Source organism: Populus nigra, chromosome 17 (genome assembly GCF_951802175.1).
Source record: "Populus nigra chromosome 17, ddPopNigr1.1, whole genome shotgun sequence".
Taxonomy (NCBI): domain Eukaryota; kingdom Viridiplantae; phylum Streptophyta; class Magnoliopsida; order Malpighiales; family Salicaceae; genus Populus; species Populus nigra.
Window position 1 is genome coordinate 12,136,336 of NC_084868.1, and position 58,342 is coordinate 12,194,677.

The following is a 58,342-nucleotide window of genomic DNA, read 5'->3' on the forward strand; positions in this document are numbered from 1 at the left end:
AAGATGGTATATTCATATATTTTGTGTGATTGAAAGCTATAAAAATTATAAATTGATAAAATTATGTTCTAAATCTATTTAAATATTTTAATAATAAATAACTAATTTTAATTAAATTTTCATAATAATTTATTATTATTATTAGATCAAATACAAAATAATTAAAAAATAGCATTAAATGTCAACTTCTCAATATTAAAATAAAATTATCTTGAATTATTACTTTTAAATTAAATTATGCTTTTTACATGTTATTTGAATTATTTTTAAATCTATCAAATTAACTCGATTATTCTAAGATAATCCCTGAGTAGTTTAATTTTAAATTAAAGTCAGAAAAAAAATCGAGTTAAAAAATTTTAAAAATTATCTTGAATTATTACTTTTTTATATTAATATATCTTTTATTTATCTTAATCATTTTATTCGACATGATATTTTTAACTTGATTGTTAAAGCAAGTGTTTTTTAAAAAAATCAAGATGGTATATTCATATATTTTGTGTGATTGAAAGCTATAAAAATTATAAATTGATAAAATTATGTTCTAAATCTATTTAAATATTTTAATAATAAATAACTAATTTTAATTAAATTTTCATAATAATTTATTATTATTATTAGATCAAATACAAAATAATTAAAAAATAGCATTAAATGTCAACTTCTCAATATTAAAATAAAATTATCTTGAATTATTACTTTTAAATTAAATTATGCTTTTTACATGTTATTTGAATTATTTTTAAATCTATCAAATTAACTCGATTATTTTAAGATAATCCCTGAGTAATTTAATTTTAAATTAAAGTCAGAAAAAAAATCGAGTTAAAAAATTTTAAAATTAATTTGTAAAATCAATTCTAATAACAATATTAAACAATTCATTTATATTTTTTTTCTTATATTATTTTTATTATTATTAATTTAGCCCGTAGCAGCGCCCGACTTTGTAAACTGTATTGACTTACAATATTAAAAAGAAAAAGACCAGTCCATGTTAGCTTTATAGTGTGAATTCGAAAAATTTAAAAAAAAACACATATATTTGAACATCATGTCAATCTTTTAGAATTCAAACTACTTTACAAATTCACGGGTGAAATTATTATTATTTAATTAAATATGATCCAACATTTTAATTCGTCTTACTAAGTTTAAACTATACGAGCATTAATTCAATTTGATATTATCATTTTAATCGATTCAAAAATAAAACTTATCACTAAAAATATATGAAGATAAAATTTTAAAAATAATAATAAAATTTTAAAAAAAACCTCTTTAACTAATTGTTTTGTTAACTCGAATTTAAAATTAAACTAGATAAAAGTTGTTTCGATATAATTTAGTTAACTTGACTGGTTCAAAAACAATTTAGAAAATTATTAAAAAAAATATATAAGGATAAAATTAAGAGGAAAAATTAAAACAATATATTTTTAAAAAAATAATAAAAAATTAAATCAAGTTTTGATCAAATTACAAGTTAATTAGCTAAGTCACTCACATTTAATCAAATCGATTCTCTTCTAGTTTTTTTAAAACTCGACAAAGTCAGTTAATCCATGAGGCAATGCAGGCTTGCTAGTATTCAGTTTGTCATGCCTGAAATGCAGATTCTACTAAATGCTGGAGTCTTCTTCCCTCTTGGAAATGGATCGCAAGTTCTTCGTGAACACATTTATTCATAGGTTCAAACGTTTTACGTGAATCATGGAGCGTTGACAGTAATTCTTAAATACAAAATTAACTTATTTTTTGGTTACAAGAAAAATGATTTGAACTCGAAACTTCATAGATACCAGTTGAACATTGAGTGGGCGAAGATCATTATTACGAGGGCAGTTCAATGGTCATCATGAGGAGTGCCAACCCAACAGTGCACCATCATAAAAAGTAGACGTCAGCAGATGGCAGTACTGTTCCAGTGTCTAGATCATCATTGAGAGACAGGAAGGCAAGAAACACGCCACGAAAATGTGTGATTCTACAGTTCTGAAAGTCATTTCGAACCCCTTGTTTTGACGGAGTTGGTAGCGAAATGGCAACAGGAAGAATTACTGTTTTAGCTTGGAATTGGAAATGCTGTAAAAACCATCTGAATCGATGTTCTGTGGTTTGATAACTTCATGCAGATCACATGAAGGATTTATTAGAAAACTTAGTGCGATGGGTACACAAGGATAGACCCAAAAACACAACTCACTTCAAGTTTAAAGCTGTCTGCTAACCCTAAATACACTTTTCTGATCTACCCTCATCTGTACAATCCTCTAATCCCAGGTGCACCAATCATAGAGAAAAAAAAAAAAAGACTTATATAGGTCAAGAAAAAAAAGGTGGAAAACATACTTAACAAGACATCATGCATTGGCTTCATCGGCAGGGCATGCAGTATTGACTGAAGTTTCAGCTTACAGCACCCTTTGTGATGATCAAGAGAGCATGAGACTGTTTTGGGTGATCATGCCGTTGACATCGCAGTTCTTGGTGAACAAGGACAGTGGACAAAATAGTTCGTGTTGGCAGGACTCATTTCAAGCCTTCTGAAATGTTCGTGAAGAAACTCCATGGAGAAGCCTGACAAACCCCAAGAAGCTTAGTTTCCCATCTGAATGTCTTATCCAGTCCTGGAGAACCACATGAACTGGTACTGATGGGCTAAGGCCAAGTTCCTGAAAACAGAGAAACAAATAAATTTTAGTACTTTGATTCAATATGAAGAACAAAACATGTCTCTAAATAGAGCAGACTTGCTTCATCATCGAAATTTCCCTTTCTTGAAGGAGGAAACTACTCAGTAAAATAAACCTGTACCTCCATTTTTCTATGTTCTTAGTAAAAAATTAGATGATTAGAAACTTCAAATTTGAGTCTTTGAGACAGTAATCACCTTGTCTTGTAAATTGCAAGAGAATTTGATAAAAAAGATCATACAGGAGTGAGAAATTAATTTGGACCAACCAGTCCAAAACAATTATCAAGGACTTTAGCAGTCAAAGAACATACCGAGGCAAGCTCCTCTATCATAATCGGTCTGTTGCCATCCTTCTCGAACAACTCATAGGCACGCCTAGCATGTTGCTCCCAACAATCCATTCCTTCCAGCTGATGCACACTTATGGCAACAGCAGAAAATTCTTCAAAATCCAATTTTCTGTATTGAAGAGTACTAATCTGAAGCACACAAGGGCAGACAATTAACTAGAACTCTATATCAATTCTTCTGATAAATAAATTTGATAGAATAGTACAAACAATTAAACAAAAAAAGCACATTAACAAATAAACAGAACATGTGTTAAGCATTACCATATTAACATAATCAAGGACCCTGGAATCCTTCATAGCATCTGTAGAGTGCTTTATTACAGCCTGAAAATATCAACATCTTTCAGAATGACATGAGAAACACAAGTACGCATGAAAAAGAAAAAAAAAAGGTGGAAGAGAGAGAGCTCACTGTTTTGAAGTTCTGCATAGAAATGAAGCCATTTTTGCTTGGCCCCAACAGTGTAAATTGTTCCCGCAGGTAAGCTAGCTGAGCAACTGTTAATGTCTTCGCCAGAGCCTGTCAAAAACAACAAGTTTGTGACTTTCACAGTAAGTATTAAGATTTTTATGAAGGACATTATACCAAAAAAATAAACAAGTTTTCGTCTCCTCCAGCTGGAATTGACTTTTGGCTTATGATGCAGACAAACTCTACATAATTGTACCCGTTGCCTTATGCACCCATGTGCTGAGTGTCTAAAACCAGTACAACAACACCATGCATTGAATGATCCTATATATCCATTTTTCTGGAATTGGCAGTACATTTTACAATAATCCTCAATAAATGCAGTCTTTTCTTTTCTTTTTTCTTTTGTTTTTTAGGGGAATAAGACAGCACATAAACTTCAGATGGTTGATTGGATCATAGACAATTTAACTTTGAACAAATAGCATAGGACTCGACAAAAAAACTGGCCACTTCCCAAGTCAAATCAATAAACATTTGAGTTGCAACTAAAAAGGGAGGACACAGGATCCTACTTACCCCCAATGCAGATTTCCGAAGAGAAGATGAGCTTATATAAGCTTTTACAAGCTTGTATACTATCATATCCAATGGAATTTTTAAGTCATGATGATTAGCCAGCCATGGGTGACCTAAACATAAAAACGACACCTTAGAATTAAATTGCTGACCACATATGTTGGGTGATCAAATAAAGACTTTAACTTTAGGAACTTACTCAGAGCCTGAGCAGCGGTTAGTCTCTTCCGATAGTCCTTGTTCAACAGTCTCTTCACAAAATCTATTGCTTCAGGGGATAAAGAAGGCCAAGGAGCTTCATCAAAGCTTGGATCTGCTTTCAAAACAGCTCGAAAGATGCCAGATTCTGTCCGGGCCCAAAACGGTCGGCTACCACATAGAAGAATATAAGCAATTACACCAATACTCCACATGTCTGCCTCAGTCCCATATGATCTGTGTAGAACTTCAGGAGCTACATAATATGCACTTCCCACGATGTCATTTAACCTCTCATCTGCAATAGTTTCAAATAGTCAAAACTCCCATCCACCATTGAATCCCCCTCCTCCCCATTCCCCAAAAAAACAAAAAGGAGAGGAAGGTGAACAGCTGTATCCAGCAATGCTAACCTAGCTTTACATAGTCAGAGAGTCCAAAATCAATGGCTTTCAATGGGGAATTCTCCTCCTTGGTGGTAAAGAGAAAATTCTGAAATAAATAGCAGAAAACAATTAGAAAAGAAAGAGGATATGCCAGAATGGAAGCACATATAACGTCTTGTTCAATCAATTGCACAGCTCTAATAATGAATCAATCCATTGATCAAGAACAGTAATTAAACAATCCATCAGTGAAGGAACGTAGAAAATATCCCTGATCAAGAAAAGTAACCCTACAAGAAAGCATAGCATGGGCAAAGTGGACACTTCTGACCTCCATTTAGTAGCATTAAATATGTTTAAAGGGAGTAAGATGTAAAAAGTAAGAACTCAAAACTCTAAGGGAAATGGCAATGTGCAATCTTATTTATCAAAGCTCCATCTCAACCACACGGCAAAAAAGAAAAGAAAAGAAAAGAACGAGAGAAAAGAAAATTAAGAGAGAAAGATCTGCAATAATTATTGAACTTCTTAATACATGCACAAAATGCAACATTCCACATTAAATGGAGGCTAAAAAACTGCATCCAAACTGCAAAAAAATCAAAAGTAACATGATCAGAAGTTATGATTATTTTTGTTAATTGCTTACCTCAGGCTTTAAGTCACGATGGACAACACCTTGGAGATGGCAGTAGGCAACCACACTTAATATCTGAACCATAACAGTCTTTGCATCTTCTTCTGAGTATTTTCCACCCCTGCATAATATGAAGAGGATTTCAGCCAGTTAGAATGTCACACAACAAACCAGGGATATACCATAAAGAAAACATTTGAGAGTACAGTACCTTGAGAGTATCCTATCCAATAATTCACCGCCTTTGCACAACCTAAAGAACAAAAATATACGTAGATGGTAAGTTCCACATGTGTAACTTTTTTGTCTGAAGTCTATGCTATTATAAACGTCAAAACTGAACTAACCGATGGATTAACTTCTTATTTCAGTTCTTTTGCTGCTTGATAATTAGATGCAAATGTGTTACAGATGACAACCATGCAAACGTTACCAAAAGACTCGTATAGTCATATTTTCCATGTGTTTTGGTTAACATGAAGATTGTTTATTAGTCAACTCCATCAAGCTTTTCATTAAAAGCAAAATTGATCAAACATGGCAGAATAATTTATATAATTGGTCTACATTTTTTTGACATTGAATATCAACCAGCCAAAAGGCTTATGAAATTTGAATTGTAAGTCCTTCATGCTTGTAAAATTCACAAAGACATGGAGGGGTTAGTATCATTAGTTAGTTACTTGGCTTATATGATTTTCCTTATCTTTAGTCATTTTCTTGACAGTCATTATCACAGTTTCGAGCCATAAACATTATAAATGTATAACCAGGGCAAAAGTAAAACAATCGAATGTATTTACAACAACAACAAAAAACAAGTGCAGACAAAACTTACTCCATTACAACATAGACATTGTCATCATCTTCGTATGCATCATAGAACTGTACTAGATTATTATGTCCCGTTAGAGCCCGTAATATTTTCACTTCACGTCTCACATCCTCTATAGCAATTGCAGTGGTCATCTGTAAAGCATTTCCCAATATACATGAGAACAACAACTCATTGGTTTCCACAGTCAATTTCCAAACAGACAAATAGTACAAATAGTGATCCTTGTACCTTTGCCCAATAATTCAGAACAAAAATAGGATATGCTTTCACAAGTAGATTGATATTAGCAACATGCAGAATATTACAGAATACATTGTTCGCATTGGATTAGGCTATGGTATAATATCATTATCATGAAGGGGCAATAACTACCTAAACTTTATGGTCAATCAGACAAAAAACAGAGCATTGAATTCAATTATCACTAACTAAATTAGAGCCATAGTGACCCGCGACATGTTTATCTTGAGCCTGGATTGCTTAAACATTAAATTGAGCCTCCATTAATAAATGTTGATACACCAATTAACAAAGAAAGGCAATGTTAAGCTACAAATGTCCTAACAAAAGAGAAGCACTGCGTATCTCGGGAAGGACCTCGAGCAAATCCATCATTCTTATCATACCCAAAGAACAATAATTGTAAAACAACTTTAACATAATAAGTAAAACCCTTTTATACATAACACTTGGCACAGCTGAATGTAATCCTACACTCCACTATCTCAAAAGAAGGTAGACAGATCAGTTACAATTACAAATAGCAGCCAAAATTGCATTAAACCTCTATAGATGCTAAATAGCAGCCACAAAAGAAAGATGCGCCTACAAACATAAAAACAAATCACATCTATACATGAGTACAACACATAACAATTAAAACATCGGAAATTTCAAGCTAATCTAAGGAATTACTCTAACAAATAAAAGCTAGTCAAAATCAAAAGATCATAATCAATGAGAGGTTTAGAACTATAACCTTGGACTTCGGAATAACTTTGACCGCCACATCCTGGCCTTTCAAGCTCCCTTTCTTTGCCTTAGCAGAGCAAGTATACCCAAAATGTCCACGCCCCACTTCCTCACCAAGCTCATAGTGACTCACAAACTGCTTAGAAAACCCAAAATTCTTGTCCAAAGCAATATCACTTTCACTTCCCTCAGGAATTGAAGCTTCGTTAGGCTTAACAGAGCCATGCCTTCTTGCAAGTAATGCACGTATATGCTTTGCAGGAGAAGGAGGTGGAAAAGGCCTCTTGAAAATCCTCAAAGGAGTGGAGCTTACACTTGATATAGCAGGTGAAGTCTTGAAGAGACTTGGTAATGGACTTGGACTGTAAAAGGGAAAGTTTGAGGTCTTGCTAGTGTGTGAATTTGCTGGCTGTGTTGAGTCTGTTTCAATGGAGAGTGTGTTGTTTTTGGATTGATTTTTTTGGAGCTCAATGGGTTTTCCATGACAAAGTCCCATGGAAACAAAACCCAAAACAGAGAATTCAAGAAATCACTTAAAAATCAAGGAAGTTTAAAACTTCGATCAAGAAACTCAAAGAAAAGTAAGAGATTTAGACCATTTGAAGAAAACAAAAAAACAAAGAGAGTGAGTGACTAAATTCAAGGATTTGAGGCTCAAGAAAGAAATTTTCACAGTGAGTTATACAACAAGGAGAATTAAAAAAAAAAGTACAGATATCTAGACAATTTGAACAAAAAAAAAAGAAGTCAGCAAGAAACTGAATTCAAGACTAAATTTTTACAATATGATCAAGAGAACCCAGAAATGATTGGCACTGTAAATTCCAAAGCACAAGAATTTGCCAGCTAATTTGGATTGAAAAGGTGGGAAATTTAAAATAGAAATTGAAAGGGTGGCAAAAAAAGAAAAGGAATTGGACTTTACTGATCAAAGAAACAAGTGCTTGGAAAGACAGGAAGAGACAAATAAATAAGCAGCAAATTGTTGGAGAAGAAGGGAGAAGGGATCAGAGGACGAGAGAAACAAAAGAGAGAAAACTGCGAGGGAATTATATTCCAGGAGAGAGAGAAGGGAGCGAGAGAGAGGGGCAAAAGCACAGGGAAAAGTGAAGAAAAGATGCTTAGCAGAGGCAGCAAGAAAAGGGAAAAAAGAGAGCACAAGGCTTCTTTTCCTTGCTTTTTCGCAAACTCTCTTTGCTTCTTTGTTTTCAATTTTATTTTCAATTACATTTTTTTCTTTTTTGTGTTTGTGTTAGCAACGGTTTTTGGCCTTTTTTGTGTAGGGAAATATCAGCTAATTTTGTGGATTGATGATTGTCTTCTTCTTCTTCTTCTTCTCTTGTTGTAAAATAATAATGGAAGTGGGGTTGGAGTTTGGATCCTTCCAGCCTGTCCTTATTGATCCCAAAATAACCAGGATGGATGTGTTGGGTTTTTCATGCATTGTTGATTATTGTTTTAACATTTCTTTTCTTTTCTTTTTTCTTTCTTTACAGTTAAAGAAAACTGAGCTTCCATTGTCTTGTGTATTCCACCTTTGACCTGCTTTTGTTGGGCTTTGAGAGCTTTTGTCTTTCTCTTTTGTTTCTCTTTCTTGTTCTCACTTTTCCTCCAAAACTATTCACGTACTTCCCACTAATTTGAAAATATGAAAAAAAAAAAAAAACTGGGCATCTGGGTAGTCGGCCACTAACATGGTTACATATAATTTAATTAATCAATCAGCTTTTAAATTTATTTTATGAAGATTATTAGTTAAAGTTTTATAAAATTTAAGATTATTGAAAGTTTATATAATTATTTATTTTTAAACCCGTGAAATTAATCAAGGCATATACATACAAATTAATACGAACACTCACATTAATAAATAAAAAATATACAATCCGAGTTGTCATTGTATCAACTCATAATTAAATCATAATATTAATTAGATTAATCATAACGTTGATATGAAAAAAAATGATATTACTTTTATAAAACCTTCAAAAAATTCATTTAACTTAAAGTTTGATGGAGACAATGTATGGAAAACAAAACTTTTATTTGTAACATTTTTCCCAAACCACCATACGCTCATACACAGTATTTGAAGATCCTTGCTCACATCTCTGAAATCTGGCCTCGGTTCTTGAATTGACAGTAGGCTTTTTAGCCAACCTCATTCTGTTTAAAATATAGAATATTTTCATCTAATTTAATTCCAAAATCTCACTTAAAAATGTTCTTTTTGTTCATATTAGATCATCTACTTCCAAGGAATAAAAAAAATATTGAACTGCAAGCATTAATTTTTGCCATGAAAGCTGACCTAAACGCAACCACATTTTGATGCTAAACATCTGTGCTTAAATCAGAACATAATTGCCAAATTAAAGCCATCATTTATTTTACTGAAAAATGCACTGCACGTCCTTAAATTGTAGGGTACTTGCCCTCTCATTTAAGAGGGCTTTTCCTCAAAAGTAGTTGCATCTACTTTGATGCCACTAAATAAAAAGTAATGGTGTCACTGAAAGAGGGTCTTTTTTTTAATTAGAGTCGAGGCCAGGCTTCAAACCCTTCACCAATTGGAGTCTTATGTCCATCCCACCGCATTTAAAATGCTGAAAAATCAATTTATTTATACAATAATATGGCTGCTTTTACTCGAGCAAAACTTGATTAATACGTAAAGAAAAGACAATGGCATCTGATTCAATTGAAGCTTTTGGAAACATGGCTTGCAAGGGCTAACTTTTGGTGGTAGTTGACCTATGTTTGCTTCTTCAGTGTGCAAGCTTGTGCTCGTTTATCCACAATGCAATTGCAGTGTACGAGAACAAATCATCAGAGTTATAGTCATTAAATCTTTCAATACTTTTCTTACCAGTTTCAACTATAATTATTAAAAGGATGCCACACATCCAACGAGTTTATTCCAATTAATTCAAAACAATATTATTTCAAGAAAATATTTAAAAATATTAAGATAATATTAATTAAAACTAAAAACTAAAAAAGCTTAATTAAGTTTTAATTAGATCATTCATGTTTGACAAGGTTTACTCCCACCAAGATTATTTTTTAAAGCCTAGCTTTTAAATCGATCAAATCTTGAGTTGACATATCTAGCCAGATCAAGATTAATAACACTGATTTTAAAAGTGATTGGATGAGACATTTATAAACTTGCACTTGGATTTGGATTGCACAATCAAAAGTTGTTTGTTGGAAATTAGTGTGTGTTTCCCACAATTTTCTTACTTTTTAGGATTTCTGAGGTTTGAACACGGCAAGAAAAAGACACCATCCATGCTTAAGCATTGAATCGCCTTGTGTTCCTCGAAGACATGCATGTCCAGGAAGACAGAGAAGCATCTAGAGATGAATTCCTATGAGCTTCCTTTAATGGTGATCATAGATTTGGTCACGGCCTTGAGGGTTGCAAGTAGAGGACGTATTATCATCATGTTTCGGGTCGGTTGGCACTTGTAATGAGAGTCATAGCATAGCCCCATCTAGACCAACCTCCATCAAACAATTTGAAAGAAGCTTAATTTAATGCAACCATTTTAGGAGAACTATTCCATCAATGCTCTCCTTTATTAACTAGGCAGATACCCGTACTTGTCTTGTTCCTTTTTATTTTTATTTTTTAGTTATCTTATTTAATTTTACTTTATTATAATTTATAGATAATGTATTGTAGCAACAAAAAATTGCATGTTATGGAGACGAATTTTACTTTAAATAAGAAAGAAAGAAAGAAAGATTTGGGGGGTGTATACCACTCTAGTTATGTTGCATGCAGCCCTAAGATTTCGACATCTTCCAAAATGACATCAATGTCTTATGTTAAGCCATCATCAAGTTTATCATGATCAATTATGTTCTTGATGATAAACCATATTGTATAATATATTTTTTTCAAAACATTTTAAGGCATTCAACATTCAATTTTCAAAATATTCTTCCCTCTATTTGACACCAATTAATTATACCTTATGAAAACATATGATTGCGGTCCAAGTTTGAATGTATATGATTTGTATTTGGATTTGAAATCAAACTAATCAACCTCCAAAATCCAATTAAAATAAATATATGATTCCATGTGAATGTCATTTTAGCATCTTGATGACAATTTTAACTACTAATTACTAGCTACTAGATGTTGATTGCTGACCTTTCTAGTATGGTTCTCTCTGTGCTCTCTCTCTCTCTTGCAGAATTGGGAACAATGGGAACCTAGGGTTTTACTCTACATTAGAACATTGCCATCTTAAGAGCCAAATAAACACACTACTATATTCAGTAATGGCGAAATGATGAAGGTTTAAAAGTAACTATACTTGAACCTAATTAATCATTTTAATTCAGTTGGTAATGCCCTTATGTATACAAAACAAGAGGTGCACTTGTATATGATCTAGACTGAGGAACCAGATTCCATGAAAAACTCCGAAGTTAAATTTGACATATTAGAAATATTAATATTTTATTATTTTATTATCATTTCCTTGGAAAATGATTGACAAAAACTTGTATCAATTTTCATCGCGACAAAATATTTTCAATGGATAATTTTGTTTTTCTTTCAATTTCCTAGTAGTGGTTCCCTGTCATCAAATCGTCGAGGTCGAAACTCAATAGCCTTGCATGGGACGCAAATCGGCTAAAGAACAAATGGAATTGACAGGGCTTTTGAAAACTGAAACTGCACCATATCTACCAAGCATGACAAGTCCTCTCCTTGTTCATGTGAGTTTGACTTCAACATGCCATAATGATACAAAAAATAACACCAATCCAAACCCACAAGATGATCAAGTGCACAGTCCATATATAACCCACATAAGAAAACCCTGCCGTCGAACTAACCCATTTCCTCGATAAAAAAAACTAGTCTCAACTATTCCATGATTGTCATTTCGTGAATCACTTGGCCAAATCAAACCTTTCTATTCGTGTGTGTGTTTGTGTGTGTGTAGATCCAAGCATGTCTTGGATTCTTGACAGCTGAATTATTATTTGGTACAACTCATCACACCTGCTTGATTACACTCACAAGCTTACTGCACGCAATACGTTTGACAACTAACCAAGGTGCTCTCCATCCTAATCAAAATTTTTAATTCTGGTTTAAGTTGCTTCTATGATAAGTTGTTCAATTTTAATATATAACCCATGTTTCCATCTGTCAAGTTAATTAATGGAGCGATCATATGAAAATGCATTTCATGTTCGAAATGTTTTTGTGCATTGAGGATTAATTTGAAGGTGGATTGCGACGACGACAGAACCATCATATTCCGAGCAAAAATGTAGTGGAGAGGCAATGGCTTGGTACGTATTTCACATGGCTTACTCATTAATCTTTCATTTAAAGGCCTACAATAATATATAAATCAAGGTTAATTAATTAGTAGTCAAAATACAAATAGATCAGAATATCAGAGAGAAACCCTTTGAAGCCCTGGCCGTGTAGTGACAAATTTCCTGGAAGGGAAGAGGAAAAAGACGATAAATAAGAACCTCATACCATTAGATTTGGTCAGCTCTCCTCTTGGGCCACCAGAGATAAGAACGATATGCCCCAAAATATAGGCAAAACATAACAAGGACTTGAGTGATGATGCCTTTATCTTTGATATTGAGTGGAGCTTTGTTCTATGAAAAAATACATATTCTTATTCCTTGATTCTCTCCTCCCCACCTCTCCTTTTTCAATAGAATAAAGTTGATGATCAAGGAATGGTGGCAGAGGGAAAAGATAAAAATATATTTGTATAATAAACAAGAGAGTTGGTGTGTATGAATTAAAAATTGCATGGGAACATGCAAGAACATGGTATACAGATGTTTCCAAGGCAATGCGAGCGAAAAATTCTTCTAGACGAGGAAGACAAAGCTAGCCATTTTAGTCAAATGTTTTGTTAATACCCACACTTGATAGTGAGAATCCTATGGCAAAAACACAAAGCGCTAATCGCGATAAAAAGCAGCTTCTCCAATGTCTCTTTCTATAATATTACATCTTTCTCGCAAGCCATCAATTACATACTTACTGTAATGAAGAGATGTGTTGAAACTAGCTCTTTTTGGGCACTGTGTGATGCCTTGAGATATGCTATTTAACTAAAATAAAACAACAGTAATTAATCCTTCAGTTGATCTAGTTTTACTGGCCTTCATCAATCTTGAAGGCTCGATTAAAAATAAATAAAAAATAAAAAAATGACCAATTTCTTGTAGTTGGTTTTAATGGTTAAAAAAGTCTCATAATGAAGCCTTAACAAAATTAAAGAAATCAAAAAAGATAATGATATAAAATTATTCTTAAAACTTCATTTTAATCCTTAGAATTGCATTAATTCTTTAACATGAGCATGATTTATAAAAAAAAATTATATTTATTTTTAGATTTAAACTTTGAATAATGAAAACAATATCTTTTATTATATATTCTGAAGTATTAAATCTTGCTGAACATGGTGCTTGACTAATTTGGTAGCCCTACTACCCCCACTATATATATTTTTTTTATTTTTTTTGCAATTAAAAAGTTTACTTGGAGTATAACACAGAGATTGAGACTCGCTGATTGTTTGCTTGGCACAGCAAGTACCCTGAGAGATTGTCATTAATTACTATATGCATCGATCTAATGATAATTTTTAACCCTACTTTATCTTTCATCATATGATATTGTTAGGTGACCCACTACAGACAGTTGTCATTTTGCTACTCAAAAATCCTCTGACCATGAGAGGGAAAGGAAAGGGACAACCATTTGGGTGCCCAGAGAGACTTTGATCATTGAAATTATCACATTTAGGGGTCCATTCTGTAATGTTCATCGAAGAATATGGCACCTTATGGTTTTTTTTTCCACAGTGGATTTCTTTTCACAGGTGAGGGCAATAATCTGTTGATACATGTTGAAATTATTCTGGTAGTGTGTTGGAAAGTATTTTTTAAAAGTATTTTTAACTTTAAAATATATTAAAATAATTTTATATATATTATTTTTGTTATTTTTAACACCAATACATCAAAATCATTAAAAAAAATATTAATTTAATATTTTTTTAGGATAAATATTCTTATCAGCTTGTTGATTCTTGCTGATTATTCCTTGCCCAGATGATTTATGCCCCGGAGACTTCATTGGGATTAGAGATTCTCTGCCAAAACCTCACCAAAATGCAACTTTGTTGATTCACTTTGTTTGATTTTATTCCATCACCACCACCTCTAAGCATCTTATGCCTTGTGTTTGCAAAAGCCAGGGACAGGGCATAATGGGTCCTTTGAGCAATATATTTGGACATGTGGAACCAGGATCATGGTTTTCAAATCCCTAACGAGGAGAAAAAGGCAATGGCAATTCCAAATCCTATCCTCTAAATTGTTTATTTTCTGCATAAGCTCCCCAAAGAAGTTTTTTTTTTTTGGTATCATTTTCTAAAATCTGTGCAATCTTTCCATTTCCGTAAAACCATTGATGTCAAAATAAAAAGATCTGCGAAAATTTTACATCTTACTATTTGTTTTAAAGTTGGAATCTTTCTAATGGAATAAGTAAGCATTTGTTTGAGGCCTACAGGTAAGACAGGCCTCAAACAAATGTGATGCTTTGTTTGAGGCCTGCAGGTAAGACCTAGGCTGGCTCCATCATTCATGGTGGATGGCTCGGTTCCAAATAGCTTTTACATTTTGTTATGGGACATCTGTTAGTGGGCTTAGTTTAAAGACTTTCTAGGTCAGGTCACAGAGGACTTTAGATGGTGGAACCTTTTCCATTTTTGGATTCTGATCGGACCGAGTTGAGTTCTCTTTTGATAGCAGACACAACCGAGAATTGCTTGGGCTCAGTTTAAACGATGATGCCATGTAGTGAGAGCTGCTTAAGGTTCATGTCAGCTATTGCATGTACTGTGATGGCTTTGTTTATAGAAAACTTTTTTGCATTACTGTCAAAGCCAATTCTGAAACGTTGCCTGATGCTCCTGGATTTTCTCAAATCTATGCAGACGGTGATAGCAATCCAGCACAAGTTGACCGTGAGCTCTGAAGATCCCTTAATTATCGGTATGTTTTATGACAAGTGAAGACGTGATCCTCGTGAAAAGAGAAGAGAGAACTTGCCCACAAATTAATATCTGTAAATGCAAATGCAAATGCAAATGCAGGGAATTCTACTGATAAATGATGGCTTCAATATTGGCCCTCCAAGTGTCAAGTGCATATATATTATGAAGGTTAGAGGAAATAAATGAGAGCACAAGGAGTCTAGAGAGATCCCAGATAGGATTGAAGTTGAGTGGAAGGGAAGGCGCAGCTTCCTTCCATTGCTTAATCCTCCACAATTCCTTAAAGCATTGCTAGATAAGGAAGGAGGTCGTCAAAGTTTCAGAAAAAACTATACGAGCATCCTCCTGTGATTGCAGTGATTTCAATAGGAGATAAGCTTGGCTAGGAGATCAATTGTTGAGAAGGATACTCTCAAATAAATGGAGCTGTGCAGTGATTCGCTAGGATGTTTTAGGCATGTTTTGAGAGCGTCGTTGGACCGTATTTTTTATTGTTTTGATATATTAATATAGAAAAACATTATTGAAAAACATTTTCAAGCTATTTTTTTTTACATCAACCTCAAACACATTCAAACAACCTCTTAGTTTGAAGGAAATAGCAAAGATGCATGATAATTCTAATATCTTTCAATTTATTCTATAAAAAAAAATATTGAATTGAATTATCGAAAAATAAATAAATAAATTTATACTTTATTTTAAGCAAATGATTTTCTTCAATATTAAACAAGAAGATGATAATACAGTGTCATCTCCCAATTTTTGCCTCAAAGAAAAAAATCACAAAAAATCAGGGGGGGAAAAGCAAAAAAACAAAAGAAGAAAAGGAAAAGAAAGACGTGGGCTGGACTGGACAGCTTAGGGGCCCGGGCTTGTTTATGTCGAGGCCCATTATTCACTTAAAACATGAAAATCTAAAGTGACCAGCCCTTTCCTTCTATATACACACACCCTAACTCCCGCGCGCGCACAGAGGCAAACAACAGCCAGCCCAAATAGAAAGCCTTTGTCCGCAACATGTACTGCCCAAAGGTTCGCCGCACCTTAACGCGCCCTCAGCTCTTGACCCGCTATCACCATGTCAGTCCCTCTTCTTGTCATCCTTTTACATCGTGATCCTCGATTTGATAATTGAGCTATAGAACTTGAATTATTTATCTATTTTTTTATTTTTTATTTACCTTTATAACTCATGCTGGTGACAAGCAATGAACTTGAAGTTTCTTTCCAATCATTCCTCCCGTTTTTTGGGACAAATTTCGGGTGGGATTTTTTCTCTCTGCTGGACAAAGATTTCCCCCCTCTTCTTCAATATTAAATGCTTTGCTTTGATGGTTAGAAGTTAGGCTTTGTTATTGCATTTCTCTTAATGTCAACTCTTGTCAGATTTACGGCTGCTGCTGCTATTACTATATGATAGTATCACTGCAATAGTTAAAAGGATGGCTTGGAGTTGTTATCTTCACTGCCAATATGCAATTTATTCCTGTAATTTTCTCTGTTTTCAACCACGTAGTTGAGGTAAATGGCTCTCACTGTTAATTCCGTTATATTTTGTCTGGAATAATTAAAATATTTTATTTTAATTTAAAAAAAAACAAAATAGAATAATTTTTATCTTATTTCAAAACTCGATATGTTCAGATTTTTTGGATGAATTTTAGTTAGAATGTTCCGGTTTTATTTCACAAGTTTCGTTCCAAGCTTAAAAAGTCATTAAATAAAATTGATATTTTATTTAAGTTAATTTACTTTAAGTTAAAATTTTATTTAATCTTAACTATTTAAAAATATTTAAAATTTTAAAATTATATTTATTTGATATTATACTTGTATTACATAATTTATAATTAATTTATTTTAAATTTAAATCATATTTATTAAATTATATATATATATATATATATATATATAATCTCAAAACACGTAAAAATACTTTAAAACTAAAATATTTGCCTCGCCACGCATGCCCTCGTTGTTTTTCGCACTGGACGAGAAACGAGCGACACCACTTGCCATTTCTCCTATGAAGCAGCCCTTTCACCATCCTCTTGTTCTGACTTTAAAGGTATCATCTCTTTTATAATTCATTCTCTAATTTCACAAAAATTATATATATATATATATATATTGAAGTTTGACTTGATGATCAAGTCACAATGTATTTTATAATTTTAATCTTTTTTATCTAGTAATTAATAAACCATGAAAAAAAAATTTCAATATTTGCAATTCAATATTTTTTAAAAATAAAGAAATTAATACGCTCAATTTGTGAATATTTGTAATATTCATATAAAATTTAATATAATTCGATATATTCAGCTCATTAAGATCCAACAACAAATGAATAAGTCAGATTTATATTATCACTTCAACCATTATTAGTAAACTCATTACGATCCAAAAACAAATCAATAATCAACGAGTTGAATAAAGTTTTTTTTGATAACCCGGGATGTTCGGGTCAGCTTACGTTCACCACAACTAATTCATGAACCCACCAAACACCCTGCAAGCTTAGTAGATGAGTAAGGCACCACATGGATAACAGACATGCATACTAAAATTCAAACTTAAAATGTAAAGACAGAAAATTTCCTGCCAGGACCGCTAGGTCATAAAACTTGTGGCATTGAATAAAGTTTCTTGATTTCATTTGTTATTGTGTGAAAAACAAATGTCTTTTTTGTACACGTGTTTATTTTAAATTAATTGAAAAACTATAAATTGTTCATCTGCGCAAGTCTTAAAATTAATTTGAGTTTTCATCTAATATAATTATGTATGGTATTTTTAAGATTTAAATAGATTATTTTCTATATTCAGTTGACTTGAAAATTGACAAGTTAAATATGTTAATAAATGGTTAAATCCGACAGATATAGTCAGGTTAAAACAAAATTAAACAAAAAAATATAGAGCTTGTAGTAACCAATACAATGGATAATGAAATATTTGTATTTTATGATATTTTTTATTTAAATTTTTTATTTATGTTACCTTTTAAACTTGTGTGCTGATTACTTAAAAACAATACTCTAAATATGGATAGGAGCTACTCTTAAGAGGTGCATAACCTAGTCTAATTAATGGGTTATTGATCCATTTTGCATTCAAGCACCTCATTTTTCATTCTTGGGGGGTAAATTGTAACATCTCCATTATTCTGAGGGGGCAATTTCACATGACTGCTCTGATAACTTCGAAAAAGCAAGGGGGTTTTTGAAATTTTTTAAAACTTTGGGGGCCATGTCCATCACTAGCCCCCTCTTAAATCGATGGATGCCGCCTGTTTGAACATAACTCAGCCTCCAGCGAAAGTATATCTTTGACAATTTAATCCATAGCTTATAGCTTAGCTTTAACTTTATTAGCTCTAATGTTAGCTTTATCAGGAAGCTCCTAATGTCATGTCATGGAAAAATTAATTCCTCCCATTCAGAATTTAATAGGTATGAACGAAAGTGATTTTTAAAATGATATTTATCTTAAAATAACACTAAATTGATGTTTCATTGTACTTTGAAATGATTTTAATATAAAAATATTAAAATCATAAAAAAAACCTAAAATATTAATTAAATATATCTTTATTAAAAAAATAGTTTCTATCATAATACAACCACACAAAAAAATCTAAAAAAAATTGATGAAGTATGGGTTGTCCAAAATTTGAACAAGTGGCAAAAATACTGTATTATTAGAGAATAATGTAGTGTTCGTTATTATAAAAGGTGTTGTTTTTTAAAATAATTTTTTAAAATTTATTTTAAATGTGAGCATGTCAAAATTATAAAAAATAAAAATTTAAAGTAAAATAAAAATAAAAAAATCTAAAAACACAATGAAAGACAGAAAAAGGAGGTGGCCACTGACATGGCTCAGCCCTAAACAAGTCAAGAATTAGCCCAAGCTCCTAGAAGATGAAAAAGCAGATGCGTGCAATGATTGCTCGAAGAGAAACAAGAAAGTAAAGAGGAAGCAAAAGGCAGCACGCTAGGGCGGCAGTGGCAGAAAAATGTGCGAGGGAGGATGGCACGTCCACGACAAAGCCACCTCCTGCATGATTCATTTGTCTCCTCCACATCGAAATAAGTGAGAAGGAGTTCCATACCCGCACTCGACCAAGCACCTTGAATTCAAAGGCTAAGCCTCTTTTATCTTTGCCCATTATTGCACTCTTTTTGTCAGCCCTCCTTTTTGCACGCTTCTCCCTGTTCTCTCTCCAGGATTTGCTTCTGCAAGTGGACGACGCTGCTTCCACTTTAAACCACTGGTCAAATCATGATTGATCTCGATGATGACAATTATGATGATCATAATGGTGATTAATAATAACATGGTCTTCGTTGTCCCTGTTATAAATGGCCAAGTTCTTCTGATAACGAAGAATCTCGACTTCGTAACTTAAATGACAAAGTCTCATGTGCTTATTTGAGCTCCAAAAGAGAATTTGCTAAGGTGTAGATTAGTAAATTACAATATAAAACAAAAGCTGTCGCATTCATAAACACTCACTCCATATCTGTAATGAGTACGTAGACCAAACTTATAATGGAATAATTTTATTATTATTGAAAAGGGTGAGATAGAAAACTAAGATATATGATGGGAGAAACGTTAAACTAAGATATATGATGGGAGAAACCTTTTTTTAATTAATCTTTTGTGTTCTAATTTATGTGGGTTTGATTTCAAGTGATAAGAAGATTCTTAATGGCAGTTTCTCTAAAAGCTAATAGAAGAGGGGTATCGTTATGTGTTCATAATCGATAACATAAAGGCATGAATTTCAAGGGAAAGCATGGTGGAAATCTTGTAGCTATGCGACAAACAATCAGAGACTCTTTTGAGAGAAAAAAAAGCGACAAAGTTGAATCGTGTATACAAAGACTAGCATTTTTTTCCCATTAAGCAGAGAGCTTGAAACACCAGCAGACTTCCATACCGTCCTTGTTTGCAACTCGGTTAGCTTTCACACCAACGAGACTAGAGAACTCCATAGGCAGATCTAGTTGTTGTGGGATCACAGAGGGACTCTATAGATGATAGGATGCTTGTCTCCGATCCATGTGGGCTCCAACGTGTTTTGTGATCTCTGACCATCTTGTTTTGTTTCAGAGGGTTCTTCTTTATGCCTTGTCCTGTTGTCCACAATCTAAGTTGGGTCCCTGCTCCATGGACATGTCCAATCTGAACGGCATCAGAGAACTGTAAATTCTTTGGCGTTGCTGATGAAAGAACCAGCCTCACTTGCTCCACATCGAGGGATAAACTATAAAGAGTGTGTGTATATATTCGTGGTACGGAAAGGTATTATAAGCCAGCTAAAGAGTCGGGGACATGATTGATGCTCAACGGCTTAATCTGATAAATTCATAGATCGTGATTTCACGTTTGACTTTGCTCAGATTTTAATTTGAATCAGTTTTTGACAATTCTTCCATGGAAGTTCTTTTGTTTTTGTCTTGTTAAAACAAAATTTAGTCCTATATTTATTTATATAATTTTAAATTTTTACTGCAGAGTTACTACAATATCAATATGAGTAAATTCATTTAATATATGTATTAATTCAACTGAAAAAATAATAAAATAATTAAAACAAATTGAATAAAAAAAATTAATAACTTAGAAAATAAATATTTATATTTATAGAGTGATTTATACTATGATTATATCTATAAATTGAAACTTCTAGTTAATAAAACATCTTTTTGGTATTTTTAGTTTATGAAATTAAAATTTGCAAGCCTACTAATCACAAAAAAAATTACAAGTTTACTTCATTATCATCTACGTACAGAGTTATCGTTCATTATCATCTACACACACAAGAAAAGCCAATTTTTTTTTGTTTTGATAACCTGGGGTGTCCGGATCTATTGAATATTCTGTAAATGACAGGCATGCAAAGAAAGGATCGAACCCAGGTGAAAAGAAAAGGAAGAAGTCTCTTTCCTTGTCAAGGGGGGAAAAAACCAACTTTAAAGCTGGAAATGAGGCACATATATTATGTAAAGATGAAGACATGCTTACTTATATGCACGAACAATAAAAAAAAAAAAAAAGACATGCTTACTTATAAGCACGTACAATAATAATAAAAAAAAGAACTAACTTGGATGTTACACGAGCTAGAAAAGAAAAAAACAATTATCAGATACGCATGTGTTATCTATACAGTTTAAAAATTATTTTATCAACTGTGTTTGATCGAGAGAGAGAAATTTTCTACAGGGAAAAACTCCACAAGTACTCTTAAAAAAGAGTCAAGGGAGCGAGTTGGTTTTCATCGACTCCCAGTACACCTGCGAAATACACAGCAGAGATCCTCTTGGATTCTTGTGGGTTTGTCGTTCCAACTTGTCTTCTCTTGTTTTATATATATATATATATAATATTTAGGATCTTAAACAATCACAATCTTAAATTCTCTTACAGAAAACTCTTGCAAGTCCGCTGCTGTCCCAATTAAATAGTTAAGCATCAAATTCTGAGATAGCATCTAACTCAAGCAGTCTACATTAACTTCAGAATCTTTCCCTTCTCTTGCTTTCTTTAAAATCAGTGTACATTACAGACAAAATGCTCAATAATGGAACTCTAGTACTACACATCAACTGGATAAAAGTAGATATAGAAATGCCTTTTACAGCCAAATATCATAGAGAAGATAATCAAATGAAATCTATGTAGTACGTACCCGCAGACAAAAAGTCTTCAATTTCTGCTTGGAAACTCACATAAATATTTGCTTTTACAGATACCATGATCATACATCACGTAAAAAGATTTCTGCTCCTTCACCATCTTCATTACAGATTCTTTGATTCTTCAGCTTTGTCTCCTTACATGGAAGATATGATCACATGCAGGAGATTTACAATAATCTAAAACCCTATACCAGTTAAATAAAAAAAAAATCCAAACTACCACACAAATTAACTCATTTCCCTTTTTTTCCCCCTCCAATTCTTTTCTGGGTTTAAACTAAAACAAACAAACCCACACAACTATAGAAATTAACCAGACTGCACAAGCCTGTAACACCTAAAATAATATATAATATAATAAAAAAACAAGAAGAACAGGAGAAGACTAAAAAAGAAATTAACTACGACAAACAATAATACTAATCATCATTGGATTGCTAATTTTCGGTCTAATATCCTTCGCCTTTTCGATTTCTCGCTAGAATTCGAGCGTTCTAGCAAAGATTTCAATGCATTTTGCAAGAAATGGACCGACTCAACACTATGATCTTTGTCGGCCGCAATGATAAGAACATTCCTAATTCTTCCTCCTAGTGTTACCATCTCAGCTTTCAATGTCTTCAAATGTAGAGATTTCAGTATCTCATTTAGGTCTGGCATGAGATCCAACCGGTCTTCACAACAAAGAGATGCCTTAAATATTAGCTGTCCATCGCTTGAATATTCACCAGAGAGTACAGTGACTTCATCTGTTTCTGATGGGAAACTTTCAAGTCCAGAAAGCTCTGAGGTTTGTTGTTTCAGCTCTCTAACTCTTTGAACAACCTTTGCTAGAAGTGAAGCTTTGTCTGTCTGTAAAAATTGAAACAAAGTAAAAAAGATTGATTAGAAACCCTAGCTATAGTAGATTCTAAATGCAAAACGATTAGCAACTTTCTTAAAAAACTTACACCCTATAAGAAGAGAGGGGAAGAAAAAGGAAGCTTCTTTTGCTTTTGCAGATATATATATATGACTAGCTGTTTGAACAACAATCCGAAAGTCTCAAAAGACTTGAATAGATCCAAGATTTCAGAATCTGAATCTTAGTATTGTAGCAACAATAAGCCCTGTATAGAGCCTTCCCGTTTGGTTTCCAAGTAAAAGGAGCAGGTAAACTGATAGAAGAAGAAAAATCATTGAATGAAGCACTAAACGTGAAAACCATTGTTTAGTTGATCTTAAAAAAAAAATGGACATTGGAGTACAATACAAATGCCGACTGATTTTGGTTATGCGAACGTCAAGTTAGGCAGCAGGGATTTCGGCTTTGCGGGTCAAAGGTAATGAAAACTGAAAAGTCTAAAACTCAAAGTTTCGATTTTTTTTCACTTCCCATAGATTCTCAGCAGCCAAACAGTCAAAATTAATAAAGCAAAACATTGTGGAATACCCTGAAATACATCATGTTTTTTAAGTCTTGATGAATCCCGGAAGAGAAAAATTACTTTCTTTTTTTCATCAAAAAAAGAATCACAAACTTTGCCATGAAAACAACTTTAAAGCTGCAAGTTGATTGTGATCCTTTTCTCTCGTAATCAAGACAACCTTCTCACAAGAAAATTTTAGAGATAGAATATTAATATAATCGCTTAAACTTCATGACTAAAAACATGATCAATTCACACACAAAAAAAGACTTAGAAAACACGACAAATAGTATACACATAAAATATTTATATAACTACCTTGGAATTGCAAAGAAGGAGGCCTCTAAGCTTATCAAGATGAGAGTTAATCCTCTCTCTCCTTCTCTTCTCAGCTTCCTTATGATTCTTCAAAGCAGCAAGAGCTCTATCTTGTGGTGTCATATCAGTGATTACAGAACTTTCAAAGTGATAATTATTGTTATGGTAGGAGGTGGATGATGAGGTACACAAGGTTTGCATCGCGGCGCCTGGGAAACCATATGCTCCAACGTTAATCATTCCATTCTCTGCAAGAAAGCGGTACAACTGTGAATTCTCTGAGCAGTTTTCAGGCTGCATGTTGTGTTTTTGGATTGCTCTAAGAGAAGAGAAAATGAAACGGAGGGGAGGGGAGGGGATATTTTCAATCTTTTTTGTGTTGAAAATAGTGTGTAGGGCTCTCTGCCTTTCGGTGGTTTTGGGTTTGTCTTTAAAGGGATTTTTATTTGTAGTCGTTTGATTTGACTTGTTATGTCGTTTTAGGATAAGGTTTCGTGCAAAGCAGTGGACCCGGAAGACTAATGATAATGGTAGCTATGGCTCTAGCTGTTGAATCCCGTCTGTTGAGCGCATTTCGAATGGAATAGCTATGGAGAGCCGAAAAAAATAACTATCAAAATATTTATTTATTTTGAGTTATTTTTTTTATTAACAGTTCGGGTTTTTTTTTCCATTAAAATTTATGGAAAAATAAATTAATATTAACTAATTAACCTTCGAATTAATTAAACCCTGGTTGAAAAGATACGAAATGCGCCTACTAATTATCTATATATAATCCTCAAAAATAATTTCTTCTTTCTTCTAACGAGAATCTCCATTCCATGCCATCGTTAAATCTCAAGTTCATAAGTAATTAGAGGATTTATGAATCGCAAACCAAAACCTGAGATATGCACCACAGTAGCTTGATTTCTGTTTGTTCCGTCGCCAATAACAATACCGGTTCGCCGACCAATCGAACGTGATCCATGCAATAATTTTTCAAAAAGAAGTCAATTTTGGAAAATTTTCCAGAAATCTTTTCTTCCATAAAGTCTTGAGAGGAAAACTCATATTCAACCTTTGCGTCTATATATTCTTTTTCACCATGTTAGAAAGAGTTGTGTACGCTGACCTAATTAAATGCCTAACAGGCAGTACTATTCAAGAATCAATAGTAAATAATCTTCAATGTATCTGCAAGATTATTTCAGTTAGTAGCTCGTTATGTTGTATGTAGTAGCTCTTTCTTCTCCCCTTGTTTCCTTTTCTTGTAACCATGATAGGGCAATATCGATCATAGTTGTCGGAAACTGTTCGGAATTTGACTCGAAGTCCGGGTCACTTGATTATTAGGCCAGGTTGCAAGTCACCAAATCAACTCCTATAACTAGGAAGTTTAATAACGATGGCCAATAGGGTATCATAATCTCCTGGGATTGGTTTTGCATGCTTCTTTACGGTGAGAGTGTGAGCTGAGGAACTCACATCTGATATTTTCAATCTTGTAAGCAAGGATGCCTTTCTAGTCGATGAAAAAATTAAATCGAGTTTTTGAAATCTCAAAAAGGAAAAAGATTAGTTCAATATATTGAGGTAAAAACAATCTTAAAATGGATTCATCGAAAGGCATTGTAGAAAACATCCATACCAGTAGAACATAAATGGTTTTTTTTTTAAAAAAAAAACTATTTTCAATATGTTTGTGTCTGTGTTAAAGCAAGTAAACTATCAATCATGAATGTTTTTGCTTGAGCCTTTTACAAATTAAAATTGTGGTCAGGACATCAATCATGATTGGTAGGGTTTCTTTGCTTGATCTATTTACAAATTGGAATTGTGGGGAGGACAAGACACTATAGCGGTCAAACAAGTTTTTTTTTTCAATCATCATGAACAAAAGATTACCAGGCCAGTTAAAAGGAGAAAAAATCGAGAAGTAAATAGAAAAACACTATTGGGGTCTTCTTCGAAACACAGAATATCATCGTAATGATGTTAAGGAAAGGCAAATGATCAGTGAACCGAACCCACTGTTAATGGGAGCTGGGGGATCCAAAGTCCAAGCACAGTCCCTTTTTCTCCTTTTTTTTTTAATTATTATTTTCTTTTTATACATAATTTTGATTGTGAATTTGAGAATTTGACTACAGGTTTAATTCAAGCCATAGCTTTGTTAATATAAGTTAATTTATTACCTGCAAATGCATTTTAATTCTCCTGTAACCCAAAAAAAATTGGAATTTGCAAATGATTTCTACTGTTTCCAATATATTCTCATGGATTTTCCTGCCCCATGATAACTCATCTAGCGGCATGCATCTTTTGTGCAGCAACCAGCTTGAGCCCTAAGGCATCTGGGCCTGGTTTTCGATACACAGTTCCATTAATTTCCATTTATACGTACTTAGACTTAGATTGACTGCAAGATGATAGCTCACAATTATTGCAATTGCAGTTCAATGTCAAAAATAAAAATAAAGATAATTTGACTGTTTTTATGGTGGGATTAGTGATTCTTAATTTTTTATACAGATGCAACGATAAATTAAATTATTAGCTTTAATTTTCAACTAGGAGTATAATTGTGCCCAGCGTGTCGAGGGATTCTTGTGCACTTAAATGTGTTCATATATTTTTGTCTCTGGCTTCTTCTTCTTTTATTTTTACTGAATTTGATCTACCTAAGTCCAACAAAATGTTAATGGTTTTTTTTGTTTTATCTTTTTTAAAATTATTTCATGTTATATTAAAATAGTAATGGTCACCTAAATATATTAAGGCTTGTTTTTATTGTGATCCAACCTCGTTTTTTTTTAATTAGCTTTGAATTTATTTATTTTTATGTTTTTTTATTGTTTTGATATACTGATGTTAAAAATAATTTTTTAAAAAAATATATATATTATTTTGATCATTTTAAAAAATAAGTTTTACCACGTTCCCAAACATACCATAAATTTTTGTTGCCAACTTGAGTCTTGATGGCAATATATATAGTAGAAACCCATTGTGATATTTGATTAACTTATTTATACTGTTTATATTGTATTTTTATATGTTGAGGACTTAATCGATATTAATTATATAGGTTAGACGCTTTTTTTTAGATCTGACTTAAGATAAAATACTAAAATGTGAAAAACTCCAACCTTATTTTTTTATAAGAAAATAAATAACTACTTGAAAAATAATAGATGCATGGATCATTGTCAAAAGAACAGCAACTCACAAAAAAATGATAAGAGAAAATTGGTAATTAAGCTGCATAAATTTTAAAAAAAATTAGACAATCATCATAACATATATAAAAAAAAATAACAGATGCAATCCAAAAATTATCCAAATAATAAAAGCAGGATAAAATTAAGTGTAAAAACAACAAATGAAAACAATGTCTATTGAGTTTCGTTTCAGTACTGTGGAGGGTGACAATCTATCAAAACAGTAGCCACTTGTGTCAGGTTATTTCTGGACATCTCTGGGGTTGCCCTATCACAAAGGGACCACCAAACAGGATTACGTGTTGTTTCCCTCGACTACTAAAAATTAAATAATCGTTCAAACTTGGAAGAAAAATATAAAGATCTCAAAACATAATGTTTGAAAAAATATACATTTTTTCCTTGAATTTCCTAGGAAATCTATCCAATACCTAAATGATGACCTATAGTCTAAATCAATATAGATCGAAGAAAAATAAAACTAAACTTAGATTAAAAACTCGAATCAACTTGTTGAACAATGTGTGTATATGTGTGTATTAATGTAGTTGTTTGGGCCAGCTTGCATATACCTCAATTAATTTTATAAATCCTGAAGTTAACGATCATGTAAAATTTTCATAGATATTATATTAATAATTACATGCTTAAACTTGAAATTATAAAAAATCCAGAACTGTATACTTATTATGTTTTGTCATGGCTGAAAAAAAAATATGGACCAGAGGCTCGATATGAGCCGACAGTGAAGAGTATCAATGGAAAAACTCATCTTGTTCGGGCCTTGCTATTAGTTGTCTTTACTTGAGTGGGCTTGTGAGTGAAAATCAACCTAGATTATCCATAGATATGCGTATATATATTGAGGGTAGGACAGAAACCATTGGCTCAAGAACAACATGATTTTGGCACTATACAAAAATTCAATTCAACCCAGGATTTCTTGTTTTCATTGTAGAAATAAGACCCAGACCATTTGCTCAAGTGGCATTGTGATTAAAAATATTAAATTAGTAGTGTTTTACTTTGCATTTGAATGCAACCATGTTTTTTAAAAAAAGTTTTAAATTAATATTTTTTAGTGTTTTTTTTTATCGTTTTGATATATTAATTTTAAAAATAGAAAACAAATAAAAAAATATTATTTTATATATTTTTAAATGAGAAACACTTTAAAAAAAATATCCACCATACTAAATTGAATTGTTTGTATTAATTTTGATAAATTCTTAAGGTTTTTTTAGTTAATAAAAAAAGTCAAGTTGAAATCATTTAAAGTCGAGTTTTTTTATTCGATCAAGTATTGATGGTATTTGATTGATTCAACTAAATTTTAACTAGATTAATTGATTCATCTTAATCAATTTAATTATAAATCTAACTTGAGTTAGATTTTATATCATCAAATGTTTTTTGAATTAATCTATATTTGACAACTATTATGATATCGTTGGAACTAGAATGAGATAAAAAAAGGACACAAAAATCATCTTTTGTATTTTAAAAATCAGAATTTCCTAATAATTTAGAACAAAATTTTACATCTAACTCAACTATGAACTCAAAGGTTTGTCATCACATATGGAGTCATTCACTACTTAGAAAGTATTTATTTTTATGGTTGCCACTGTTTTTAAAATAAATCACAAAAATAAAATGTTTGGTTAAATATAAAACATTATTTACTGTTTGTAGGACCCATTATAATTTACATTTTAACCGCAAGTTACCTGAAAGCATAATTAATCTGTTTCTCCCCCTTGTCCCACATCTGTGTAAAGTGAATTAATTAACTTTGCACTACTCATTTCAAGAAGTGAACAATGTTCCTTCTTGAAGTGAATAATTCACTCGACAATGTTCATTTCAAGAAGGAACAATCTTCACTTTTTGAAGTGAATAGTGCAAATCCAGTAAAAAATATCTAATTTTTTTATATTATGTTTTATTTGAAAAACTAGTATTTAATATTATTCAATGACACTACATAAATTAGAAGGAGATCACATGATGATGTATCATTTGTAGAATTTGATCACAATTCCAATTTTGTTTTTGATGATATTTTACCTGATTTTATTGCACGCTTAAAAAACCATGGAAACTGTAGTCCTTATCGGATGAATTTCGTATGTGATGGAATTGTAGATAGGTTAATAGAACAATAAAAAATATTTGATATAAAGTATTATTTATTTAACGATGTAATAGTAGTAGTTAAATCTACAATATATATCTGTTTTAGTTATTTTATAATCTCTGAAAAATATTTTTAATCAAACACTTTAAATTATTTTTTATTCAACCTCAATTTCAACTACAGTTTTAACCAAACATATATAAATATCAAACTAATCTCAACCAAAAATATTTTTAATAAAATAATTATCTTCAAACCAGAGCCACGTAAACTTTCAAAATACAAAAAGCCTTAAACAGTGGCTCATCTACAAGACAAAGCATACTTCGAATTTGCTGACTGAAGTTTGTATTTGGCCAGCCATGTTAGGATCTCTATATTTCTCAGAAAGCACTCTTTTTACAAGATTGTTTTTGAAAAAAATGCACTTCTGTTGTCACTGCAGCCAGTCTTTTCACATCCAACCTTCCACCAACATATTCTCTGTTCATGGTCTCCTAGCCTCACTTCTGCCTTTACACCTACTTGTAAGCTCACACAAATTCATTACATTATAAAAGGCAAATGGGGTGGTGTGGATCATGCAATATATATTCCAGGAGGCAGGAGCTACTGACCTTCTGCTTTGTCATGGAACTAAAATAATATTGAAAGCAAAAGGGAAAAACTATATAAGGCCTTGAGGGATGCTAGTGACTGCAATGGTGGCACATGTGCTGCACACTCTATGGAAGATCATTCAGAAAATTACTATCTGGCTTCATCATTATATTCACTAAGGTCATCTCAATATTTTTGAACTTTTCATAGTTCAATCAGTGTGTTCTGAACTATGAAAATAAAGAAGAGAAAAGTCGAACCCACTTGTGATATTAATTAGGGCAACTCAGCAGTGTTGTCTGCTTTCGATGGAGATTGGTGTCACTTTGCACCCATTAAAGTACTTTTTAGCAAGCCTCTGTCACTAACCATGATTTGCAGATCATGGGACGTGTTTTTCCAAATAAATAAATAAATAGTTTTTTTTGTTTAAAATTATTTTGATGTCTTAATAAAAAAACAATTATTATCTTAAAACACTATCTGTTGAAAAGGCGAATTGCTGCATTATTTTTCTCTTCTCCTCATAATTTTATTATTGTTATTTCCATAAATTAAGCGTGCTTGGTATGAGGATTCGGCTTTTGATGAAGTGAAATGATGGAACATCATTTGATCTTCCAATTTTCAATTGGCATGCAAGAGATGTAGGCATGGCCAACACAAAAGGAAATGGAGAAAAAAGATAGGCTGAGTTACAAAAGGTGATTAATCTTTATTTAGCAGTTTATTTGAAGTTGTTATAATTGTATTTATTTATTTTTATATTTTGATCAAATTAATTTAGATAATTATAAACAATAGATAAATAAGTAAATGAGAAGTATCTCATCGAAATTCAACCAAGAGAAAGGTCGAGTAATATCCATGTGCTTGGTGCTAGGCATCGAGTAAGAATTTAGATAATTGTGTTTGGTAAGTGTTTCATGATAGAAAAAATAAAAATTTATTTAATTGAATAGATGAAAACAAAAATATAAAATAAATTATTTTTTCTAATAGTTTTAAAATGAATTTTTATTGTTTCAAACGGAAAATGCAAGGAAATATATTCTTTATGACTCAATTGTCTCTTTTATTTCAAAATAATAATCAAATGTTTCATTTTTAGAACAAAATATTATTTTTATATAAAAATAAATAAATAAAAACAAAGAGTGCCACAGTGAAAAGCAGTATCCAAGACTTTGGAGTAAAGGTAGAAACATTTGCGTGGCATCTCAAAATCCCAAGTACCAGGTAATTATGCTTCTTGAAAGCATAGTTTATAATGGGGCAGAAATTAAGGGGAAAGAGTCCCCAGGGTCTATCCATCAACAATAAATAAATAAATAAATAAATTCTTGGAAAGTGAATATTCCTCGACACCTTATCCCACTTTATTCTTGAGGGAATTTTGATGTCCATGATGCATGGCATCACCACCATTATCACAAAGCAAAATTATAATTAACTCACCTTCCCACCATTCCATAATTAATCAAATAATTAGAGGTTCCAGAATCCTTAAAAGAAGTAATGCTTTTGATTGCTTAAATTCCTTGCTTTTCTGCGTTTAATTAGCGACATGACATGTACTCATGTATCTCATATTTTGAAACACAAAAGTTGTATTTAAAACTATTTTAAAGACATAAAATCTCTTTATCACTTGTAGACTTTATTGACAGAACCAAATGCTTAAGAGGGCAAGCAAAAGCATGTTTGGCAGGAAAGAATGGGAAGTGCGAGGAATATGATTGTTTTTCCCATTAAAAGAAGACTTTCCATGACAGAATCAATGGAGAAGGAGCCCTAAATCAACATGCCTTTATAAGCCCACTTCCAGAAGACAGCCTCACAAGAGGTCCATTAATGGTCTCCAACAAACCAGCAAAAACCTACTGAGCATGATAGCCTCCTAGTGTTGCCATTGTCATAAAGCTATGTCATGCTGCCAAACACATCCTATAAAGGTCCCTTTTAAGTCTAGACTCATAGGCCTGCCAACTTTTCAAGTGTGGTCTTAAAATGTATGCTAGTTCATAGACAAGAACAGGACATGACAGCTAGTGCTCTGTACACCCTTGCAACCTTTTTAGATCCATGACCACAAAGGCTGAGAACCCGAAAACCCTGTGTGCTTTCCCACGTCTTGGTCCTGGTTGTTGCGGTGGACACGGATTTTTTTACTGAGCTTTCCATACAGAATTTAATAGCAATCTTATTTTTTTGAACTTAAAGAAGGTTAATCAACAGGGGCATCTCAAATACAAGCAAGCTTCACTTTCTTTGATCAGAAGAACAAAAGGCAAAAGCACACGGCTTTAGAGATGGGAAAGAGGCAAAAAGACTTGAAGATTTCTAGGCCCTCCAATGGTTATTTCATTAGAGAATTACACTTTGTTCCATCTCCTAACAACTCTTCCTAAAGCCTTCTCCTCGCTAGTTTCTTTCTAACTTCGATTCGTGTTCTGTTAGAGGATGCCTGAAAATTCCCATTGGCCAGATGTGTTAGGTACTACTACTGTAATAACTAATTGTAGCTCATCAGCTCCTGTGATGCCATGCTCATCAGCTCCTGTGATGCCCTCACCTTCAAAGTCCCAGCAAAATGTAGTACACCAGTGTGATGGGTAGAGCAATTAGCATCCCAAATATAACTCTGCAGCCACATGAAAATCAGGATATCAAAAACAAAGACAAGAGCAAGTACAATACTAAATAACGCATAATTAAGGGATTAAAGTCATTAATGCTACACTCATGATTGTATGTGGGGTGCATAAACGAGCAAGTTACAGTTCAGCGATTGATGTGGAAGCTACAGCTAATGTATGCTAATTTTCTAATAATGCTGTAAACTGCTTTGCATTAAGATTCGTAAAAAAAGCAAATCTTTATAATGAACCATCACTATCATTCATGATCCCATGAAAACGATTTATGAACAAGCAGAATAATTTCTTTCCAAAAGTGTTTTGAGTTTCTAAAAATAAACGCAGTTCAGCAGGAATTATATTAGAGTAAAAAACAGGATTTAGAGTATCGAACCCAGTGCTCAGTATGTCAGGATGAACATTATATTCTTTTGCAAAGACAAAGGGCACAATCCCTTGTGGAAGAGCTGCCTGAAAATTCAAAACACTATTCTGTCAACTGATAGAACAAGTAGGATACATATAAACAAAAAATTGTCTATAGACACAGCTGGTGTGATATTTATATGACTATTCTCAGGGTTTTACCTGCACTATGGCAATGCGCAGCAGATCTCCTCGTAGACCAACAGCAAACGAAGCAGCAGCCATGACTGCAGGACCTGTGAGGAATCTAACACCCATGGCAAAGGAAGCAATTGAGTTTCCACAGGCGATAATCCTAGGCTGCAATGCCATGAACAAACCTACAGACCCACAAAATAATTTTAATTAGTCAACAATGACAGACCCTTTCCAAATTGCAGCCAAGTTATCAAGATAGATCAAGCAAACAAGTCAAGAAATCGTTTAATATTATTAACTTACCAAGACTAAACATGGCCATCCCAAGACCAGCATTAGATAGAATAGCTATTGAATCAGCAATGATCGCGGGCATCATTATGTTCCACCTGTTATATTGCAAATACTTTCTGAGGTAATGTATCGAACGGGAGAAAAGTTCTCAATAAACTGAATGGTGAGTTGTATAGTCTAGCATCATACTTGAATGAAACAAGAGACCAGGTGAGGCCAATCAGGCTGGAATAGGTATTTGGATTTCTTATAAGTTTTCTCCACACCATAATGAGAATGAGTCTTGTCATAACGCTTGTAGGAGGCATAACAGTTGGCTTGGCTTCACCATTAGCAGCACTCTTTGGGTGTAGCTCGGCTGTAGAGCTTGAACCAAGCTTAGAAAGCACTGGACCATCCCGATCCACCCCATTAGGTCCAGGTCTGTTTCCAAAGCTGAACTCATCTCGACCAAACTCATCATAATCTAAACATCACAATTAAAACACATCAGTGCCTGGGAAAATGACACCAGTATGAAACAGAGGATTCTGTTTTTTTAAGATGCAAGTAAAACGATGCCATAGTACTCTAAACATGAACATTAACACTAATTGTGTTGCACAATACCAGCAAGGTTACGCAACTAGAGATGTTACCATAACTTACCAGTGATGAGAGTAAGGAAATAAAAACAAAAATAAAGGGGACACCTTGTTGATAAAAGCATCAAAGCCATGCCCACGCTAAAGCAAAGGCAAAATGGAAAGCTAAAAAAAAAGTGCAACAAACAAAAACCAACAAATCCCACTTGACATAACAGAAAAATAAGTAAGCTTTCTCCAATGAAAAAACCACTAATATTCAACAAGACAAAAACAGTTTTCCCAATAGACACAAGGTTCCAAGAAATAAACCACAACTCTTATGCCCAATAACTTGTAATCACAATCACAACATGTAAGACACCAACAAAATCAAAAAACTAAAGCAAATACCGTCTAGTATTAGTGTTTATACCTTTATGGTGAGCTACCCCACCGAGGTCATTGCCATAATCCCCTCCCTTAAAGACATGTAGGCCACCTTCAGATACTGGTGAAGCACTTGAACTCCAAACAAACATATGCAAATCCTTGCCATTCTCAGCCCCATTTGCCTTCTTTTTACCCCCAGGAGAAAAGATTCCAGCATTTGGTGGAGCAGGATAAGCACTTCCATTTGCTCTTGGAACATTACCAAATACCCCAAGTCCTCCACTTTCTTCATCGAATTGCAAGTTAGTGAAGTTAGAGTGTCTTGGACTCGCATTCTTGCCATTAACCATGGAATAAAAATCGGTATGGTTAAAACTCGATGCTCTTGGGGTAGGATTCCTTGAGGATTGTAGAGAGTATATCTCTGCATTGGTCAAATTAGATGGTCTAGGAGTCAATGAAAGACCAGAATTTAGACCGTGGGACATGTGAGAAAAAACTTCTGATCTTGAACTAGTTGATTTCCGAACAGTAACATGTAACTTCCCATCTTCACCGACTTCAGCCTCGGTTTGCAATGGCTCTCTACCATCTAAAGAAAGAATATCAGAATCAACCCTGAAGGATATTATAGAGCCAGCTGTGTCAGGAAACTGTTCACCAATCAAGATTCTAGCTCCTCTATACTCAAACAAGAACAGCATCAATGTGTACCATATTATGCATTGAAGAACAACTATTTGGACCATGAGACTCCCTGAGGAATGTCCATACATTCCCTTCAACAAAGGGATGCCCATAACAAGAGTGTTTGGGAGACTAGAGAGTGAAAACAAAGTAATGGACCATTCAAGGGAGCCTCTGGAGCTAGCTCTGGACCAAATAGCTAAAACCACCAAGACAATAATTTTTTGAAGAGTATCTGCAGCAATGAACCTTAAGTTCATAGCATAGGGGTTGTTGGTGGAAATGAAGTGAAAAGAAAGCAAGGGCACTGCAAACAGAGCAACAAATCTGTTGATCCCTGAACATTGATCAGGGCTAAAGATTTTCCACCATTTGACAGAACCATAAGCCAAAATCATGGCCACATAGAGGGGTACCACAGCTGTAAGGACATGGTAGAGGTCTACGAAACTGATCATCGTTGCTTTGTCAAGTTTAGTTTTTAAGAGAGGTTTTGGGAGCTTTAAAGAGTACCCAGATGAGAAAATTGAGTTAACAGTAAAACCCAGAGAGGTTTTGCAAATTATGCAAGACAAATTAGACCCTTCATAATTTTCTCACTTTTTCCCTCAGGTTTTCCCTCGTTTTCCCTGCTGCCAAACTAGTTAGAAACAGAAATAAGAGTACTATTTTTTCAAAGACAGAGGGTATCTATATACCTAAGGCCCTGTACTGGAGAGAGGGAGGGGGGAAGAGGAGAAGAGCGTAGTTGTGTGTGTGTGCGTGGAGGGAGAGAGGAAAAGGACTAGCCAGCAGCATATCAGAGGGAAAAAGAAAGGAGTGAAAAAAGAAGGGAAAAACAGAGCTTAACATAAAAAAGATTCTCACTCTCCCACTTTCATTTCTGTGTTCTTTTCCTTTTTTTTTTTTTTTTGTATTGAAAAATATAGCTTCTGTTTTTCATGGTTTTCAAATTATTTTTTATTAATGAAACACAAAATTAATATTTTTTTTAGATATTATTCAATAATTTTAATAGATTAATATAAAAAAAATCTAAAATAATACTATTTTAATAATTTTTAATTGAAAAACATTTTAAAAAAATATCATGAATTATGCTATTAAACACATCACTATGTAAATAAAAGTATAGCCTTTTGACTTGATAAGTTTTTTTAAAATTTTATTTACTATTGTGTGCATTGAAAGAATCTTTTTTTATAATTATTAAACGTATTAGTTTATATAAAAAAATGTAGATGTCAAAATCAAAGACTACGTGCAAGAAAAATATTTATTTTTTTATATTTTTATATAAAAATACAAACATATAACAACAGTAATATATAAAATCTATCTATGCTCATGGAAAAGTATTTTGTTGGTAATTAAAAAACACATTTTCTCGCTTTAAAAAATATATACATGTAAGAATTTTAAAAAGAAGAAGACCTGTCTCTATGCAAGGAAAATATTTTTTTTATATGGCAATATAAAATATATGTAAACATGTAAATTCAAATATATTTATCATCATACTAGAATTTAATTAAGGGTGTTTTTAGTAAATTTTATATTCACTTCATCCAACTTATTTAATCATAAAATATAAATAAATTTGTTTGATTATTTACAAAATCTCTGTAAACAAGATCAAACTTTAAACAAATCATTAGATTATATCATATTTATGCATTAATTTATGATCACATTTACTTCAATCACATTCCTTTTCGTATCATATACTTTAAACGTGACATTCTTTTTTGATATTTCAATGTATAACTTTTATTTTTTTGCATCAGAATGACATTAATTTCAAAGAAAACTAATTGCATTAAAAGAAAAAAGGGACCATATATAAGCCTTTGCTCAAACAATATCCAGTTGAAAAGAGAATAAGAATGAAAAATAATTATCTTCTCTGGTGTTTTACGTTGTAGTCTAACCATATTTTTGAATTATTTTTTTCGCTATAAATTATTATTTTTTTATGTTTTTGTATAATCTTAACATATTAAACATGTTAATGCCTCAAATAAATTTTTAAAAATAAAAATAATATTATCTTTCGACAGCAATCTCTACGTACCTCAAGGGACCAACGACAAATCCACATGCAAAAAGCAGCTTTGTTCACCATGTGAATTTTTCGATAATTTTACCTTCCTTTTTCACTTTTTCTTTGCAGCCCTCTAGTGCAGGTCTAGCACTGCCGTAATATGTTTCTGCATCAAATAAAATAGAAATATTTTTGGTTAATTGAGATACGTAAATTCATTTGAATATCTATATTAATTAAAAAAAAAAAACATGATTAGCAGGAGTCTTGTTTGTCAAGATCTAGACATTGATTTTACTTCCAGAAAAACTTGTTGACTGGGCGGAGTTGTTGGAATCTGTTTTCAAGACAACACCAAAGTCTTTTTGTATGAACTAATTAATGCTTGATTATATGTTTTTGATAAGGATGATGGTCCATGGAGTTGACAAAGAAGAAAGCCTTGATGTGCCTCGATATGAAGGAAGCAGCTATATATCTCTACATTACACCTGCCAGCGAATAGCTTACTACTCGGAAGAAAATTTTTAGTATTTTTTTGGCTTCATTCTTCAAATTGGTATGCTAGAAAAATAGATTCGATAAACTCCTTCCATGGTTTTAGACGATGAAAAATTAGAATACTAGACCATGAATAATGCGACAGTTACTATGATTTTTCAGTGCTAACTTTTATATATATATATATATATATATATATATATATATATATATATATAAACCTATTAATTCCCTTACCACTACTTTTTGTTTCAAGTTTGTGTTCCGTACTAACCATCTAAGTGGTAATCTAATGGTAAGAGTTTGAAATTAAGAGGTTTACTTTCTCTGTGGTCTCAGATTCGAGCCATGTGATTGCTCATATGATGGCTACTGGAGATTTATATGATCATTAATTTCAGGGTTCGTGGGATTAGTCGAGGTGCGCGCAAGCTGGCTCAGACACCCACGTTAAACTAAAAAAAAAAGTTTGTGTTCCGTATTATGATAATTTTTATGATTATAATTTGAAAAAAAATAAATTTTAAAAACGTAATTATACATAGAGCTCACCATGAATAATAAAAAATATTTAACGAAAAAAACAGAAACTACAGCATGCATGAGTTAAAAATGTTTATTAATGACTGCATTAAAGTTGAAAATGCTAAAATATAAGATATTGTGAAGTCCATACTAACTCATATAAGTTTTAAAAAGAAATCTAAATATTGTTGAGAATGTCATTTACATCGCTTTCTAGCAGAATACAATGGATGTGAGATCGCTAGGCATCAAAGAACTCAAAATGATCTTCATTCTTCTTATTTTGTATAGTTCGAGAAAAAACTGATGAAATATTCCATTCACATATAAATACTCTTTTGCTGGTAATTTAATTATATTACTGATAGATTTACAATAAAAATATTTCATTGAAAAAACGTTTCGTAGGAGCTTGTTATTCATTGATAATTGGTAATGAAGCTGGATATAAAAAGTCATAGGAAAACACTCCATGAGAGCATTAAAGAAGCATTAATTATAGTGAATTCTCTTGATAGGTTTTCAATGATAGGTGTGGATGAAGATATTTAATCTTGAAAAATAGAATATTTATTTAATTATATTTATTAAATTTATTAATTAATATATTTTTTTATTTATTTAAGCAAATGATAATAGAAATAGAAATATAAATTATATTAATTTAATAAAATAAAAGAGAAAAAAAGCAGCATGCAAAGCTGTATATATTAGAGATACTATATGAAAATAATTTTTTTTTCAAAAATAAAATTTATCCATACAAAAGATTAAAAAAATTATAGATAAATCAGAAAAACTTTTCAAATATAAATACACAACTAAAAAAATAATTGTCATTTAAAAAAGGCTTTTCAAATAAAATAAAAAAGAGACGGGATACTAATTTAAATATAAATTAAAAAATAGAGAAAAAACCATAAAAAAACAAACATTAATTTTAAAAAATAAAGGTTAGGCATTGTTAGGCGTCACTTGGCCCCTTTTGCCAGGGTGCACAAGCAAGTCTATCTTGGGAGGCTCGTGCAACTGGGCTTTTATCTTTTTTTTTGTTTGCAACTGGTGTACAACATGTCATCCGCTCCAATTTGTTTTTTAAAAAAATAATAAAACGACGTGTTATCTAATTTGTCTAGATTCTGGCCACCATGGTTGCCAGAAAGTCAGGGAACACCTATAAAACATCGTAGAAATCGTGGTAAACCTATTTATGACTAAAAAAATACTCCAAAAACCAAAATCAACTTGATCGCATATATGTTTATTTCACGAACTTTAAAGGTAAAAAAAACATATAATATGAACTTTCCTGATCAAATGGAATCATTTGACACAAATATAATATGTTTTTGTAGTCTAAATCGATATCAACGATATTTTTCTTTCTTTATTGCTAGAATTCGTCATTTTATCTCTCTCATCTCTCAATCAGGAATTAAAAAATAACAAAAATAATTTTTTATATTAAAATTGAATTGGAAAAATATTGAGGCATTGAATTTGTATAATTTGCATTCAAGAATCAAAGTGTATTTTTTGCGAAATTTATAGCATGCCATCCATGTTTGACGTCCTTTTCATTTTGATCCATCTTCTCTTTATCCTATCTTTTTATAAAAAATCAAAATTAAAATTAAAATCAATTGTTATTCAATTAATACTACATCATAAAAAAAAATTGAAAACCAAGTTGAAAAAACATAAAATTTCACGGAGCTCATTCACAGCAACGAGGAAGGGAATGAACATTGGAACAGTGGAGTCTTCAGCAATTAAAAACCTACACATTTGACAGTAATACCCGACGAGAAGAGTCCAATGACAATAGACAATTCCTTCTGCCATGGGAGAGAGAGAGTACATGAACATGAAAGGAACCTATCAGCAAAAATAAAAAAAAGGGAGGGAAAAAGAAAAGAAAAGAAGAAGCATGAATGATAATACTCTCAAATGCTGGAATGATTGCAGCAGCAAGCATACGGGTAGGGAATCTGAATCTCACAACACCATGCGTGACACTTGCTGACTAATGTCATCATTGTTCATGTCTCTGTGGGCCTCAGTTTGTTTTTCAAATTTATAATCTGGGTTTGGTTTTTAATTGAAAATAACAATTCCTTTTTTTCGATCTAATTCACAATGTTCATTTAACAAAAACGCGACACCATCATGACAAGACTCCACTAGCAATAACCTATGGAAATGGATAGAATATACACAACATTTCCTTGATATTTATAGGATTTTAGTACAATTAATTAGGTACAATTAGGTCACTCGAGACTCAAACAATTTCAGAGCTCAGACAACGTAGTGTGCATGTTTCATTTTATATCTTGGGGTTGTCCTGCCACCGAGCGGTGGGCAAATTAATGCGTTTGTAAGTGTAGTACATGATGATGAATGTAATTATAGTGTAGGATGTTTTTATAAATATTTTTAAAAAATATATATTAAAATAATTTTATTTTATTTTTGATATTATTACATCAAAATCATCATAAAATATTAAAAAATTATAAATTTAATATTTTTTAAGCATATAAAATTAAAAATAAAAGCTGCGTCAAACATCTCCTCGTAGCTATTAATTAGATGATTTCACCTCTTAATAACCAAGCTATTAAACCTGCCTCTGCAGTTCAATCTAGAACCCAACAAATTTATTTCTTAGCTAAGATCCAATATAAAAAAAAAATTCAAAATTAACCCAATTTATCTCAATTAAAAATAGTAAGATTTTTTCAAAAAAAATATCAAAATGAAATACCTTTTACTTATTAAAATTTCTTTTTATTGACCAGGTGATCGATATTTTATACCAATAACAAGAGCTTTACACCAAATTAACTCAGGATCGGGTTGGATAGGCGCTGATGCTAGCTCCAATATCTTCGATAAACATCACAATTCATGTCTAGTCATGGTCAGCTAGGGTTCGATGAACTCAGACGTCGATCCATCTTCAGATGGATAGATTCGATAGAGTACTCTCTATTCATGAAGAAGAATCTCATGATCAATATCCAGAGAGTTGGGCCAATATCTAATCATAGTTGCAATTCGGTGAACAGAGATATTCTTGTTATTTTAGAGCGTAAAAGGTAAACATGGAGGGGATGTTCTTGAGTAACAAATGAGACGAGAGGTCCCTAAAGTTCCACTGAATATAATGAGAACCCACCTGAAGATGTTACATGTAATTCTCCAAAAACAAAAACTATATCTTAATTAGCTAGCTAGCCCACGAAAATTAAGTCAAAGTGGTCCAAACTTTCATTTTCATCATGATAAGGAGACCAGGCATCGATCAAGCATGTATTTTGTCACCATTAACCTGAATCATTGGAAAATCTCCTTTTAGGAGCTCTCATCAACCTAACTGGTCTCCCATTGCATGACTGCGTAGTAGTGCAACTCAACTTTTATTAGGAAACTTTGGACATAATCAAAGAAGAACTAGGTTAATTTTGATAGCTTTTCTGGCCTGGGAGAGCGATACGTGCGTATACACAGTACATTTATTATTTATTATGTGATTTTTTTTTAGTGAGAGTTAGGAGGAGTGGCCAAATGTATTTTTTTTTTAACAAAATCAGGTATAGGTATAGCTTTTTATTCAATCATTAAATTAAATTGATATTTTATAAGTAGTATCGATGTTTTGATGATAAGTGTTTTTGATGGAGTTTTTTTATTAATTTTAAGATATGTTTGAAAGTGTAATTGTGATTGTTTTTTAAAATATTTTTTACTTAAAAATGCATCAAAATGATATTTTTTTATTTTTTAAAAATTATTTTTGATATCAACACATCAAAACAATTCAAAAAAACTAAAAAATATTAATTTTAAATAAAAAAATTAAAAGTTTTAAAAACACGAGTTGCATTGCATTTCCAAACAGTTTCTTAGTCAGGATCGGAATCATGCCCTTGAAATTTGTTACATTCTTCAAATACATGAAATTAAAAAAACAAAATCAATAATTCTCATACATCGCCACAACTATCAATGGTGCCCGCGTAGAATCCCATACTTTGATGATAAAAGAAGTAATCCCATACTATCTGCCCTTTGCCTTTGTGATTGCCTAGTGTTTCATGTTTCCTTTATCAGTTATTTTGACTCCTTTTTTATGAAATTATTATTAAAAAAAAAACGTAATGGAAGGAGTGTAAAATCAAGCGAGTAATATTTCAACCATTGAGATAATTTTTTTTAATTATGTAAATCAAAATTAATGGATAATAACTCAAGAGATCTTTGTGTGGAATGATAATCACTTCTTATGGAAACCTAAACCTATCTAAAGGATGTAAATAACTTTACCCTTTTTTTAATTTATGATTTTAACGTGTTTTTTATATTTTTTATATTTAGATTCATATTACTATTCACTATAATAATTATTTTTTTAAAAAAATTTATCTTGGTTTGATTTTTAATATCGTCATATTTTTCAAGAGAATTAATCAAAGTATAGGGTTGTCCTTGCCATTTGTTTATTACAATAAAATAATTAAATTTTCTTTAATAAAAACAAAAAATAAGAATTTTTTGTATTCTTACATTAAAATACAACAAAATTACAACTTTATGTTTTGAAAAATAATACAATCTTACGGCGTGGTGAAGCCTATATCTAAAAGCATAAATCTTGCTGTAACAAGAAAAAAAAAATTCAGAAAAACACAAATTAAAACTGACTTTTGCAAACTAGCCTTTTGATGCTTCAACCTGTTTATTTTTTCGTGTTAAAAGTTTTTTAAAAAAATTAATTTTTTTTATTTTAAATTATTTTTTTTTTTATTTTTATATTATTTTGATGTGTTGATATCAAAAATTATTTTTAAAAATAAAAAAATTATTTTAATATATTTATAAATAAAAATTACTTTAAACAAAACTATAATAATATTTTCAATTCTTTTAAACGCTTTTAATTTTTATTTCTCTAGCTGGTTCTAAAATAAGAAATAAAAAAAAAAAAAGTGGGAGAATTCACCTCTTTTTTTATTATTAGAAAGGAATTATCCAACACAGGACCGAATAATTGACAACAGAGACTCTAGAAGCACGAGATCCGTACAAATCTTGGATATCGCGTGACGTTAAACTATCATTAAAAGCGCGTGCTTTTATTGTCCTCTGAAAACTTTATCCCTCTCAACCGACCAAAATCACAGACTACTCAATTACCATCCGGTGCTTTCCCCGTTCTCAGGCGGCGCAGCTGTCAAGAAATTACAGCGAGCCTAAAGCAAGCGGTGAAAAGTTTCCTAGCAGCAATTATCACTCCGCCACCACTCTCTTGCACATACCCAAAAGACAATACCCTCCAATTACGATTTTTTTTTATTAGCACAGTAAATTAAAATATCAATGGAGTAATGCAGTTTTAATATGCAATGTTTTTCAATCATAACATGAATTAACGTCGTGGTTCTAAATCAACATAATTTACCTTGTCGTGTTTTTAAAAGCCCATTCGGAGCAGGATGTAATTAAAATTTTATGAAATTTTGAATTTTAAAAAAATAATTTTTTAAATATTTTTAGATTATTTTCATCTACTACTGATTATAAAAAATAAAAAATATTATTTTAATATATTTCAAAACAAATTTTCTTTAAAAAAAACCACTGGTACTGTTTCAAACAGCTTCTAATTCATAACCTTCTCATATCTCGCTTTCATCAAAATTTACTGTGAGTGTGTTATTTTAATAAAATTTTAAATCTTTTATGCTAATAATCAGAAATAGCCGTTCTTGAATCTTGACTGCCTGGTATCTAGTATCTTGGTAAGAACAACATTGTAGCCGGTGGGCAAAGCAGGAAGTCATTTTGTTTTTGTTTTATGCCCTAACAAGGCAACATAACACCAGCACGCATTGGCAGTGAAGAAAAAGATGGGAAAAGCAAAAACAATCAGCGAGAGAGAGGTTTTTTCAGTGCAATTAAAGGGACTTTTAATGGAGGATGGGATTTGGTTCTTGAGAATTCTGTCTGTGAATTCTTGAGAATGACAAGTATTGTGTTCCTTTGTAGCATTTGTCTGTTCCCAAGGTGTAGCCTGTGTTTTTACTTGTTTGTGACATTTTGTTTGCTGAACAAAACGAGCTCGTATTATGTTAAGAAAACCAAAAAAAGGTCGTGATTGTTATTTATGAAATATTGACTTATATTTTTTAATTTAAAATTCAAGATCATTTTAGAAATATATGATTCAAATCTGATACCTCTATTCGATTCGATGGAGTATATATGATGAGGTTGGATTTCAATACACATCACAATAATATAATTTCGTATAAATTTTGGTCTCAATAATTGTTTTTGATCATGTTGCCCTTGATCTTTATATGACAAGCTTACAAAATGATAACATTCGATGATGTGATTATCTTTTTTTATTATTATTAATGGGATGACCGAGTTAACTTGTGTGCACCTCAACTAATCCAACAGGCTTTAAAATTAATGACCATATAAAATTCCAGTGACCATCATAAATAAAGTTTCTTTCATCTGCCTGGTTTATTAAAGCTAATTTTATTAGGATTACTAGAGTTTCTTTGTAATCAAAGTTTTTTTGGTTAGTTTTATTTGTTGGCTTCTTGGAATGCAAATGGTTTTTCAGTTGGAGAGCTTCGAGGATATGCTTAAGGGTTTGAAGATCTTTCGATGGGGGATTCAATCCCTTGCTTAAGGGTTTCATCTTTCAAATCCTTTACATTATGTTTGTTCAGTTTAAAAAATAAAAGGTGCTGAAAAATATGATCAATAATTTTTTATTAGAAAAGAAAAAAATCGAATCAAAATTAATTGATTTGAATCGATTTTCAATTTAATTCAAAAACATATAAAAAAAATTCAGTTTCATTTATTTTAGTCCAAAATATATTTTTATATCTTTAACCAACTACATTTCTCTGGACATTATCTCCGGATTATATAAACGCTACCTTACTACAACGTTACATCGAAATGAGGTGTGTGAGAACATTGGCAGGCAGCAAGATTTTGAATGCCTGTCGTTGGGATCTGTGGCTTCCGCTACATCAATTCCAATTTTCAATCTCCACAGTAAAGTAAGAAAAATAATTCGGTTCTGCCCTTTTCAGGCCATCGCAGTCCTTCTAGGTTCTACCCTATGGATTTAGGCACGCTTCTCTTTTCTCCGGGGGGATAGACTGTATTCATTTTCGTGTTTAAAAATTATTTTTAATTTTTTTATAATTTTATATCAATTTGATAGTTAATATTAAAAATAAATTTTAAAAAATAAAAAATATTATTAAATAAAAAATATTTTAAAGAACAATAACTAACAAAATCCAAAATACTCGCTGGCAGTAGGCAGTAGGCAGTAGGCAGCAGGCAGGGCTACTTGCCTGCTTAGACCCATCAAGGATATTAAAAATCAGCAACTTTGTTTGGTGCTTTTACAAATTAAAATAAGTGGTGTTATAGGCTTGCTTGGTAAATGGAGTGAAGTAGTGAACTGTGCTAGATCTAAAGATGCATTTAGCCGAACCTTGGACTCATGCTTTTTGAGCCCAAAAACAATTGGACTATGTTCTCATTTCAATTTTATGAGCTTATTAACGGTTAGGATTAAAATTGATTTTTATTTAAAAATATATTAAAATAATATTTTTTTTATTTTTAAAAAATTATTTTGTAATCAGTACATCAAAAAAAATAAAAAAATTATAATAAAAAAAATTTTAAATTAAAAAAAACTGCGTTTCCAAACAGACATTTACTAAAAAATTTAATTATAGAATCCCGAACGTGGTTTGACCTGATCTAAAATATAAGATAAGATGATTTGAATCATTTTATTATTTAAAATAATATTATTTTAGTTATTAAATCGTGGATAAAGTTGCTCGTATTTAATTAAATTAATATAAAAAATAATTAAAATAAAATTCAATCCAAATCAGAATTTAAATCATTAGCAGCCTATTTAAAATTAAATCAAATATAAATTTGAATTCAATTTTATATGATTTGAATTTAATTTAGCAATGCAATTTTATATATATTTGAGGTGGTTGGAAATGTCTATGAAGTTGGGGGCAACTTGCCATGTTTCAACTCTATTATAAGATATTTTCAAAGGAGAAAGGGGCCTGTCGTTAGAAATCTCAACTCTATTATAAATTATTTGTATTAAATGACAATTATATATATTTCACGCAGGACAGTGGGCCAATGAGAAGTTAGGTTGCTTAGCGAGTTCATACATAATTATCTACGAATTAGGTAACAATTATATGGTTTTAATAAGATTAATGTAATAATTTTTTTATTTGCCTTTTTTTTTCCTCTATAAAACTATTGCTTGAGATAATTCTCAAATACAAGATGAGTCCCTCTTCATCCGTCTTTCTTGACGCAGTGACACGTAAGAGAAATTTAGAATTTCTCAAGTCTTAAAATTACAATCTTAAATCATGGAAAAAACTATAGCATAGGACAATTAAAACTCAATAATTATTGAAATTATTTTAAAAATAAATTATAAACCGTTTGAACAATTGCCAAATCAACATAGCTAATCGTAACTAAATTGAATTAAGATATTGAAACTTAACTAGTAAAGTTTTTTGAAAACTAACAAGAAATAATAAAAAAAAATTGCAACTTTTAGAAGACGAATCCCAACTTTAACAGAGTACAATAAACAATTTAGTATAGATTCAAGTTTGTAAAACATAATAATTAAATATCAATCTAAATTAAATTGATTTAAAAAATGTATTTGTTTTTATTATAATTTGTTTTTTAATTTTAGCTACATGGTGTGTTTGGAAGCGCTTTTATTTTTTTTAGATGCTTTTTAAAATTACTTTTAACTTGAAAAAAATTTAAATTAATAATTTTTATTATTTTTTGATAATTTTATCATGTTAATATTAAAAATAAAAAAATCTAAAAATAATCAGTTTAATATATTTTTAAATAAAAAATAATTTTTATAAATATCTATTACTGTAATTACACACGTTTTAAAATATATAAAGAGCCATGATTGTAAAAAATAATTTAAAATAAAAAATAATTTTTTTTAATAATTTTAAAACATAAAAATAGACATGATTGAAATAAATAGAGTTTTCTTGAATGATAGATAAATCAGGCTTGTGTTGAAGGGTTGTTGATAACGGTGGGTGCGTGGATAACAAAGTTATAAACAAGGACACGTGGCTGACATGGAAGTGCAACAAACAAAGCAGCAGTTGTGCTCCTGTTAAATACTATGCTGCTATCATGGCATTTTCTTCCTTTTTTTTTTTCACAAAAATCCAAAAGCAAGTTTGTTGGCTAAGACATCCCGCGGTTCATCGTTACATCAAGATAACTCTCATGTATGTTAATTTTAAACTCATGCGGTAAAAAGTTGGTAAAAAAAATTCAAAACTAACCTAAATTGAATTTAATATTAACATCAAATAATATTTTATTACCTTGCTATTTTTTACAACGCATAGTCTCTCACTAAATTAAAAATATAAGAATAAGTCTTAATTCATAAAAAATAAAAAGGCTGGAAGATCTTAATCGACTTTGCCAGGACTCACCAGTCATAGGGATGGTTGTCTAGCGGTGGCATTGCTCCTGCATCGAGTGGTATGGAGGTTAGACCTCGCCAGTCTCCTGGACCACGACAACATCATCGTATTGATTTGTTTTTTTTTTTTTTAATTATTGATTTCTTGACGATAGAGGGAGAAGCTCTGTAATTATTTAAAGGGCAAAAAAAGGAGAAGAAATGATATGTAAAACTGAGAAAACGTGCAAGAACATTTAAGGAAAAAGGAAATTTGAGAGACAAATCCATTTCTGTTTCTAGAAAAAGAAATAATTTCCCTTGAAACTTGATGTGATAGCTTGTTTGGTTCAAAGAAGACAAAAAAACATTGAAATGATTTTTTTATTATTTTTAAGTGTTTGAAAGGGTGACCATTTATACTTTTAAGTGAATAGTTTTATTTAAAAAATATCAAATTAATTATTTTTTAATATTGTTTTGTAATCTTGGTGTATTAATATTTATTTAGAGAAGTATTTTTACAAGTATAGAAATATTTACCTTGTAGTATTAGAAAACTCCAAATCGACTACTTCCTTCTAGGACGGTCCAAGATATTAAAATCACACGAGGAAATATCATCAGATGTATTCAATGAAAAAATGAAGACGTAATTATAGAAAAAGTCAAACCAATCAATTATATAATATAGTTATGAAATTAAAATTAAAAAACCCTCAATTACGAGTTAATATAATCCACTCGAAGGAAACTCCGTTTCCTTCCCTCTCGTCCTCCCCCACTTTCCCACCTAACCTTTTCCTTCCTTCCTAACTATTGCCACGCGTCCTTTCTAGTCGTTTCAGCCCCCCATAGGTCCCTCTAATTCAACATTTTAGTCACATTTTACTCCGTAGTTCCTAAAATAACATCTGGGTCCTTGTTATATCAATTTCTATTAAAAACCATAATCATGGTTATTAAACTCAACCTGATTTAATGGTTAGATAAAGTAACTTAAAGCCTACTCCAAGTTAAGTATTTTTTTACGGTTTAAAGAGTTAACCTAATAAAATTTAAGTGACCTAACAAGTTAATTCATGATTTAATTAATTTGATTTAATCTTAATAAAATCTAATTAATTTAACTTTAAATATATATTTTTTAATTATTATCCCAAACAATGTTACTAATGGTGTTATTTTAAGATAGATCCGAGCGAGCCAGCGTGGTCTAATAACCACGATCACAATTATTATTTACACAAGGAACATATAAATTGGTTTAGTTTGGTCAGTTTTACCATTGAATGTCAACAAAAAATGGATGGATGGAGGGACTAATTCCATCCTAAAATTCAAATTTTAAGGACCTATTTGATTCTCTTTGAACTACAAGGTTCAACATGACTTATTAACCAGACGGACTGAAAAGCAATTCTTCGTGGACAATATATTATATGACTACTAGTCCCCTGCATCTCCACCTCTCAGTCTAAGATCAACATTCCCACTAACCAAATACTAAGAAGAAAAAAAAAAATGTCAACCAAAGTAGCAGCCCAGGTGGAGCCATGGTGTGATTTAAGGAACAAAGTGGTTCTGGTAACTGGTGCATCATCTGGTTTAGGCAAGGACTTTTGTCTTGACTTGGCTAAAGCTGGTTGCAGGATTTTAGCAGCAGCTCGTCGTGTAGATCGTTTAAAGTCTTTATGTGATGAAATCAATCAGATGAGTTTGTCTTTCCCTACTTCCTCCTCAACAGCTGAGGTGGATATTCAGCCGCGAGCGGTGGCGGTGGAGTTGGATGTTTCTGCTGATGGAAACACTATTGATAAGTGTGTACAGAAAGCTTGGGATGCTTTTGGTGGGATTGATGCCTTGGTTAATAATGCTGGTGTTAGAGGTATTGGTTAAAGAATTTTAAAAAGTTGGGTTCCTTTTGTTTTTGGGTTGAAAAAATGGGTTCTTTTAATTTTATGTTTTTCAATTGTTGGATCAATTCCATTTTTTTAATGTTTTTTGGATGTGGGTTTATGGCAGGAACTGTAAGGGATCCATTGGAATTGTCTGAGGAGGAATGGAATCATGTTATAAGAACGAACACGACAGGAACTTGGCTGGTTTCGAAGGCTGTTTGTATACGAATGCGTGATTCGAAACGAGGAGGATCAGTGATTAATATAGCTTCTATTGCTGGTCTTAATCGTGGACAATTGCCTGGAGGCCTTCACTACGTTGCTTCAAAGACAGGCGTGAACGCCATTTCAAAGGTGATGTATGTTATGTGTGATTTAAGAACGTTGGCAATCTCATTTTGATTTCTGAGATCATCTATTATTTTTAGCATGATTTTGAAGTTAAAAATACCGACAGGAGGATAATAATTATTTTGAAAAAAAGAAAGAAAGAGATGCAACAGAGGAGAAGTGGTAGGATAAAGAGTCTTCAAAATGAAGAAACAACCAAATAATTAAAATAATCTGAACTCTGGATTATTTTAAGTTAATTGGTTTTGACTTTGATATCTATTCATGTAATTCCAAATTTATTACACAGTATTAATATGATTAAATCTATGGAAAACAACTTGAATATAAAGTACTACCTATATTCATAGAATGATTTATATTTTAATTATATCCACAAATTAAAATTCCGGGATAATAGAACATCTTTTTGGTATTTTTAGTTTATGGAATTGAAACTATAAGTCTATTGATTAAAAAGAAAATTATAAGCCTACTTGATTGTCGCCTATAGAGTTATCGCATACAAGCTATTGCCCTCTGGTTTTCAGTTTTGAAAAGTCTTGAGAATTTGATAAAATTGCAATGAAGGGATTTAAGTTTTTTTTGTTAAAATGTTGAGTTGTCTTCATTGTTTCTTGCAATCTGCCTGACATAATCAGTCGAGTGATGGTAATTGTTGATAACCTCTCATCTTTTAAGGTTCTCCACTAACTATCCGTCAATTGTTAATAATCTCTTATCTTTCTCTTTATCTATTTCCCATGAGAATTTATAATATAACACCTGTACTAAAACGTTGTAGTCTTAACTCCACGAGACCTCTACTCCATAGATTAGAGTATAAAAAAAATCTTTCGATCATAGATGGCCCTAAGATGTTAAATCCTACAAGGAGAGGAACGGTTTATCAATGAAAAGACAGGACAGACCAGCCATCATGTGCGAAATCTTTCTTTGATGTCCAGTGATTGTTTCGAGAGGAAGAATATAAGCATGTCATTAAGATATGGACTCTCTGTGAGGATTATATTTGACAAGATTAGAATCACCTAACCTGAAAATAAAGTGTAGTACTTGGGAGGGAAAACGTAGCAAGGAAAGCTATATAAATTGTAAGGTAAATGAACAAAAATATACAGAGAGGTAACAAGGGCAATGAAAGTTTTTGCCTGGTTCATCAATGGTAGGAATTAGTGTGTGGGAAGTGGACCGCAGATTAAAACTTCAGTTGCTTTCTTAATAGTTTCCTTTCCCTTCGTTGTCCTCTCTCTCCTTGTTTTGTCGGCCAACTTTCACATCCCGACAGTCTTATCTTGATAAGCCATCGAATCCATTTCTTTGGATCATGATCTTGAGAGCTGGGGGGGGGGGGGGTGAATTTTCATCAAATTCTTTATGTTGTTCAAAGTTTTTCGATCTGTATTTTCCCCCCCCTGCTTTTCTGGAACAGGATTCATATTGAAATATCGAAACTGATGATGATGGGAATATCAGGTCATGGCTATGGAATTGGGAGCATACAAAATCAGAGTGAACTCAATATCACCCGGACTTTTCAAATCGGAGATCACACAGGGCCTTATGCAGAAGGACTGGCTCAGTAATGTTGCTCTGAAAACAGTCCCTTTGAGAACTTTTGGCACAGCAGATCCAGCATTAACATCACTTGCTCGCTACCTAATCCACGATTCTTCAGAATATGTGACAGGCAACAATTTCATCGTTGATGCTGGGGCAACCCTACCAGGAGTCCCTCTGTTCTCTTCCCTTTGAAACTGAATGTACCCCCATTATTTACTAGTTTGAACTTTCAGATGCCTGCTGCACAGTGTTTGTCAGTGGAGAATCTTTCCATTGCGTTTGCTCAAGGACTTCCATGTGATTCTTTCCTTTTCCGAAGATGAATTTTCATGCGATTCTTTGATGTTTTCTTTTGTAAGGTGAGGTAATAAAAGTTTTTTGGTGGCTTTTTGGATGTTGGGTTTGGTTTGGTCGAAGATGAGTTCAGCTTCGGAAACAGACCTGGACCTAATGGGGTGGGACCGGGATGCCCCTATGCTTTCTAAGCTTGGGTTAAGCTCCCCAGCCGAGCCTCACCCAAAGTCCGGTCCTAGTAGTGAACCCAGGCCTACGGCAAGGCCTTCTCCTAGTGTTATGACAAGGCTCATTCTCGTTATGGTGTGGGCGAGAACTTCCTAGGAATCCCAATACTTGTTAAAAATGCTCCTAGTGTTATTCCAGCCTAATTGGCAACACCATTTGTTTGTTTTCGGTAACATGATTTTTTAAAATATTTTTTAATTTTTAATATTAGCATAAAATAAATACATTTTTTTAAGATAAAATTAAAAAATTGAAAGCTATTCCAATGACACGAGCAATAATATCATTGAATTAACTTGTAATTTTTTTTTAAAATAACTTTGTTTATTTTATTTTTGTTGGTGTTGATCTAGCTTGTTTTAATTGAGTTAATATATAATTAAAAATTAACCTAGATGAACTTAGAACATCTACCGTGCTTTACCACATATTTGAATTATTTATCAATTAAATATTTTAAATCATTCAAATTTTCAAATCAAACTTAATCAATATAATTAAGCATATAAACATAAATATCTTACCTTGGAATTCCTTATCCCCGACTTTCACCTCTCTTTTCCTATTCTTCTTCCTCTTTCCATCTTCCTCGCTTCTTCTCTCAGGGTTCTCTCTCTCAAGAAAACTGATCATGTCTCTGTGTTTTTTTTTTAACTTTCTATTTCTATTTATATAAAAGACCCAAAATATCTTTCAATTATTTATACACTTAACTACTTATCAAAGGGTATAAATATCTTTTCCAATTCAATGTTTTCAACATATTACAACAAGAGAGGCAGTCCCTTGGAGTGGACAGACAAGAAGAATGTCTCAAAGAGGGTTTCTTGAATCACTCATGTTCAATATTGTGTTGGAACTTTATGGAAATTGATAAGAGTTCATGTTGCTTTGGGGGATAATGCATCATCCAGTTTCTTCATTTTTAGGTTGCTGTGACTCCAAGAGTCCATGAACACAGTGATATTGAACCAAAACTTTGCACCTTCAACTAATCAATAATTACACAGTGCATGTTCTTTTGCCAGATGGGGATCAGCGTGGTCGATTCATCAGTTTCAGGTCTGGGGGTTGCCCGAATGCTAAAGCTGCTTCTGGGAATGTTGCTACTGAAGATTTTGTTTACATGCCCAATGGTCTTGGGGTCAAGACCAATATTGTGGATCTGCAAAAGATTATGTTGGCAGGTAATTTCATCTGCAAGCATTTGGGACATCCATCTGGTTTGAAACAGCAAAATCCTCGAGCAAAATCACAGACCACGCCCCCTAACTTTAAGTTACTGGAGCTCTCATTCATTTTCATGACTAGCATGCGGCTTCTCTTGCTCCCTCAACATGCACATGCACAACATTTTACATAGACCGCCATCTCTTGCAGTTGATCCAAAGATTTCACTTAAATAGATTTTTGCCACGAAAGATGAGGTAACTTTCATCCTGTAAGTTCTCTTGTAAGCTGCTGTTCTTCTGTGATAGTAACATGCAGTCTTTCTGTCATCATTTAACTCTGCCAGCAGAGCCAGCCACCAGCTATAACCGACCAGTCGCCAGCCGCCAGCCGCCAGCCGCAGCCGCCAGCCGCCTTCACACCACCGTCTATAGCCACCTTCACACTTGAAGGTTGAATTTTCTTATTTTGAATTCGTGTATAAATAGCTAGCTAAGCTTATGTTATTTTGTGTGGGAGAGAGTGGAGAGAGTAGAGAGAAACACAAGAGAGAAAGAGAGGGTGTGTATTATTAAGCTTGTTGTGTTTATTTTTGCTTCTGTAAGCTTTTGTTCTTGAAATAAAACTTTGTGTTTTATCCCCTCTGAGTGTTTCAAAGCCACCATCAGTGGTTCCTCCCACCAACAATTGGTATCAGAGCTATGGTTTAAAGGGATGTTTGATTTTGCTCAAAAATAAAAGTTTTCAAAATTATGTTTTGACCATACCACTGTGTAGAGGAGGAAGAGACGAAGTCACTGTTGAAAACCGTGTCGAAATCAGACATCGGAATCCTCCGCACGCGCCGGCGAGGACACTGCCCACGTGCACAGACGCGCGCCACACGTCACATGCGTCTTCTTCACCCGGATGAGCCGACCGACCCGAATACCAGACGACCCGACCCACGTGCCAGACCCGGATAAGGATGACATCATCATGATGTAACCATGACGCCAGCATACACAGTCAACATGCCATGTCAGCGTCCAGTCAGCAGCCACGTCAGCAACGTGAGACCCACATGCCACGTCATCGGTCGCGAGCCGGACTGAGCTGAGCCAAAATGGAGCTGAGCCGAGCCGAATGGGAGCCGAGCCGAGCCGCGAGCCGAGGGACAGGATCCAGTGTAGCTGATCCTACGTGCAACCGGATCTGAGATTGAATCTGAGCCGTTGATCAGGCCAGAATTGTTTTGATCAAATCTTAGCCGTTTGAAGTGCGATTTGGACGATTTCAGATTTGTTTCCAGCTAATTTGATCGTTCCGGATGCAATGGTACGGTCTGATTGTTGAGATTTGAGACTGAAAGTGGCAGTGGTGAATTAACAAAAGAGATTGCCCGATCAGGAGGCATCCGATGATCTTCATGGTGGTCGATGGAGATGGAGAAGAAGAAATCACATATGTTTGCCCAATTACATGTGGTGAACTGCTAAGTGGGGTAGAGATCTGGATGAAAGGAAAAGCACAACAGGGTTTGTCTTTTTCATGGGAGACACATCTTTCACATGGTCATCCAAGAAGCAATCGATTGTCACATTATCAAGCTGCGAAGCTGAGTATGTTGCTGCTAACTCAGCCGTATGCCATTCAATATGGTTAAGGAATATGCTGAAGTTTTTGGGATTTCCTCAAGAAAATCCTACGGAGATTTATATAGACAATCGATCAGCAACCGCATTGGCAAAGAACCCAGTGTATCATGAGAGGAGCAAACACATTGATACACGTCATCACTTTATTCGGGAACATGTGAAGAATGAAGAAGTCCAACTGATATCTTGCAACACAAATGATCAAGTTGCAGACATTTTCACAAAGCCTTTGAAGAGAGAAGTATTTATCCGATTAAAGTTCATGCTTGGCATGATATCTCTCGATTGAGTTTAAAGGGGAGATTTGTTGAATACTAAACTCAATCTAGAAGGTCAAGGAAGGCAACCACCGGCCAGCCAGCCACCAGCTATGACCGACCAGCCACCAGCCACCAGCCGCAGCCGCCAACCGCCTTCACACCACCGTTCACAGCCGCCTTCACACTTGAAGGTTGAATTTTCTTGTTTTGAATTCGTGTATAAATAGCTAGCTAAGCTTATGTTATTTTGTGTGGGAGAGAGTGGAGAGAGTAGAGAGAAACACAAGAGAGAAAGAGAGGGTGTGTATTATTAAGCTTGTTGTGTTTATTTTTGCTTCTGTAAGCTTTTGTTCTTGAAATAAAACTTTGTGTTTTATCCCCTCTGAGTGTTTCAAAGCCACCACCAGTGGTTCCTCCCACCAACATTTCTGTCATCATTTAACTCTGCCAGCAGATTGCATTTGTTGGGATTAAACTGATAAAATTCTGCTCTCAGATTGTAATTTTCAGCGTAATGATATAAATTGCAGAGATCATCGACTTTTTCTATCACTTGACCTGTATGAGAGTAATTTCGTCAAACGAAATTGGACCATTCAGTCTCTGTGACACCAATACACTGAGGAATTATGGATATCAATGATCTTTCATTTACTGTAAAAGATGCTTGATTTTATACAGTGCATGGAACGGCTGAATTCAAATGAAAATGGAGGGCTAGCGAGAAAACTCTACTTGTTATGTAATGGTTTATCTGACTGAGAAAACACTACGATCAACATGTACGAGAAACAAAGTCTCAGAAAGACAATCCCTCCCTGGTAACAATGTTCCATTGCGCATCAAGCACACAGCTCCAATTATCATATGCTAGGTGTCAATATATACAGGTTCTGTATATGCAAGAAGGTAGGCGTAGCATACAAGCAACTCAAGTGATAGAATGGAGAAATAGAGTGGAGGCCGAGGAGGCTAGACGATAAGAAGTGAACCAAAACTCGTGGTGGGTGAGTAAGCTAGAAGGCATTTGGTGAGAATGGAAGGGCGGAGAGGTGCTTTTTTGGAAGATAAGGTCTTTGGAGGGAATTGGGTGATTTATAGTGGGAGAGGTGTAGTTACGATAAGAAAACTTTGAGAATTTCAGCTTTACTCAAATTTCTGGTCATTTATTTTCATGCGAGTATCCATGATATTTTATTAAAAAAAAAATCTTTATACAGATCATTACTCTTTGGGAAATTATATGACAACTGTTATTCTTGATTCGATGTTAAATCAGGACATTCGTCATGAATGGCATATAGTTGAGATTAGGGTTTTGATTAAGCGAAGGTAAAAGGCGTGAGCCTTCATAGAAAATCATGGTCCAAGAAACTTTTTGTTTTTGGTAAGGCTAAATTGTATAAAAGAAAAAAACTGTACAAAATACAGGGGAATACCTTAAGAAATACATAGTTTTGTTAACACGTCAAAATACCTTAAACAATAGATAACAAAGCAAAAGCTAAAGAAGAACCTCAAAAGTTAGAAAAAGAAAAAGCTAAAAGCTAAAAAACAACAGGGTACCCGGTTATTCAAAAAAATATTCAGGAATCGACCGACTAGATTTTGGAAAACTGGTTTCTAAAAAACCCTGGCTAATTTTTCTAACTCCTCAATCTCTAATACTAACACAAATCCTTAAATTACTTCTATAATTAACTTTTATTAACTAAAATTATTAGATAAAATCTAAATATATAATTTATACTGAGAATTTTTAAGGTGTTAAACTTGTATAAACTCAACTTACTTTGTACTTATAGAATATGATAATAAAATTTAAACTCGTAATCATTTCGTTAATAAAACTCATAACCAACTTAAATTATTAAATAAAACTTCAATATATAAATCATTTTAAACCAATATCTTAAATTTATATATTTCTCGCTACCAAAACAAGCCAACTATCTAATATTTGAAAGCACAATTAAATATTCACGCATCTACACTAGGTCAGGTATGTGCATGCCATTCACCTCCAATCCCTGCACACTTTAAGTGTAGATCAGTTAGGTTAGCACACGGACCAGCTGTAGTTGGATAGAGATCAGTAGTCACGTTTATCATGCAAATCACGGGAGTACAAAAAACCCTGTGTAGCGCAAACCATCAAAACAATGAAGTTCTAATGCTTGGCTTGTATTATTTTCAGCACGTCTCCTTCCACTCAAGGCTCTTATCTTAGCTGACAAGAAAAGAGCTAGTAAGCTCTCTCAAGACCCTCACCTCAGCAGACAGGAACATCGCCAAGCAAGCTCTTTCAAGCTAGCTGGTGGACCAGCCCAATCTTCTTTGTATAACATTTTGAAGTCGGCTAGTATTCTTCAACTTCACATTAATGACAAACTATTTAACTTTGATCTATTCTTGTCTTCAAAAGAAAGCAAGACCATGGATAACTGGAAAAAGGTACTGAATTATCATTGTAAAGCACCCTGAATAATTTTTGAAAACGAAAGTTTAAATTTTGATAAAGTACATTACTGTTGAGTTTAAAAAAATAAAAGAAAATTACTTCTTTTTTATTTATTCTCCCCAGAAGTTGCAGATGAGCAGTGTTCTGTCCAATTCTAATTCTAGGGTTCTGAGTTATGGTTAAATGTCTGTGGAGTCTGTACGATATTATGGTTCTTTTTGCTTGAGATTAAATTTGAAATACACTGTTATTTGGTCACTTCTGGACCTTATTAATGCTGAGACCATGGTTCTGAGGGCTTCAATGAGCACTTCACTTTTTCTAGCTTTTACTCCATAACCTCTACCATAAAGAACAAGCCATGTAGGGGACCTTAATTCAACTTCCAGGTCTCAATTTATCAATGGCTCTACAGTCTGTATTAGGGAACGTTTGGTATTGCGTTTGTACCTGCGTTTCGTTAAAATTTGATTTTTTTTTTGCTAAAATTGAGTGCGGTTTGTACTTTTTAGATCGTTTTGATGTGCTGATATCAAAAATAATTTTTAAAAAATAAAAAAACATTATTGACATGTATTTCGGCACGAAAAGTTATTTGAAATGCACCCACAACCACACTACCAAACATGCTCTTAACCAGGACAATGAAAGGCAACAGGGACACAATTTTTACAAGAGGGCTATCTTCTTTTTTTTCTTTTTGCCTCTTCACTACATGTGCCTTGTGTTTGAAAATATTATAATGTATTTTAAAGTATTTTTTTTGTTTAAAAATATATTAAAATAATAATAATAATATTATTATTATTTAAAAATTATTTTTAAAATCATACTATCAAAACAATTCAAAAATATAAAAAGATTAATTTTAAATAAAAAATTAATTTTTTTTAAAATACAGTTTGCTTTTGAATTTTTCTCTACTAACTAATCATAGACTACAAATTTAAGAGGAAAAATTAAAAAAAAAAAACACAACGTAGCCCCCAAGAAATAAATGTCATGTATGATGTAAAGATAGACATGCCCATCCAGTCTTTCTCATGTTCATGCCAATGTTTCTCTCCTTTTGCACCTCCCCTTTTGAAAAATGTTATTACTTTCCATCTTCTAGGTCTCTTATAAGCCAACTTTATCTTAGATTGTTTAA

The 58,342-nt window shown here is 32.6% G+C and overlaps 4 protein-coding genes across 4 annotated transcripts; 1 reads left to right on the forward strand and 3 right to left on the reverse strand.

Annotated features, from left to right (window-relative positions):
- Positions 1-2,120: 2,120 nt before the first annotated feature.
- Positions 2,121-8,380, reverse strand: LOC133677201 (CDPK-related kinase 7-like). Its single transcript, XM_062099085.1, has 11 exons — positions 7,084-8,380; positions 6,105-6,235; positions 5,478-5,519; positions 5,279-5,387; positions 4,657-4,735; positions 4,245-4,541; positions 4,046-4,158; positions 3,467-3,574; positions 3,316-3,378; positions 3,013-3,180; positions 2,121-2,678 (listed from the first exon to the last, which is right to left on the reverse strand). The coding sequence occupies exons 1-11, from the start codon at positions 7,570-7,572 to the stop codon at positions 2,541-2,543; spliced, it is 1,737 nt and encodes a 578-aa protein (XP_061955069.1). The 5' UTR covers positions 7,573-8,380; the 3' UTR covers positions 2,121-2,540.
- Positions 8,381-21,687: 13,307 nt separating this feature from the next.
- LOC133677040 (transcription factor bHLH106-like) lies at positions 21,688-24,160 on the reverse strand. The gene is made up of 2 exons (XM_062098876.1): positions 23,604-24,160; positions 21,688-22,728 (listed from the first exon to the last, which is right to left on the reverse strand). The coding sequence occupies exons 1-2, from the start codon at positions 23,901-23,903 to the stop codon at positions 22,303-22,305; spliced, it is 726 nt and encodes a 241-aa protein (XP_061954860.1). The 5' UTR covers positions 23,904-24,160; the 3' UTR covers positions 21,688-22,302.
- Positions 24,161-31,732: 7,572 nt separating this feature from the next.
- Positions 31,733-35,503, reverse strand: LOC133677703 (probable auxin efflux carrier component 1b). The gene is made up of 6 exons (XM_062099834.1): positions 34,046-35,503; positions 33,236-33,512; positions 33,056-33,141; positions 32,777-32,934; positions 32,583-32,659; positions 31,733-32,193 (listed from the first exon to the last, which is right to left on the reverse strand). Exons 1-6 carry the CDS (start codon positions 35,145-35,147, stop codon positions 32,127-32,129), a joined length of 1,767 nt encoding a protein of 588 aa, XP_061955818.1. The 5' UTR covers positions 35,148-35,503; the 3' UTR covers positions 31,733-32,126.
- Positions 35,504-48,780: 13,277 nt separating this feature from the next.
- LOC133676491 (uncharacterized) lies at positions 48,781-51,536 on the forward strand. The gene is made up of 3 exons (XM_062098161.1): positions 48,781-49,215; positions 49,353-49,582; positions 51,056-51,536. Exons 1-3 carry the CDS (start codon positions 48,852-48,854, stop codon positions 51,332-51,334), a joined length of 873 nt encoding a protein of 290 aa, XP_061954145.1. The 5' UTR covers positions 48,781-48,851; the 3' UTR covers positions 51,335-51,536.
- The last annotated feature ends 6,806 nt before the right edge of the window (positions 51,537-58,342 follow it).

Excerpts from the sequence above, each read along its gene's own strand:
- LOC133677201 (XM_062099085.1), bottom strand. The coding sequence starts at position 7,572 with ATGGGACTTTGTCATGGAAAACCCATTGAGCTCCAAAAAAATCAATCC. Across the intron at positions 4,159-4,244 it reads AACCGCTGCTCAGGCTCTGA|GTCACCCATGGCTGGCTAAT; the intron begins GTAAGTTCCTAA and ends TTTTATGTTTAG. Across the intron at positions 3,575-4,045 it reads TTCGGAAATCTGCATTGGGG|GCTCTGGCGAAGACATTAAC; the intron begins GTAAGTAGGATC and ends TGTTTTTGACAG.
- LOC133676491 (XM_062098161.1), top strand. The coding sequence starts at position 48,852 with ATGTCAACCAAAGTAGCAGCCCAGGTGGAGCCATGGTGTGATTTAAGG. Across the intron at positions 49,216-49,352 it reads TAATAATGCTGGTGTTAGAG|GAACTGTAAGGGATCCATTG; the intron begins GTATTGGTTAAA and ends GGTTTATGGCAG. Across the intron at positions 49,583-51,055 it reads GCGTGAACGCCATTTCAAAG|GTCATGGCTATGGAATTGGG; the intron begins GTGATGTATGTT and ends TGGGAATATCAG.
- LOC133677703 (XM_062099834.1), bottom strand. The coding sequence starts at position 35,147 with ATGATCAGTTTCGTAGACCTCTACCATGTCCTTACAGCTGTGGTACCC. Across the intron at positions 33,513-34,045 it reads TGGGGTAGCTCACCATAAAG|ATTATGATGAGTTTGGTCGA; the intron begins GTATAAACACTA and ends TGTGATGTTTAG. Across the intron at positions 32,660-32,776 it reads TGCGCATTGCCATAGTGCAG|GCAGCTCTTCCACAAGGGAT; the intron begins GTAAAACCCTGA and ends TTGAATTTTCAG.
- LOC133677040 (XM_062098876.1), bottom strand. The coding sequence starts at position 23,903 with ATGCAGCCTGAAAACTGCTCAGAGAATTCACAGTTGTACCGCTTTCTT. Across the intron at positions 22,729-23,603 it reads TCCTTCTTTGCAATTCCAAG|ACAGACAAAGCTTCACTTCT; the intron begins GTAGTTATATAA and ends CAATTTTTACAG.